Source organism: Lepisosteus oculatus, chromosome 10, assembly GCF_040954835.1.
Source record: "Lepisosteus oculatus isolate fLepOcu1 chromosome 10, fLepOcu1.hap2, whole genome shotgun sequence".
NCBI lineage: Eukaryota > Metazoa > Chordata > Actinopteri > Semionotiformes > Lepisosteidae > Lepisosteus > Lepisosteus oculatus.
In genome coordinates this window covers 14,139,767-14,211,855 of record NC_090705.1, presented here as the reverse complement: position 1 = coordinate 14,211,855, position 72,089 = coordinate 14,139,767, and the positions used below count along the sequence as shown (strand labels likewise).

General features: G+C 35.3%; 1 protein-coding gene and 1 long non-coding RNA gene across 5 annotated transcripts; one reads left to right on the top strand and one right to left on the bottom strand.

The window, feature by feature from the left end:
- Positions 1-32,664: 32,664 nt before the first annotated feature.
- LOC107078627 (uncharacterized) lies at positions 32,665-46,335 on the bottom strand. Of its 3 annotated transcripts, XR_001479579.2 has the most exons (4): positions 46,116-46,335; positions 41,192-41,245; positions 36,073-36,210; positions 32,665-34,823 (listed from the first exon to the last, which is right to left on the bottom strand). It is a non-coding gene; the product is annotated as an uncharacterized lncRNA (long non-coding RNA). The 3 variants fall into 3 exon arrangements; XR_011190651.1 differs by lacking the exon at positions 32,665-34,823 and having other exon boundaries at positions 35,875-36,210; positions 40,994-41,245; XR_001479578.2 differs by lacking the exon at positions 32,665-34,823 and having other exon boundaries at positions 35,875-36,210.
- LOC102684807 (iroquois-class homeodomain protein irx-4-A) lies at positions 38,999-48,097 on the top strand. 2 transcript variants are annotated; one of them, XM_015357578.2, is made up of 6 exons: positions 38,999-39,017; positions 42,893-43,049; positions 43,639-43,890; positions 44,759-44,865; positions 46,016-46,329; positions 46,865-48,097. In XM_015357578.2, exons 2-6 carry the CDS (start codon positions 43,005-43,007, stop codon positions 47,584-47,586), a joined length of 1,440 nt encoding a protein of 479 aa, XP_015213064.1. In that variant the 5' UTR covers positions 38,999-39,017; positions 42,893-43,004; the 3' UTR covers positions 47,587-48,097. The 2 variants fall into 2 exon arrangements, with proteins under 2 accessions (XP_015213064.1, XP_006635941.1); XM_006635878.3 differs by lacking the exon at positions 38,999-39,017 and having other exon boundaries at positions 42,652-43,049.
- Positions 48,098-72,089: the final 23,992 nt, after the last annotated feature.

The window sequence follows — 72,089 nt, the reverse complement described above, 5'->3', positions numbered from 1 at the left end:
TTTGGTAGAATTACATAGAATTGCATTCCTAATTAATATTGCCTACAACAATTTACATTTACAGGAGACATTAACTGATTTCCTTGCCTGAATGCAAGGCTTTTAAAAAGTATAATGCAAACAATTAACATGCTGTAGTATTTATTCAACATTTGATGAGACTTTTTACTTAAGCAGACAAGCCTCGAGCAAATAAAATGGAGTGGAACAAAAAGAACATTCTCACACATACATATTTTTCATGTACTGTATAACTGCAAGTCCTTTTTACTGTAGTTGAGTAAGCATACACAGAAAAGAAAGTTTGCATTTTTCTGTTATTTTTTCCCCTCCACAAACAAGGGAGGAAATGTGCCATCATGTTATGTATGCTCTTCAAAAACTAAACAAGATTTTTCTGTGATCAAAATGTGGCAAATCTTTTTTTCCTGAAGATTGGACATTTGATTATACAGTAGCTTCCCCAAGCAGAAAAAAGAAAGTAAGGACCAATATGTTTTCTCTGCCACAAACTTCCTTTATATTAAACATACAGTATTGAAATATTTGATGTAATTATACAGAAAAAGTAGGGATGTTTTCAGGAACAATATACAAGTTTATGATAAATCTACTGTGCAAACTCCTGTGATTTGTCTTCTTATACTTTTTTGAGAGACACATTTCTAAATAAGATACAACTTATTATATTATTCTGTAATTAAACGGTAGGCGGCATTGAAGAGCAGCTTAAGTATTACCTTGGGGATGCTAGATGTGTAGAGCTTGGTCCCTAGAGGTCAGCTACGCAAATCACAAGATACATTTCTGAAATTATGGCGTGCTGGGATTTTTTAAAACATTTGATTCAAAGTGATTTTGCAAAGCTCCTTCTAAGGTTTTTCTTTCCAGAAGTGATTGTTTATGTACTTGTATACATCTGTTCTTTTTCTCACTATTGAACTCAGAGATGTACACATTTATGGTTTAGAACATCTGCAATATATGGAAAAAAATATTTCTTTGTGATAAGGTTACGGAACTGAGCTGAGTATGTTTAAGTCTGTTCTAAGGAAGTTGTGTAAACCACCTTTTATCTTTCAAATTAGCTACCTGTAGATCAAAAACAAAAATCCCTATACCAGTGCCCATTGGACCATTGGAAATAGGCATGGAAAATATTTTATATTTTTGTGTGTCTTCAGTTCTCTTAATATTCTGAATTTTGCAAATGTATGGCAAATTGATTAGAAATTACTATTACAAACATGTATGCACCTTTCGAAACTATGGAAAAGGAGCCTAAAGGAACCTGTAAAAAAAGTGGGGAAAAAAACTCCATATAATAAAATACAAATAGTATAAGGGTTTACACATTAACTTGCACATGTGATAAGAGAAACTAAATGATGATATCTAGTTTTATAAAAAAGTGAAAATAACAGATTCAAAATACTATAAATGAATGCAGTATAGGATAAGTACATAGGATTGCAAAACAATATGATTACCTAAACTCTGTCATATAATGGAAGATCATGAATATGTTAGGGAAAAAATACTAAAATGTGCTTTTACATTTCTAGGTAAATTAGAGTTTTCAGCTTTAAATCAATAAGATTCTATGATTTTCTGGACCTTCAGACACTTGGGTTGGCACACTAAAGGGAATGACTTTCAGTGTTTTTTTTCTGGATGGTGTAATAATGTCTGTGGGTGGTAGTGAGTAAATACTAGAACATTTAGGAGATGCACTGACACATTCCTAATAAAAAATAAAACACATTTAAACAAGTACAATTGAGCATAATAGTTAGTGTGAAGTGGTTAAAACAGGAAAAAGCAGAGTCAGAAAGTATGCATAATCACTGTCAGTCTTTAAGGTGCATATAAATGACTCTTACTTTAGTATACTATTAAAAGTTTCATCTTTACAAAAACTTTTACATGCACATGCAATGCCTTGACAGCAAACTCTTAAGGTGTCAAGGCAGATGCCAAAATTTTAGAAAACTAAGAAATACTTAGGCAATTTGTCAGCTTCATCTGACATTCAACATTCATTACAGTTTTGCTCAAACTTATAATTTGTAAACAGAGATAGTGATAGTCATGCAATATAGCCAATATAAGAAATCCACAAATAAGGAGACAGAAAAGAAACCACCCAAACAAGCAACAGCATATTGTCAATCCATTGGACTGTAACTTGGGTAAGAACATTTTCCCAAATATTTTGCATTTAGAAAGTTTTCCTTGAAAGTGTTTTGGCTAACCAAGTGTAACTGGCTTTAGTTTGAGCTGCAACATACTGTACATACAGTAAGATGTTTTCTTTTCTATTCATTTACTCAAGGTGTAAGAGAACGCTGTGTTAAGAAAGACTATACTTATTTATTTATTTTTAAGCATCAGACTCAGGCTGTTAAACATTCTGAGGTCTCAAGTGGTAGAAAGGCAAATTGTTCATTCTCTAAGAATAATAATTTTATACGCCCGTCATTTCTTTGCTATAAAGCTCAAAACATCAATTCAAATTATAAATTTTCAGTGCAAGGTATAGAACATTTTTGGATAAATTAGTTGAAACACTAATGCTACTTTAATGGAAAATCTATAATTAATATGTGCATTTCTTGTTTTTGAATTTGTTTAAAAATGCATAATTTTATAATAAATATTCTTGCCACTAATCTATGTTAGTTATAGTTGATATGAACAATATGGGTTCAGAGAAATATGGTTGTTACAGTTCTCTATTCTCAAACTATCTGCTGATTTCCTTTTCCTTGAACCCATCAATCCTAGAGTATACCCTACTGGCTAAATTGTTACACATTCTTTTCCTTTTAGAACAGTAGACCTCCTAACATGAACTCAAGAAATGGCACATAACAGGAGGACAGGAGGGAGGGGAGGATGTCCTGAAACTATCTAATATATTGCAATTGAGAATAATCATGACAGTATGTCAGAGTACTGTTCAGGCCTGTAATTACAGCCTGGCAGGCCCCAGGCATTCTCCAGGTGTTTGTGATGTAATCAAGGCTGGGCTTGCAAAGACAAACTACAAATTTTGTGGAAAATTCCATGTATACATAGATATATATATATACATCTATTCTCAGTAAACACTACATCCAAAACAGAGTCCTGGTAAGCCAGACCTTAACCTGGAAACCAGTAGGTTCAAGGCAGTCCATCACAGGCCATATATACAGTATATACTATTTATATTTATCTGCACTTTTGAATAAGTTACAATTTTCCTTAAATTCATACTATAATATGAAAGGTATTTGTATCCTTAGTTAAACTTGTCAATGTTGAAAATGTTTGTTGTGGAACATCAGCAATTTTACACTGAATAATAAATGGTATTAGGAAAAAATATAATGAAAAAACAATGAATACTGCAAATTACGCTGTGCCTATGACCAATTAAACTTTTATCTGTACCACACAGCCAGTAAAATATGTTCACAGATAATTGCAGATAATTAAAATGAAATTAATTTAGCTTATCGAATCAAAAGGAAGTACCAGAGGTAGTTTCTTTGTTTATCCCAAAAGCATATTCTGATCACTATATTATACTGGTCAAACAATGAGTTAAAATGAAAATCTCAAGTTATTTACGGTCATAAATGCATGTTGACCATAATACATAGTTTATACATACCTGTACATAGCCATGGCTACAAAAAGTCTGAATTGATAAAAAAATGTCAGACGCACAACCATGTTCATATTACTCAATTAAGATATACCTCATTTACAGGAAAAATCAGAGGCTTGTAGGCAGCATAACCAGAAATATTTTAATTTTATGTTCTTTTGAGAATGAACCAATAAGGAAATGTAAATGAAGGTTATGGATATAGTCTAAAATATGTATTGTGTCTCTCAAAGGGACTAAAATAAATACTAAAGGGCACATCTTTTATTTCCCTCTAGCTCTTCCTTAATAGAGTTAGGCATGTTATCTTCCCTTGCTGCCTTTACTAGTCCCAAGCAGAATTGTTTCTGAGGAATTCCACTAAAACGAGTGGGACATTTCTATTAGGTTAAAGCAAATTTGGCATCACACAGCAATTATAATGACTGAATTCTCGAAATTACAATCTGATGACTTTTTAATGATGTTAGCTTGTTGAAATTGGCAAATTATTCACCAATGAACTTTTTTTTCAGATTTTACTTTTATTTCCTATGCTTTTATCTAAAAGTGGAAATGGTGAAGTTGTATGTCATTCTTGTTGTTCAACTTCTTTTCTGTAGAAGATTGTACTTTTTCCCAACACTGAAGTTGGGTTTGGAATTTGGCTGAAGTCCAAATGTGTAGGTGGGGCCCTGTCAGATGTGTTATTTGTATTTGAAAAAAATCTAGAAACCATACACGAAGGCAAAGGCCTCAGTTTTGTATCACTTCCCAAGACGCTGGACATCCACCAAACCCAAGATGACCTCAACTGCTTTTACCGCAGGATCTGTCTCAGATCACATTTTGCTGATGAAACCTCTTCACCTGCAGCTGACAACAGCCTGATTATTGATGCCATTACCAAAATTAATCCAAAACAAAGCTTTTGGATTTCCCCCTTCAGCCATTTTCCATCACCAGATTATTTCATTAATCAGTACAACCATCAAGCTTCGAAGACCCTTTCCATACCAAGGAAACACAGATCTATCCTCACCCAAGGAGACATTCAGGGGCTCCAATCTTTCCGCAACAGAAACAATATTGTCAAACTAGCGGACAAAAGCAGCGTTGTTGCGGTGTGGTAAAAATACCTACAGTATGTCACTGAAGCCTCCAGACAACTTACCAATATTGTCATCCTCTTCCACAGGTTCCTACCACTAACTACAGTACCAAAAGGAAGTGATATCCACATATCTTCTTGTCAGCAGCAATAAAGAACTTCTCCAGTAGGCAAACTGTCCTGTTGAACATCCTTTAGTATCTCAATTTTACCTCCTTCCAAAAATCCACGAACCTGACACCTGGATGACCTATCATCTCAGCATGCAACTGTCCCACCACTCACATCTCAGCCTTTCTCGACAGCATTATGAGACCACTGGTTAAAGGGGTTCCTTTATATATTAAGCACACTAACAATGTTAACTTGGTGGATTCCTTCAGAATAAACAGTGAAATACACAACAGAGTGCACATATGGAAACTATGTGGAAGTGCATTTTAAACCTCTTTTTAAGCCAAGGGCTTCTGGTAGTAATTAACAATATACTGTAGTGTTGTGATAGTTTGAATCTACTGGAATAATTAAAAAATGAAACAAATTACAAGAAAGCTTTTATGGTGACTAGGAATCAATCGGACAAAACAAAAAGCATTATCGGCACATGGATTCAAAGTATGCAATACACAATTTATTAATACAACAATAAAAAAATCATAGCAAACCAAGAATAACATATACATATGTGAACCAGTCTGGACTGATACAAAAGGTGATAATTCACTCAGGCAGTACAAAAATAATGTATTAATAACATCGGAGTAACTATACATCAACTATAATACTTATGGTAACCTTTTAACTTTATGGTCAACCAATTTAAATCAGATCATTCTCACGAAAGTAATCAATATTCACATTACATAGACCAGTAAATAGTTACTGTCATGACCAAAACATGTTTGAAATAATGGTTCAATTCAGTGGTTCTCAAAGTTTTGGGACCAAGTACCACCCCTGATCAAACAAATGCATCCAAGTACAGTACCACCTAAAAATCATCTTCTCATGGAACCACAGATCTTCAAAATGACCAACATGAGCATGCACACACACACTCACACACACATAATAAAAAATAGCACTAAGCACTTAGTAGCCTTGTAGCAGTTTTCCAAAGCTTGCTAACACTAGTAGTGCTGTCTGTGTCAGGTTCAGCAGCAGAGCTAGTGTCAGTGGCCAATGTATAATCAAGGTATTCATTTTCAATTAATTGTTCTCTTGGTGAATGTGGAGCTGTTGGAGAAATTTTTCCACATTTCCCCTTAAAAGACAGTCAGGAGTCTGTCTCAGAAGTTAAAATACGTTTTACACAGAGAGATGTATTTTTGGCTATATGTTTCACAAATTAACCTAGAACAGTCCTTTTATCTATCATGCTTTCCTGTGCACAATTTCCAGATTGCACAATTCTGACTTGACTACACGTGAGAAAAAGTTATGAAAAAAATTCACTCTGGTTATAGCTGCTACTACTGAATATGCATTAATATTCAGGTTTGTTGAAAAAGCTCCAAACGTTTTAACATTCTTGATCAACCTAAATTATAAATGTTTCAGAAGTCATGTGATTGGTCTGGTTGCAGTGAAAGTCTAAAGCAGAAGTCTATTCATGTACATACTCACTCTCAGTTTAGTTTTGACCTAAAGGTCAATCTCCTAAAACTCCAACAATAGTGGTTGCAGTCACATGGTTAATTTTGTCAAATTGTCATGGTTCTATTGAGAGAAATGACCTGAGAAATTGAGTATCTGTGCAGTGTTGTACAATACCTTTCAGGCCAGCCACAGTTGTGATTGGTAGTGATGTCATCAATTGTATTGTCATTTCTCACCTTGCATTAGTTGGACATCTTTGGATGATTGACTACTCTAGTTAGGTGCCCCCCCCCCCGTTTCAGCTTGAAAACAAAGAGGTACTAAGTGTTGGGCACTCCATCGCTGGAGAAGTAAGCATGAACCCAATTTATAATAATGTGGTTTGTGTTAAAGCTGGAACATACTGCATAACAGAGAGGGCCCATTACACATTCATGAGGCTCAGGAACACAGAAATGCTTGCTGAAATCTTTCTTTACTCTTAATTCTAAAAATGATAAGTTTCCAGCTATGTTGCTGAAGCTGAAATTTAGCTTCTTTCAAGAAATGGATGGATGAGCTCCTACGACCAATTAACTAGCGACATCAAATGGGCTAGATGAGCCAAATAACCTCCTTTTTTGTAGCCTTTTTAAAATTTTCTTAGCATCCAGACTAGCTTTTAAGAATATGCTGACATAGAACTAAAGTGATTAAATTATTCAAAAATGGACATAATATTACTAAATATTCTAAGACTGAAGCACTGTGCTGCCAACTGTAATCTGACATTTCCCAACTCAGTAATTTCACTCATGATTGGCCTGGTTTCCGTAAAGGCTGAAAAAAAGTTGTACAATATATAAAGTAAAGGTGGATTTTTAAAAAAGAAAAAGTTAATTATGTAAGATTCCTTTATGTATATAATTTACAGTATATCTGCATTCTTAAAACAAATAAAATATATGGTTGCCTTTTAAGTCATTGAATAGGTTTACAACAAATTTTAAAATAAATTTAAAAAAATTATGACTTGAACAAAACAATTCTGAAATTTGCACAATGTATTGCAAACTGCTGGTCTGAAAAAAAATTTGTTTTTGCCTTGTTCTGAACCATAGACAATGACGGCAATATGACTCCAAACACACCGTGGACTTTTGTCTATTTTGTGTTGTAAATTGGAGGTTTTACACATTTCTGTGTACATTTGACTTTCATTGTGGTTTGAAATGTACTCATCAATATTCTTTCTAACCCCAAAATATAAAAATAACATTGCAGTTCCCCTTTATTTTTTTCCCAGTGTAAGCTTGCCACTATCTTACTAAAAGCTATCTTTTTAAGAAACAATAATGAGTTTTTTAGGATTTCTATATTTCTTGGTAACAATTCCACTGTAGTTTAACTCATATAAATGTCATTTAAATTGCTTTGACAATTAGTCTGTTTATGTTAATGCTACTCTAACAAAGAGAAGATTAGTTTTAAATCAAAGGTATCAGATTTTAACTGCCCCTGAAAAGCTGCTTTGGTTTCAGTAGTGTACAAGGCCTTACTTATGAGCCTGATGCAATAAAAGAGTGGAATTAGTTTACTTATGCTTAGTACCTTGTTAAACAGACAAGTGTAACAGGATGTGAGCCTTATATTGCATTTACGGTTTTGAGTTTTATTACCAGAAAACAAATACATACAGTACAATAGCTAAACCCATTATATTTCCTGAGCATTTTAATAAGATATTCCTTAGAATGGTCAGTAGTACTACTTCTGTTGGGGATAATGCACTAATGACAATGAACATCATCAACATCAATGAACAGCTAGGGATAGCAGGCCCCAAAAACTTTGTATTACTTTGTTTTTGTATGTCAAATAAAAAGTCAACAAAGACTGAATTTGTATCACAAAATGAATCATTTGTTAGTATGGATTTGAAACAGTATGGAATAGTATTTTTTTAAAGTAAAATATAAAAATGTAATATAATTATTATATATTATTACATGCAGGTTTATACATTGCAACTTAGTGAGACATACCAAAGGCACCCATTATTTAAGTTTTGTTTTTTAAATTCTTTGTCTTTGTTTTTATTTTACAGGAATGATAATATGATATCATACGAGTGCAACCCAAAAGTTGGATTGTACTTTTCTATATGTGTTGGGTGAGATAGTGTTTATGCATTTGGAGCATGAGGGAGAGGTGAATGTAGTGTAAAAAATCAAGCAATAACCAGTTGCTTTAAAAACTAAACGAGGTTAAAATGCTTCAACCAATGAATTTCCCTCAAGAGACAGATGTGAATAAAGCAGAATAATGCGTAGTGCCTGAAAATGTAATGAATTGGAAACTATGAGAAGGAATATATGGCCCATGTTCCTGAAATACATGTGGAGATTCCCTTAAAATACAGCTCAGCAGTGTTTCTCTGTAAACCAGCCTAAGATAATAATTAGAATTTCATTAGAATGCTTAATTCCAACAGTGTTTAGAGACATCGTCTAACAATATTTTCTTCGTCTTCAGAAAAAATAAGTTGTGGAAGGAAATGTGACTTCAACATCTTTTTAGGTACACAAACCTTGCTTTAATCTACTATGTATAAAATCCACCTAATTGTAATTTCTTACAATTTTGTGTGCCTGATTTTTTTCCCCCAAAACAGATTTATTTTGAACCATTCTCAAATTGAAATTGTAGAATTTAGTGAAAGACTGAGAAAATGTAATAAAGGACAAAGGAAGAGTGAAATATATTTATGTGAATCACAAACTCAGATAAAGGTTTTTACCTAGGAGGTATCCAGCTACTTCCAGGACTGACTGAGGGAATTGGGCAATTGCAGGGAATCATCTGCAGTCAATCAGTCTCTTTTTCTACTTGTGATTAATGTTGTTAGAGGTTATTCTCGGTGGCTCATTTGATAGAAGAATTTGCTAAGGGTACTGGAATCGTTCTATTAGTTGGCAATTACTGATTCAAATACACAATACAGTATGTAGAATATAATGTACATTGTAAAACAGATTGGCTGCTAAATTGAAATAATTTAATATCACAGCATGTAATAAATATAAGTAAGATGTGTATAAATACTTAAACAATATAGGACTAAGTAACAGTATACTTTAAATTTGTGAGCATGAGATGCACTCATTAGCTGGGCTGAAGGGCTATTGATTGTTCAAAACTGATATAAAATGGGAAAATATTACAAATTAACATTGCTAGACCCTGGTGTTAAATTTATCCTACAACTTTGCATGTTTTGCAAGTCACAGAGAAAGCAACTATTGCGGTCTTGATGTCTCGTATGAAGGAAATGCAATCACAGTGTCTAAATTACAATGTCTTTAACCTTATCCCACTTAGACAAATGTGTGACACTTGCCCTACAAAGGGTTGTCCACTCTACCAAATAAGATGAACTAGAGGCCTAGTGCAATGGAGGCTTTCTGCACAGCAATTGCAGGAGAGGAAAGTCTGACTTTTTTTATTTTGATGTGGTAACAGGTGATTAGAAGGGATTGAGTCCATTTGTTATTATTTCAATAAAGGTCTGATTGTTATCTTGCCTCTGCTCTCCTACATACTGTATATATATCTTGCCTTCGAAGGCTCCCTTTGTGTATTTCCTTCTCAGCCCTCTTACCACCCCATCTACGCCCTTGAAGTAGCTCCCTAGTTTATTCCTTGTGAAAGTGAAAGAGGGGTTCGGTCAGCCTCACCCTTACAGTCAACAGGCCACCCTCTAAGCAGATTGAGTTATGCCAAATAACCTTTAATATGGCCATCCCTCTAACGCATACATTAGGATCTAACCAAACTACTGAAAATTGTTTATCTCTTATTTATTGTTTAGGTTGTAATATAGAATATTTGAATGTGAAGATGCCAAGCCTACTCAAAAATTAATATTTTGTGAAGTAGCTTTGCTGAAAGAAATTATTAAAAACACGCACTCTGGTAACTATGATCATGAATCCCCAAGTGGCAGTGACTGGCTGGTGAAGTACTAACTGGTTGGATGAGATACAATTGCCCAGATACTGTATGTCTCAGTTTTCCACAACACAGCAAATCCTGGGACTGCAAGGCACTGGCATGGGAGCAGTGGTGGAAGAGAGAAACACAGAACTCCTCCAGTGAGTTCTAGCTCTTTAAGTAGTTTACTAAATTAACTTTAAGGAACTGTGGAGTTCATACAGCAGTTCCAACAGCAGGTGTACAGATGCAGCCATTCAAAATGGGTGAGGTATTTCGCGGCATACCCCGGTGGGCGTGTTGCGGTATCACGCGGTATCACGCATTTCACGTGTGTCACGTGTGTCACGTGACTAACTATCCGGCGTCGCCTTGTAAAACCGCCAGGGGGAGCTTAACCTCTCATGTACAGCATTTGAGCCTTTAATTTTGAACTGTGTATTACAGCATGTTAATCATCAGTCATTAAAATGTTGGTATATTTTATGAAAGCAAGATTGCTCAGTTGGACAAAAGTACACAACCTACCTTTATCAGAAATATTTATGCATCAAAGCCTTTACTGAAGATATTGCTAATAGTATTAATAATGGATGACTTTGGACAAGCTGTATACTCAAAGTATCATTTCTTTAGCACATTTGTACAAGCACTCGGAATCTGTCCAAGCCATACTTTGTCAGGCATTTTGTTTTACTTCAACGGGCATAAAAACTTCCTTGCTTTTAATAGGGCGTTTCATAATTTCTAGCTACGAAAATGATTTAAAATGCGACACCTATCATTCAACTAGAGCTTAAAATATCACAAGGAAAAATACACACCGGTATTCCATTTCTCCCTAAACATTGTAAGCTTCGAAGTCTTTAACTAACGTGATACCGGAGTCAACAAGCATACTTTTAGAATTTGATTAAAAGGGAATATAATATGGAATCGCGTATCTAAAGAATTTAATAACGGTATGATTATATCCGTGTACTGCGGCAGGGCTGTATAGGGCTGTTTCGCCTGCCTGATTATGTGAGCTGTCTTGTAGCCTACTGGTCTAGGTGCGTGACTACTAGCTGGCAGGTTGTGTGTTCGAATCCAGCTGGTGCTGGACTTATTACCGTATGCAAACTGTACTGTATACAGTATGTATATTTAATGTCTTAACTGTGCCCGTTTAATTGAATGTAAAAAAATTTAACACGAACATTAAGCTGTTTACATCTTCCGCCTGAGAACAGTCACCCGTTGCTACCCAACGCAGAATGGTGATTGGCTGACACTATCTGACACCCCTCTGATTGGAGAAAAAAGACGTGCTGGTTTGCTATACATACGGTACCAGGAAGAGGATTTCTTTCTATTCAAAACGTGTATTTTAAAAGTTTAAGAAGTAAAAACCTTACAGCGTACACAGATTTCTAAACTGATCAGGATCGTTATCTTTGTCTTATGCATAATAATGTTCACCGCTCTGTCCAGCAAATTAATAATAAACGTTATTTTATATAGCGTTTAAAACGAATAAGTAATTAGATTGCTCATAAACCTCATCACTTGCTTTTTCTTTTTATTTAGGCTCAGATTTCAACTATAGATCGTATTATTAATAACCATAATAACAACCAACCAACAAAAACAACCATATAAACATAATGGTGGTGCTGGACCTTCCAGTTTTATTTATTTATTTTTTAATCGCGTAACAAACATATTACCGTATGCAAACTGTACTGTATACAATATGTATATGTATATTTAATGTCTTAACTGTGCCCGTTTAAGTATTGAATATTCATATCTAATTTTACCACTGAAGGGAAATCTTAACATAAACATACAGTATATGGCTGGTCTCGGTACTTTAAAGAAAAAAATACACACCGGTATTCCATTTCTCCCTAAACATTGTAAGCTTCGAAGTCTTTAACTAACGTGATACCGGAGTCAACAAGCATACTTTAAGAATTTGATTAAAAGGGAATATAATATGGAATTGCGTATCTCAAGAAATTAATAACGATATAATTATATTCATGTTGCAAAAGAACTGCAACGGACATAAAAACTCCCTTGCATGGTTTCATTACGACCAGAATCAGTCTTGAGATATTTTTAACTTGATTTACAGTATTTGAGAGGTATGTCTTAACACCGATACTACAGTGCTTAAGTACTGCTCACATATATGTTTCTAGGTTTATATTATGCATTTCATACGGTCAAATTACTTTTGAGCAACTAATAAGAAGCGCGAAACGGTATGCGTTTTACTTTCATTTTGTGCTGGGACCCGTGGATTGATTAGAGATATCAAGTACATACAAGTCATTTTTTAAATGTTGTAGTTCGTCTTGAAAAAATGTTACGAGTACATCATCTGTCAACAATTACACAGGTTCTGTTTCCATATTGCGGATTTTGGTTACGTAATATTATTTTCTAGATTTCACGTTGTGAATATGATGGGATGTCTGATGGGATGTTTCTAAAAATCCATCCTCTGTAAAATGTCTTCTCTAGTTGTCCTGCATATGTATTCGCTAATGAAGCTGTGTGTTCTGAGCCTGGATCTCTACATTTCTGTATGAACCAGCTTAGAGGGCTAAAGACAGCTTGTGTTTAAATTGAGTGTAAGGCAATTTATGCTTCTAAAGTCATGGTCAGCATTTATCTTTGTACTGTGCTGTAAACTTGTTCTGTGCCAAGTCACATGATTTTATAGCGTTTTTATAGCGTTATCAAATACGGTGTTACTGTAGTTTACTGAGTCCCATGTCACATGGTCTGTGATTGAAACCTGTAAAACCGGTTTAATTCGTCACAGCCAGCACTCTTCAGGTGTGAGGGTCTTCTGCTCAGAATGAAACGCTAAAATGTTTGTGTATATTCTAATGGTAGTGGGGGCGGGGTGTGTGGGAACAGGTTTGGTTGAAATTGCATTGGAGATCTATGTTCTTCACACCTGAAAAATTTTCTCTGAAAGCATTTTCTTCGCAGTTTAACCGATCTTGTTACAGCATGTTACAGTTTACTATTATTAACCATATTAATTTTAAGTGCTTAATGTAAAATCTTGTAAAAATATATTTTCATTGTTCAAATATACATTAAGTCTGACTATCATATAATAAGTTAAATACAAAACTAAAGAAAAAATAGGGTTAAATATAATTCAAAATATTTTGCTAACAATGTTAACTGTTTATGAATAATAAAATCTATTAACTAAGGAGTAGGATGGCACAGTTGTTAGTATGTTTTTTGTTTTGTTTCTTTTTCATAAATACAACAGTAGTACCTGATGTCTCAGTGGCTTTCAAAATTAAATTATGCATGCAAACCTGTGAACTAGAAAGATAACTAAGATATCCATCCATTATATTCCATAATATCCATGAAATATATGGCGCTGAAATACAGTATGTGTGACGCATAAAAGACACCAAGGGATTGGGTGAGCTCCCATCACAAAAATAAAACTGCGAACCTGCACTACAGCGACCATAGTACAGTATGGAGACCAAGGCGTTTTACGGGAAGAGACGGGGTGCTTCTGCCGCCCTAGCTTCCAAAGAGCGAAGGCTAAGCAAATACAGCAGACTTCATCTGAAATACGCGATTACAGCGCATATTACAAGGTATTATTGCCGTTTTGAATTTTAAATTCAATTATAATTATTTCTTCGTAGCCTGTTCTTCAAGAAAACACCGCACGGGCGAAACGATCTACCACCAGGACAGTAAAAAAGAAAGCGGTAAGACGGAAAAAAAGAAAAGTTTATTTTGACTTCTGTTCCGCGACTGATGAATACTACTGTGTGACTATTTCTTACATGAATTATGTTATTTTGCCACAGGCCATGGGTCTCTGCTCTCGGCCACTGGCCAGGGTACCAACCTGTAGAAGCAGCACCTGTATGGAGACATTTCGGCAGCAGCGGGAGCATTACGATGCATTACTGGGGAGGATTGGGAAGCTAGAGTTCCAGCAGTCAAACAGTTGAGCAGCTGTCTCCCGAAAAGTGCCTCTCCCCGCCGCGCAGGCTGCAATGCCTGGCGGAAGCTCTGCCCCCCGCAGAGCACACACCGCCTCAGGACACTCCATCCCGGCCTCTCAGTTCACCACCGCGCAGAAATCTGTTGATGCTGTCCCCGCCGGCTATCTCCCCCCAGGAAGCACAGCGGAATTCACAGATGCCAGTGGGACGAATAATTCTCCCAGATGTCCAACTGCTACCCATCACCCAGGAGATGGAGGGGGGGTTGTACTTGCAGTGCATCGGCATAGACGGGAAAGCAAGAGCAGACCGCTACGCCGCCCTCGTGTTTCGAAATCTTGTGACTTTTGAAATTTACTGGGGGTGGACCACGTCTGTAAATTTCAATGGGTCCAGAGGCAAAAGTGCCTTGCCTTGCAATCTCCAGGAAACCATTAGTACGATGGTGAATCGGAGATTCTCAACCCTTGCTGTGTATGACTGGAAAAGAATTAGTGATCGGATCAACGAAATGCTTCGTAGGAGGAGGCGGTCTTTTCCTCTTTTTTTTCAATTCTTCTTGTCTAACAGGAATGTTTTGTTTGTGGACAGACAAGAGGAATTGAAAAAAAAACAATTTTGTCAATGAAAACCGGTGTGTGTGTCTCTCCCTGCTGGATGTCCCTCTCACAAACTGCTGAATGAATAAAATAATTTTATTGAAAACGAGTTTGCGATTGTCTGGTCTTTAAATTCTTGAGATACGCGATTCCATATTATATTCCCTTTTAATCAAATTCTAAAAGTATGCTTGTTGACTCCGGTATCGCGTTAGTTAAAGACTTCGATGCTTAAAATGTTTAGGGAGAAATGGAATACTGGTGTGTATATTTTCTTTAAAGTACCGAGACCAGCCATATACTGTATGTTTAAGTTCCAAAATTAATATCATTTATGGGCTTCACACGCGTTGCAGTATGCTCAGGCACTAAGTAAAAGGAGATGCTTCGTATTGCTTGACTAATTTTAAAAACTAAGTTATAAATGCAGACGCTCCCTCGATGCGCTGCTCTGGTGCGTCGGCTCCTACACAGTGCCTGTCTGCCGTAAGCGTTACAATATACTAAATACTAAATACTAAAGCCAATACTGGCTCAATGGGCTTTGACGTGCTAATGCGTTGGTTTAACAGTCCGGGTGTGGCAGGCTTCCAATGTCAACTCGACTCGATTGGAAGACAATGAACGTATTTTAGCCCTAAATTAATTAATAGCAAACATGGTTTACATAAAATACATTTTTCCAAGAAAGTTTATAATAATACGATCTATAGTTGAAATCTGAGCCTACTTTAAAAATAAAGGAAAAGCATTTTCAGAGAGCAATCACGCTGTGTTTATGTAGAAAAAGTGATTAGGTTTATGAGCAATCTAATTACCTATTCGCTTAAAACACTATATAAAATAAAGTTTATTTAGAGATGAATGATCAGTGTCGCAGTTTAAATAATGTGAGTCAGGAAACTAACACAGCGCCACCGGATTTAATAACGCAATAAAAACGCTATAAAATAATGTGACACAGTACAGCACAGTACAATAATACTGACCATGACTTTAGAAGCATAAATTACCTTACACTCAATTTAAACACAAGCTGTCTTTCTGTATGAACCTCTAAGCTGGTTCATACAGAAAATGTAGAAATGCATTAGCCTGATTATGATTAAAAAACACATAATTAAACACGCGTTTGCGATTTAAATCAGAACACGATTTAAATCAATATAAATGTTTATATTGTAACGCATACTGTCCAGCCTCCATTTCTCTATAAAAATTTACTGTTGCACACACACACAATAGAAGCAGGAAACACTGTCAGAAGGGAAGATATGTTCAAAATATCGCAAATATCGATCATGTTGCGATATTTTGAAATATAAAAGTCAATTGATTGTCCATAATATCGCTTACCTATTTTTTCGAAGAAATGTTTGTTAAAATAAGAGTCCAGCACCAGCTGGATTCGAACACACAACCTGCCAGTTGGTAGTCACGCACCTTGACCAGTAGGCTACAAGACAGCTCACATGAACAGGTAGGCGAAACAGCCCTACACAGCCCTGCCGCAGTACACGGATATAATCATACCCTTATTAAATTCTTTAGATATGCGATTCCATATTATATTCCCTTTTAATCAAATTCTAAAAGTATGCTTGTTGACTCCGGTATCACGTTAGTTAAAGACTTCGAAGCTTACAATGTTTAGGGAGAAATGGAATACTGGTGTGTATTTTTTTCTTTAAAGTACCAAGACCAGCTATATACTGTATGTTTACGTTCCAAAATTAATATCGTTTATGGCCTTCACACGCGTTACAGTATGCTCCTATTCTTTTTATGCACACCTACTAAGATTTCCCTTCAGTGGTAAAATTCAATATCTACAACGGGCACAGTAAAGACGTTTACAGTAAGTCTTTCTACGACAGACCAACGGACCACGAGTGCCCCTGTCGGTCAACCAATCACGCACCGCGGTACCCCGTGTCATCATACCTGCGGTACGTGTCTGTACCGCTCACTTTGAATGGCTGCATCTGTATGTGTCAAAGGAATTTCTTCACTTAGGTGTAGAAATTGTAAATGAAACTGAGAAACACTTGGTAAATATTACAAAAATATTACAATCAGAAAAATAAAAATAACCCCCAAAATAACATTCATAAAGATTCCTAGGAAATCATTCTGCATTCCAAACATTTTACATGATTTAAATAAAACTGACATGTAAAATGTAAAAATAAATCAACAATCACATCATCTATATCTAATCACATCATCTATAGGTTAACCTGATAATGGGAAGCCACATTTCTGCTGAATAACCAAGGCTAACTGTTTATGTAAAACCAAAGAATCAGATTTTTGACTGTACTGCCCCAATATTTTATTTCTCAATTTAATTTCAGTAGGTTTTAAAGCAAAGGAAAGCCTTGAAAATTATTAAAATATTTTTACTAAATTAAGAAAAATTACACCCTTTGCAGGATCTGCACAAATGTGTTCTAGACCCTCGAAAATCCATGATTTCTAAAAATCATCCAAGGAAATTAAAATTAAAGAAATTGAAATACAAAACAAAAATTTTTAAAAAATAAATAAAATCGACCTTGGATTAATTTACATTCTCTGCGTACAATGAGGTATATAGTAAATTTCACCTAATTACACAAGCTTAAGATTTAACATTAAGGACCATTATGTTTCAGAATGTCATAAAACTGTGTGGGATTAAAGATATATTTCCACTTCTAAAAACAAAAAAGAAAAAAGGAAGCTGAGAAGTTGTATCAAGGTGTGGTTTTCAATATATGAGCTTTCATGTGATAAATTGAATGTTATTCATATTTGAGTGAACACTGTTTTTTGGTTATTCTGTAGAATCTGCTCCCGTTGCCATTTGGGACCCTTTCCTTTTACTGAAAGCAGTTTGAGAAACTCTCAGCAGACCTTGATACAATTACTGTGGCCTCCTTTCCCCATCTACAGCATTTCTGGCCATGCTGCTACAAACCGGAGGGAATTTAGCAAACTATCTGGTAGAAGATTTGGTCAGTCAGGCATCAAAAGCCGTCCTTTTCTCACACACTCTGTTGTATAGATGCACCGGGGGACTTGTATTGTGCATTTTCACACAGTTCTCTCACTGGACTCAGGGATCCTTTGCTTTGGCAAGAAGTGCACCAGAAAGTCTGGTCAGTGGCAGACTCACTGCAGCAAAGCGTGTTAGCTTGATGCTTTTCTTCAGCTCTTGCCTTTGTATTCAAAGTAAAAGTGGCACATGACATACCTTTGTTTAGACTTCAGGAGGGTTAAACTTGCACACACAGGAGGTGGCAGTTCTGGGAGATGGGGGCTTAAGGAAATGTCTTTTTCCAATCTAGGACTTATTCTACTGTGTTCATACTTAATGTGAAATGAGTTTTTCATGAAATGAACAGGTGCAAAGGAATAAATCCCTCAGGAACAGACATGAGTGACTATTTTCCAGCACAGAATGTCTTGGCTAGTATTTACATTATCTTTGCTTACATGTCTTTGTATTTAAGGGCCACATGTTCATTAATGTAGAGCTTAAAACAATAAGGAATGTATAGTACATTTTTAAATCGATTGCATGATTAAGACATTGAAGTGAATACTAAAACAAATAGTAATGTATCATCATTTACATAAAATACTTTGAAAATGTAATAATTATGTATCATGTATCGTACTAAAATCGAATTATTATGTATGGCATATTGTATACAAAAATTGAAATTATGTAGTACATTGCACAATTTGGAGACTTTCATTGCAGTCTCAGTATATGTAAAAAGTAGAAAAAGATAAATATTGTTTTTTATCTGAATGAGTCAAATGGGCAGAAATAAATCTAATCCTGATATAATTGCTAAAGAACACTGCACAATAAATCATACTTTAGATGAGTATAAATTGTGTCACCAGGAATTCCATGTACTGTAGATCATCAAATATGCAGTCTTAAATACAAAAATTAAGATTTTTTTTTAATTTGTTTTTTTTACTTTATGTAAAACATGAATATATCAGTACACAGAATCCAGTAATTTTTCATGAACATTTATGCAGTCAAACAAATATACAAATAGGTAATATTACTCAAACTACTGCAAACTTAAATACTCTAGAAATTTTTCTAACCCACTAAAAATCCACATGAGTTTAGATTACTTTATATGTGTAACTATGAATATCAGGGAACCTGTCTAAGAAATTTTAGTGTCAAGTTTTGAAAAGAAGTTTTTTCTATCACAAACTTCCGAATCACTACTAAGGGTTCTTGACATAAATGACAGAATTCGTACTCTAGTGTTTTTCCTCAGTAATGTAAATTCCTTTTTAATTCACATGTTGAATAACAGCTATTAAATAATGTTCTTGAATACCACCATTTGTGTCACGACTCACAAGATACAAGATTTGGCCAAGTACAAATGGCTTTTGCTAAACCAGAGTTTTCTGCTTTTGACCAAGCTTCACAAAGAGTCCTACATTTACCGTGGCTTCAGCGTCGTAACAGTTTGAGAACAAAAAAGTTAAATATTTGTTTAACTTTATTTTAAAAATCAGTAATTAATACTGTAATATCAAGAATTCTTATTATGGATTAATAAAAAATAACTTAATAGAAGAGAATGAAACTTCAACTCCATTGCAATTAGATGTTTGAGATCCAATACCACAAAAAAAATTTTTGCAACATAATGCTTTTACAATTAATAGGTTGTTGTTTTTTTAGCTACTAGATCATTAGGATTCTAAAATGTAATACCTGTTTGGAAAGCGTTACAAACCAAAAAAGACTACTTGTGTATAAAAGCTAAGTTTTCTTATTTATTTTTTTATGCCTCTTGTGTAAGAGTAATTAAATTACATTTTTTTTACAATATTGGTTACAAACACGAAAAGGCAAATGGGCCCTTTTAGATATTATCTAGCTATTTCTTGAAAACAACAAGGATATTGACTTCAGCAAAACGGCCAATATACACAATGACTTAGTAATGTAGGCAGTCAGAAAACTACCAGCCTGGTATATTAGAATGAATATGAAAAGTGTAAAAAATATCCACCCGTCCACCCAGAACTGCTTCATCCAATTCACGGTCACTCAGCAAGCAACAGGTGAAGGCAGGGTACACCCTTAAACAGGATGCCAGTCCATCGCAAGGCACACAGACACAAACGCACACTCACAGCAGAAGCCAATTAATCTACAAGAATTTCTTTGGACTGTGAGAGGAAACCGGCGCACCCAGAGGAGACCCACATGAACACAGGGAGAACATACAAAATCAGCACAGATAATACTCCAGGTCTGGAATTAAAACCAGGGCCTGAGTGCTGCAAGGCAGCAATAGTAGTCATAGCACCTCTGTACAGCCTTGTGGCAAAAATATTTGCATACTCAATTATTTAGCCTTTTATCGTCTGTTTTCTTTTCAGTAAAAGTGTAATATAATTGCTCAAGCTTCATCTTAAAGCATTTCACCTATTTTTCTTTCTTTTAAGCCTGTTCCTTCAACTCTCTGAAAAATCCCTCCACCTTTCAGCTCCACTCCCACCGTGAACAATATATCCTCCAAATTTCTGCCCCTAAAATACAAACAGCTACAACGTAACAAGGTGTGACGTGTACAGTAACAGCCCCGTGTAACAAGGTAGCACCACATCAGTAGTGACACTACAAGCCTACAGGTCTCCTCACCATTACCACTGATCGAACAGTTAAAAGCTCTATGAAAGTAATATTAAGAAAGGCCTGGATCCAGCAATTACTTGGGAGAGAATGCAGAAGCTACCAAAGCAAAGCAATATTGTCACGGATGTTTGAAGGGACAAACCATGGAATGGCAGGAGAGCGGAAAAAGACCCATATGCATAGCGGCGGAACGGGAGATTAGCCCGGGCTTAGCAGTTCAGGAGTTGTATAGAAACCAAAGCCCTCAGGCAGCAGACGTGGGGCGACCTGGTGCTAGGCGGGTGTCAGGACATCCGAATGTCAATGCTGAGCGAAGGTGAATGAGTGACCCGGAAATATATAGCCCCAGAGAGAGAGAGACACTGGAAGGACAGCAAAACACAGGAAACTAGGGAGAGGACCAAGTAGGAGCACCCTCTTGCTGCAGAGGGCATGACAAATATTTTCACTGCATTCAGATTAGCTAGATGTGTTTGCCATTCTGAGATACTCAATTAGTTTAATCATCATACAAAAGTACTAAATGAAAACAGGGGAGATCCCTGCTTATCATAAATATAAGAAGAAACCTCTTTTCAGATCTAAACCACCTACTGTATGGACATTTTGAAAACATCATAAATATTGTTCCTACGGTGACTCCTAAGCCGATCGTAATATTTGTCCAGACTTTTTGTGACAATCTCACCATCAGAGTTGCTTTGGGAGATAGTGGCACATTTCTCTGGGAGACATTCTGTATAGTAGACGTCAGGTAATTCCATTGCATTGACACAGTCTTGGTCTCAGGGTTCCATTTGTTAACCTGTGCCTACAAGAGACTAAGAGACTAATTCTACTTAACCAGTACTGAAAAGAGCCTGGTGGATATGTTGTCAGTTGATGACTTAGTGTACACATACAGTATATGTACTTTAAACCAAATGACATGGCAAAATGTTCAGGATAATGGTTTCTATGCTGCCAACAGAAGCTACAAATTTTTGCAAGTTTTGCAAGTAAACATTTTGAATACTCTGAATGTATCATAAATTAATCCAAAAGATTTAATCATAATTGAATGTAAATCAAATGTTTAGTCATGTTGATTTGCGGATCTTTTGACAAACAGGTATACACTAGCTTTTGTGCAACAAAGATACATTTTGTTTTAGTAGTTAGATCTTTAGATGGTTTTAGTATATTATCTTATGCCAAATTTATCATGGTATTTTATTTAAATGGAGATTACAATTAAAGTGATCCCTCTGTGCAAACAGTACGGAATACAGATAATACAGTATATGCTGAGACCAATGTTGATTGATATTAAGACGAATACTGTTGTACATATGAAAAATAAAGAATGTATTAAAATCTTCATTTTAAATTAATGTATAAAGTATATGCTTAGTTTTAATGCTGACAAGATTTGTGTCTTTTGTTGATTCTTGGAACTTTTGATAAACTGTGAATATTCTGCCTTCCCAAGACACAGAAAGCAAATAAAAATGGTAACATTTTCATTACATAATTCTTTGAAAAAATAACATTATACTCTGCATTGAGGCATGCAAAATGGATTTATAACTGTTTCGAAATACTTTAGTTCTAGGAACATTAACCTTGAAAAAACAAACATCTCAGTTTTACAGTCCATTGAACAAAAACTTCTTCACAAGTTGATTCTTGGAATGTCAGTTCACAGTTCATCTTGGAGTGTATAAAGAGAACACTTGGAAAGGTGCCTGAAGTTTTTGATATATTCTTTCTTCATTTTTCCTTTCATAATACTAAATATAGATTACATTGCAACATCAAAACAAATAAAATCAATTATTGCATAGGCCTCTAAAAGCTTTCACAATATGCCTCTGTTGTGGTTCACCAAGAATCACACTCACCTATATACCAAAGGTCATGGATTTAGACCCTACTAAGAGTAAAACCGGGATATTATTCATTTACCAGCACCCTGACTGTGTCATATCTGTATGTGTTGAAGGCTGCACTTCCTATGGTGCTATCCCTCGGAACACATGTACAGTGGAGGTCAATTCTGCTTTGATGTTGTTAAATTTGTCAAGAAAGATGAGGAATTCTGACCTCAATGACTTTCTACACATAAGAATGGTAAAACTTCATACCGCTGTTTATTGAAAATTTACCAAAAAGTTGTTTTGAATCCTTGTATTGTTCTGTATATTTAGTTTTCATTTTTATAGGATTGATAGTACAGTATATAGTATAGATTATATATTATGTACTCCTTGTGCGTAGTATTGCATAATACAACAGTTACACACCCTTCTTATCACATAGAAGACAGACTAAAGGTCTAAGCAAATTTTCATGCAGTAAGAAATGTGAAACTTGAATAGGAAAGATACAATCCTTAATTTCAATAATTGCAATTTTTTAAAAAAATCAAAGCTGCATAAGTATTTTAACCTCCGTTCGACCGTTCTACTGTGGAAAACCTTAATTTAGGAGCACAAAATTACTTTCACAAAACAAAATTAGTTGAATAGCATCTGAGAGCAATAATAATGGTTCGTATGATTTCAGAATAAATACTACTATCTCCATAAGGTCCCTTAACCAGATCATTTCAAGCAAAGATTCAACCGTGAAAACATCTCAGGGATAAAGTTCGGAGGGGAGGAGTCAGGGGCAGACACAGCAGCCAATTGGACTTAAGGGTAGCTGAGAGTTGGGACCTACTGTTGCTGTGACCAATGGGGGAAGAAAGGGCTGAACAAGAAGCCTGGATCCAATGCAGCCTAACACTGTACTATCAGCCCACATCAGTGTGCAGCAGATCACCTACTGGGAGAGGATTGGGAAAGAAACAAATGACTAAAATATTCCTAGGTCTGAGTTTGCAATGGGTAAGAGGTAAGGATGACAAGATTTCTGACCTTAGTAATTGTACTGACTTGAAGTCCATCAATAATAAAATTGCCATTTATGGAATTGATAAGAATGCCATTTAACGTCAGTCATTTCAGAGTCTAGATTTAAAACATTTTGTCGCATCTGTTTTGTAATGTCATTGTGACAAGGAGCCTGTCACAAGGTACAGATAGCACAGGAACTACATATTCATAAACCTTCCATTGAGCAGTTGCTAGATAAGTTCCTGAGAGTGCACACTCAAGGCTTGACTAGTAACTGCTATTACTTAAATTCATATACATTAACATACATAAACATACCTAATTTAATATACATTCATTTACTTAAACACAGGTATGAATGAGTACTGTGGTGTGAATGGAAAGGCTCTCAAAATGGATGATACTCACTGTTTGTTTGCTGTTGGTACTTCCAGGGTGGGTCAGCCTATGGCAGCCACAGAAGGCCAAACCTAACCCCACTTCTCAAGGCTTATTTAAGGAGATGGGAAAAACCATGCATTAAAGTGGAGAAATGGTTTGTTCCAGAGGGGGAGGGGCTTACAAGCTATTTAAGCTGGCTCCTCAGCCTAAGAGGGGGTTGGTTGTTGGTGGTTGTTATGTCAGTGTGGCTGAAAAGAGCGAAAGCAACAAGGAGGATTTATCTTCATTTGAAGAATTAGTTTTGTTTCTTTTGGGGTTTTGTTTTCTGGTGTGGGGGACTGGGAGCACTATAAATAAACTGCACTTACTTTACTTGAGTGTTTTTGTGGTGGAGCCATTCCGTTATAAAACGGACCTACTTTGGCCTCCCTCAGGCCATTGTGTGACAGTCATGTACACAGGCATTTTGTTCCTGATTAACATCAATTTTCATGTGAACATTTAGAATTCACCTCAACTGATAAAGGCACTCTCCCAGGTGCAAGTTCCACAATCAAGAGATGGGATTAGTCAACTCGCTCGTGAGTGACAGTAAGCCCTCTGGACTCCTGGGTACTTCTTTAAGTTATTACAATAATATCTCCATTTAACAGTCTAATGGGGAAAATGCTGCCCATTAATGATGGACATATAATATTGAAACTTAAAGTACCAATGAAAAACTGTTTTTTTTTGTGTTACTTATTTTGTGGCCATGAGTAATATATTCTTGATTTTGAGCCTGTGTATTTTCAGGTAGGGAATGTGAAATAGTTCTGTTTTGTCACCATTATAAATTTAAGCTATAGACAGATCCTCATTTTTCATGAGGTTCTTAAAGAGTTTTCTAAATGACTACACATTCTCCAATCACTATAGATTTGTTCTTCAATTATGCCCTAGAAATCTTCATAAGTTTACTGTGAATGGCAGGGGGATCTACAGAAACTCCACAGCTAAGGTGAGCATTTGAAGAAGTATAAGCATCCTCCACTATCCTAACCACAATGGACCCATTTGTTACAGGTAACACAGGCCTGTACTGGAAGTTCAGCACCAATTGGAGGAGAGGCATGTCCCTTACCAAAAATAGTGCAACCTCGCTTGCTGGAAGGAAGCAGGGATCTCTGTGTGACCGACAGCCGGGGACATTGGCTGGCAGGTTCTTACCCTATACACTAGTCAGCTAAATATGCACATCCCCTTGGGAAATACTTGTCACAGTTTGCTGGTGACAAGATCCAGACTCAAACCCATGATTATAGAGCTCAACCCACTTGGGTGGGCACTGGTTTAGTCAATGGGGAAGACCCCAAAAGAATGGTTTTAATAATATGGACTTAAGTAGATGTGAATTAATTGTATTTACATTTTCAAATTAATTATTCTTCAAAACTGAACAGTAAATTAGAAAATATTTTTGGTTTTATTTTTCTTTACTGGATTGGCAAATATCTGGCAGAAACTCTGGTGCACTATCAAAACGGAGACAGATGCAGTTACATTAAGATTTACTGGTACTTTCTGATAAAATATTCCCTTATTTAAAAGAGTTAAAACTGTAAGAATGTGTATTTCCAAAATACAGGTTTTAAAGTAAATTAAAAAATCATTGTTACTGGTTCAAGTGAAACTTGTGAAAGGTGTAATATTTGTGTGCATCAGCAGTGAAACTATTTCTACACTATATGTGTACAAGAAACAAGACAAAAGGAACAGAAGTATTCAAGATCAAGATCAAGATTCAGATTATATAGGAACTTATGTGCTGCTATAGCTAAACAAAATATGGAAAGAAATAATGCCATCCAAGAATTAGATGTGTTGTGAATGCTTGAGTATCTAAGTATAATAAGTTTCAGCTTAATCCGTATTTTTAAAGGGTAGCCTCCTGGCCAGATCCTCAGAAAGAAACAAGTGAACCACAAAAACCACCAATGCAGAAACAGAGACAGAGAGAACAGTATGGAAAGGCAGACATCAAAACCCGTAGAACACCTGCTAACTGATCTACAGGTGTGACGCCAGACAGGGCCAAGGAATTGGTATTAGGAGCAGCAGAGGCCGAGAAGAAGGAATTCAGGATTGAATGCAAACGTAACATTAAAAATAGAAGCTAGATATTAAGAGCATTAAACTTTAAGGATGTTAGACAGACCCAGAGCCGAGAAGATGGCATCAGGAATAGCAGGGGTAGACTTTGGTCCATTCTGGAAGCAGAAACAGGGTTAGAAGGAGAAGAGACCGCAGGAGAAAGAAGATATTAAATTAATAAACTGTAGGATTAGGAAAAAAATAGGGAGCAGGAACAGCAGAAGCAGAAGGAATATTAGACACTGAATATGAAACACTGAGCTGGACTGTGAAGAGGGAATGTCAAGAGCAACAGAAGCAGGGAGACAAGCTTGAATGGAAGGTCCTGGGGGTGGTAGTGGGGGAAACCAATGGGTCCTAACTGGCATCCAACTACAGTACATGGTGGTCATCGCAGGAGAAGGAAGTACAGTATGCTGGACAACAGAGGTTGCTTGTTATGGATCTCAGGTAGTAGAGAGAGAAAACAACAATTTATAGAGAGTCCTTTGCAATCTCGCTAGAGCCTAATCTTTGATGTCAGGAACTGCAATAATAGGATATGCAATGGGAAAGAAGCGGGAGCAGAGGAAGATGAAACAGCAGGCTGATTATGAGAAGCCAGAAATTCTTGATTGAGTTTTAATGTTCTACAAGCAGATCTGTAAATGCATAGTAAAGAGGAATGTTTTTTTTTCAAACTACACATCCGAATTTCTAAACAAAAATGTGAGAAGAGGTGTGCGCAAGACATATATGTATACAGAGCTAAAGGTCTTACCCCTCAGGAACTTCAGTTAAGAACTTCCGATTATTGCATTACTACAGCTTTTGCATTCCCATAGAGTTACCTTGTACCATTCATAATAACCTATGTGGATTTAAACTACATTGGCACAGTTTTGAATAAATTTAAATCTGTTTAGTCAATTTAGAGTTCTCATAGAATAGATATGTTATCTGCAAAGCTTTACAAATAAAAGGTACCATTGAAAAATTAAATGTGTCACTGCAAGAGTATACGTTCCAGTTGCTATCTGGCCTAAAGCCTCCCTAGGATAGTTTGGACTTGATAAGTTTTAAGTCCACTTGCCATGTTCAACCATGGATGAGACATTTATTTTAAAGATGTTTCATTTTAAAGGACAGACCAATACATCAAAGTTTGAATTATTGTGGTCTCTTCTGCATTTGTATTTGATGCAAACAAACACACAAAATAAATTCAATGCAATACATTTTTTCAGAACATTGGAGAGTATGACCAGAGAATCTGAAATAGAACAACAGAGAAAAACTTTAGATATATAAAAAATTTAGTGTGAAAAAAAAACAGTTCTGTAGCAAAGGTTCGTTACAATGAACCTTCATTTTTTCAGTCATTGTTCAATTGATGGTTGGAGATGATGATGGTTAAAAAACAAGGTTTTAAACTATTCAGTTGTTGTTAATCAAATTAATTTTCTTTAGAATGGATAATGTTTATGGTCAGGTAGTAATTTAAGAATTTGTTGAATTGCTGCATAGGAAAAGGAGTTGAGATATTTGTATTTAAAGTACAGTAGTATAAACATAGTACAAAATGTAAAACTTTGAAATAGAACTCATATGTTTTGAAGAATATTGTTACCACCATTAAATAGGTGAATAGATATTGTACATATTTGTCTTAAGCACATATTTACATGTCTCATATTGAATGTATTCCTTTTTTTCTAATGTTTATTCTGAAAGAAGCACGCATGCATAAACACTAAAAGGCCTGACAGTTTTATTTTCTGTGCTTTTTAAGTTTTAAAAAATATATACTGTATATAATGTGTGTAGTAGGTAGTGATTAGTTGGCTGATGTAGTCTAGGCACTTAACTAATTATTTATTCATAATGTACCTACTGAACACAATAGAAATAGGTTTTGCCTTTCTGGAATGCATTTTATTGTTTCATTCTGCATTTTATTTTATATATAAACCAGTAAATGGGTTACTTTCTAATGAAAGAGCCATGTTAATATCAAAGTGGATAGCATAGTCACAGCAGATGGAGGCAGCATGTGGAAATCCAATCACAAGTTCCTTCAATCACAGAAAAAAAAACAAGAATGCATTTGAATATTTTTACCTAAATGTATTAAAACTATACAATTTTAATATCTATTTAACATGTGGTGGCTTTTTGCACATTTTTTTTATTTCCCCAGCATAGAAAACAGGCAAGTCAAATTGGAATATCTTTGGCAGTTATGAGCATGACATGACTTTTCCACAAAGAAACTTCCATGTCTTTCCTATGAGGTCACTGAATAAAGTAGTATGCCACTCACACCACTAGACCAAATCTTTGACTTTTTAAATGTTCTATTCACTGCAAATGAGATGTCCTACTTTAAGGAAAAGTTTGTTTTTGTTATTTATTTGTCAGTTTTCTTTTATCCTGTATGGTTTATAAATTATCCTACTGTATATGGTGTATGTGCTGAATGTCTTTCCCTCATTTGTAACTTTTCTTGAAGATGTATAAATGGGGTGACAAATTAGGTGTGAGGCCAGTTTACAGTCCCGGCAGAAACATTTATCACATACATGATTTCAGAGATAGGTAATGTGAACTAACCATAATGTCATTAACAATACCTTACTGAGGTCTGTCTTGTTTATATAGTTTATTTCCAAAGAATACTGAAAAACATATGAGAAAAGTAAGCCCAAGTTTGAAGAAACAAAGTCTTCAGTGCTGTTGCAGTTAATATTGACAGTGTTACATAAAAGATGTAGACCAAGCAGTGCAGTGACTAAAAATTCACTCTTGATGACATTTATTTTTACAACCACAGTAGTATCTATTTAGGCTCCACTACTACCATTACTGCTATTATTATTCAGCTACATCCAGTAAGAAGTAACTCATTTTGGATTATTATAACAAACATTTTTTTTCTGTTTGTTCTCATACAGTATTTTACAATTTAATGTACTCTATTTAAAATAACTAAATGCTAAATAAAATAATAACCAGTATCCCTAGGTTAATGTTGTTTTTAAAGGAAATATTGAAACCTGGGACTAGAGTCCAACAACATCGTAAACATGGTATCTGCATAAAATCTATTATTTTTTGTTAGTATCTAGTGGAGTTTCTACTCCTGACCATATGCCAAAGAACACCTGAAGCTAGTTAACAATGTGTAGTGAGAATGCATTGTCTTCTTTTATAAATTATGCAGGTAAAGTGAAGACAACATGTTAAGCCTCTTAGAAGCAGCAGTGCAAAAAATGTGCTTTAGAGCTAAATAACAGTTATTTTTCTTCAAAATACAGTTATGTCTGATGAAGCTTTTAGCTAAAACAAAAGATATATTAGAACTAGATAGAAATGTTAAGTTGGTAACCAAGTATGTATTTAAGATAAAAGCATTATTATTACTATAACCATGAACTATTTGATGTAGTTATATTTAGCAATAATTACATATATTTTTCTGAAAATATTTCTTCAGTAAATATGAGGTAACAAATAAATATATGGGAATGTAAATGCAGCATTTCACACTGCATAATATACATCCATCAATCCATCCATCCATCTATCCATTTTCTAACCGCTTAATCCAATTCAGGGTTGTAGGGGAGCCAGAGCCTATCCCAGCAAGAAGTAGGTGCAAGGTAGGGTACACCTAGACTAGACACCCATCAATCGCAGTACTTTGCACAGTACTGTACAGTATGTAACAAAGTGCATACAGTAATGCTCCTTCGCAATTTTTTGTTAACTCTTCACTTTATCAGGAAAACAATTATGCATTTTAAATTTCAGGTCAAAAGTTAATAGCCCCCAAAAGATCTCAATTACTCATTTATGTTATTTTTTAAATAGAAGGATTAGTTATATGCATGCTGTTAGAATTGCTTCGCTATTAAATTTCTGTTTTTATCCGAACAATAACTCTGAAGGATGTGTGTTTCATTTTAGCACACAGCGTAATTTAAATCTTAACTTAATGACAACTTGAACATGTTTCGTATTTCCTGGAATATTTTCAGAATCGCTACTGTATGCTGGGAAAGAAGAAAAAAATCTGTAAATTTATAAAGGACATTTTCTATTTATACAGAAGATATACCATAATCTAAAACGTGACAAACATAGTTTTATAACTGAATGATTCTGTTAGTATATTGATGTCTGATAACATGTACAGTACAGTCTCCTTTTACTGCATCTCCATGTTTCTCCTACAAATTGTTCCTTAATAGAAACGCAAGAACATGTCATTGCTAACTAACCAAAAACAGTAATTTTCTACAATGTTGCACAAGGCTACTTTTCCCATATTGTTCCTCAGCCTTGAAATGTTTGTTCTTCCTTATTTTATACATGCTAGTAAATGACACCCTTTGACAAAATATTTAACATTTATTTTGCTGTTGCTCATATATTGTTCTTAGACAGCTACTTTCTCTTGTTAAGAGTGAAGAAATGGAACAGGCTTTCTCAAAGATGATGGCCAGCTTAGTCAGCAGAACACTGGTCAGACATTAGGTCCTCCTGCTGTTTGACAACCTTTCCAACCAAATACTAGCATCAACCTTATTTTGTGTGCTATCTGGGTTAAAAATGTCTCTGGGACCAACATTTCGTCTGCGGCAACTATTATTTAACAATATTAAAGCTTCTTTAAAAAAATCTAAATCAAGAAGAAGTAATGCAGCACAGCAATGTAAAATTTATTTTATGAATTCTTTTCAGCCATAGTTAGTAAACACAATAAATACCTTTGGCACCTCAAAGTCAATTGAAGTTTCTCAGAGTAGATGATTTATATCCACTTTGTTTTTGCTTAGCACAAATTGTACATTGTATGTAATGGTTGAGAAAACAAAATACAATACTAATTCTATAGGAAATGATGTGTTGTTTCATATACAATTAGATAATTGATAATTAATGTAAAGTGCTTTTTATTTTTTTCATAAAATCCTATTGCATAGAAAAGTTGGATTTTATTTTATTTTTGATAGCAGTAAAAAGATATTCAACTTATTACATTGTTTAAATTTCTAGTTAATTTCTGTTTAAATACATTTACATGAACTTTATGTTAGATATACTGTATAGTGTCACGATTGTAATCCCTCCTCTTAAGGACGCTCCGGCTCTTTCACATTTTGCTAGGAGGCCCACCTACCATCAAGTCGCCCTACATCTGCAGCTTGAGGGCATAGGCCTCCTACCAGCGTCCTGACCCAGCTGAGTGCGGGGCTCAGAGCGCCTTGCTTTGCCATCCTGTTCTTTTCCCTGTCCCTGTACCAGATCCCTTTCCAGTTTTTATCATTATCTTGTTTTCGTCGCAGATGGATCACTCGGATTAGGACCTTGGACTTCACCCCAGATTTCCCCCTAGACTCCCTTGGACTTGTTTGCCATGGCCACGTCCCCCGAGCACCAGTTAACTGTTGTCACGCCCCCCTGTTTGTCAACCTGCCCTGATCCTCGTCGTCTCCTCCCTGTTGTCCTACTCCAATCACTTCCGGATTATACCGTCTGCACAGGGTCCAGAACTACGCTTCACGGGAGCCTGGACCGGCTCTTGTCACATATAGTACACAAATGTACAACCACGGGAATTAAAATTAAATACATTCATTCGCATAACAATTAAGAATAAAATTCCGTATCATTATTTCTTCACAAAGATTACTAAGAAAGATTTGAAAGTTCTGAAATGAAGTGAAAGTTACAAGAACTACAATAAGTAATAATATACAGTATATAATATTAATATAATAACAAAATTCTAGTAATGAAAGCTTGTGTAATGAACTGTAAAAATAGCAAATCTATGACTACTACGAATTTCATTCAGTAATCCAAAGCTCAGGAAACTGTTAAAAGAGCATGACACTTACTTTTAATTACTCAAAATATATTGATAATAAAAAAATAATTTCCTGCAGATAATTGTTCCCAATTTGAATGAAACACAGTGCCAGTTTCTTATGTTTTAAGAACATGAGAGGAATAAAGAACAGCAGGCCTTTAAAGCCTATTTGTGTTCATACAAGATATCGAATGTCAACACCTTGTCCAATCTCTTCTTAAAGGTCCCTAGTGTGCTGTCCTGAACAGTGTGGTTGTATGAACTATTCCATGTATTAACAATTCTTGTTCTGTCATACATTCATCCTAAATTTAATTTATTTTGAGGAAATCTGTGCAAGACTTCAATGGCAAAGTGTAAGTAAAATTGTAGGAAAGGCATTTATCTTTGTGATCGGGAGTGCTTTAATCGTCAAAGAATATTTCATTTGCAGTGCAATGAGCAGTTTTTTATCAATAGTGCTCCACCAAATCTGCTTATCTTAAGTCAATTTTCACATTATGTAACTTAAAAGTAAACACTCTCTAATAAATATGATTCATATATACTGTACTGTATATATAAATTCAATTTGTATGTTAAATTATATTCTAAAATGTATACAATTCAATGAAAGGAATCAAAAGCACAAAATGTTATTGTTTCCAATATCTATATGTTGTATTTTTTAATGCCTCTCAGTAAAAAAAACACATGACCAAAGAAGCATATAAAAATATGTCTATCCAATTATGCATTATGCAACATTCAGTTATTCAGAAAGTCAATACTGTCCAACAGGGATTTCAATTTGCCCAGCAAAGTATTAAATTAAGTGCCATCTAATATTATATACTTATTTTCCACAATAACGGTTATCAAAATCAATTAATGTTAGAATGGTTAATTCAATTTTTTTCAAACTAAACTAGTAAACCCCAGTTCCTTATTTCTCATTGCGTCCCTCCATTTTCAGTAACTGCTTAGTTGCAAGAAGGTAGTGATGAACCAGAGGATAAAGGCACAACACAGGACACACCCTGGATGGGACACCAGACCATCACAGGGCGTACACAGAGACACAAACACAGACCTCCACACATTTACATCTAGGGCCATTCTTCCCATAAACCAGTTAACCTACCAGAATGTTTTTGGATGTGGGAAAAAACAAGAGCACCTGCTCCTCCCAACACAGAAGGAACATAAAAAACTCCACACAGATAGCACCCTATGTGCAGAATTGAACCCAGGGCCCCAGAATTTGAGATTTATTTCGCAACAGAGTACAGTACATCACACTCTGATGCATTGTTTATTAAAGTGATCATATTTTTTGTAAATATTTCAGAGATTCAGAACCCCATCTTACATTCCAAGAACAAAGTAGAAAAGAAAAACATAAGAACAACTTATAACACAGTGGGACTGTAAATGTAATGCGCTTGTACTAGAGAAATATTGAGTGAAAGTCTACCTTAAAAATGCTCATTCTTTTTGGTATTTAAAATGTTATTGCTTTATGACAAAATATGCACTTCCATTTGCTTATGAAAGAATAGCTTGTATGTTCCATGCTTATCTATGGTATTCCTTATGGAAAAGTCAGATAACTACTGTATGCAGGTGTATTCTGCATTTTTATGAAATACATTTAGATTTGCCTCCCCATGTCATGCATTGTTCACATTTTGATAAATAATTAAGCTTTTTCATATTTAAAAGACCTTTAAATCCATCTGGTAAGAAAAAGAAAATCATTTTGAACACATCATACTGACATTCTACATGATCCTGAATGTCCTTGTGATATCATGGCACTGAATTATATTTAAAAAACAGAACATTTTTGGGGTTGTTGACCACAATTCTGCAAAAGACCATTACACAGTAGGCTAGCATCATTAACTGCTGTTGAGATTTGTGTCAGATACTTTAACTTAACCATATACTATACTTTTTCCTCTATTGATCATTAGTAATATAGTCTCCTGGAGAAGACTATTAAGTTGACAAGATCTGTTGGACCGTACTTCCAAAATTAACTGATTAGTGACCTGCATGAAGTTCAAGAGAACTTATTCCATTTAAAAACATAATGCAAATTGAAGGAGGCTATTCTAATGTGGGTCATTTGGTTCTTTTGAGATTATTCAATTTTTAAAGACCCACACACTGTATGTGTCACAATAATTTAACAGTGATAACAGCAAAGTACAGTATGTTATAGCCAAGAAGATATTTCATAGTAAACATATCTAAAAATGAAATATTTCCTTCCTTGTCTAATTTGAAATATATATTTTCTTGGTATGCAAATGTTAAAATTGCGTTTGTGGCCTGCTCCACTGCACAGGTAACTAAGGTGCTCAAATCCTGTGTTCCAAGGATATTCCTACATGGCAGATGCTTACATACTTTGACCTTTATAGACCATTTAATATACTTAGATGGTTCAATTCCCACAATAATCAATTGAGGTAAATTTTGATCATAAGGCCAATTGTGTACATATGCATGTGATAAAAGATTGAAATGCTATGTTATTATCAAAGGAAATTATACATTAAATGGTCTTTATCATTCAAACAACTAATTGTTTAGTTGTATAATGCACTTTTCTTTGATTTAATTGCAAATTACTTTACCACAGTAAATTCCAAATCCACAACTTGTGCTGTTGGTGTTGGAGGTGCAATCATTCAGTGGAGATATTCAGAGTACCAAGGTCTTGACTACTTGGTCTTTAAATTCCATGGCACTTTAAATGGGTTTAATTCTGGAACTGATGGGTGTGGAATCTGTATTTTCTTCCATTGTTTGTGTGGGCTTACTCCAGTTGTTCCATTATCCTCCCAAAGTCCAGAGATACACTGGTAAGTTAATTGGCTCCTGTCCCTGGTGTGAGTGTATTTGTCTCTGTGTATTCTCTGTGACTGGTGTCCTTGCAATTGTGTATCTGCATTACCGCCATTGCTTGCCAGGAAAGACGCCGACTCCCCCAACCCTGTATTGGATACAGCAGTTAGAAAATGGATGGATGGAATGAACATTTAATATAAATACAAGTAATTTTAACTTTCCTAGATCTTATCTATGAGAATGCCAGAAACCTGACCTAGGTATTGATGTACTGTATCAGTTTGTATCTTTCTCAGGATTGGACTCATTATGTATGTTTGACCAAACCAAACTATTGTAGGTGGAATAATGCAAAATATATTATGTCACATAAAAAGTAGAACTGAACTGATTTTAAAAGCACACTACCATAAATTACTGAAGTCCCTCTTTAAATTAAAATGGCACATTTTTTAACTGTTGTGGTAAGTCGAAAGAAAGTAAAGGTGCAACACCTACAGTATATTACCTACAAGATGGTAATAATCAACTGATGGATGCAGTGCATAGTAATTTAATGAGAGGTTACTAAGGCATTTGATTATTTCACATAACCTTTTGTGAAGGCATACAGTAGTAGGTTCAGGCAAGATGGCCACTACATTCCCAAAAATGCTGTGGCAAATGAGCTGCTGCCCATGGTCACCTGACCAGTTGTTGGATGATAAATGGTCAGGTGACAGTATAAAAATGAGGAAGCAGAGGCTTCCAGGGTTGATCTGCTTCCTGTCTGGTGACAGAGGGCAGAGCTATGTAATGCACATTCACCAAAGGCAAAATTGAGGGAATCAACTGACCAAGGAATTAAGGATCATATGAATAACTCATAAGAGAGAGACTGGAGTTTGTGAAGAGTTTCAGAGAGCGAGAGACTTAGTTTTGAGACGAGCGTTTTTCTTTTGTTTTGGTTTGTAGCTGTTTGGTTTTATTTCTGGCACAGTAAATAAAAAGTTCTTAGGTTTTACCTCATACAGGTAGCTGCACTTTTATGTTAATTTGAGGCCTGCCTATTTCAAAGATTCCATTATGACCCTGCTGTGTCACACTTTGTCAATCTATATATAACCTCCTGTATAACCAAATGTTGTACTTAAAGGTTATTAAAACAACATAGAATCATACTTTATTTATTATTTTTAATATAAAACACTGGAGCATATGTAATATACTGTAATTAGTCCCAGATGGGTTGTACTCTTCTTTCTATGAATGATGACCAATCCAGAGACATATAATAGTCTGTTCTTGATTTAATTTGGTTCCAGCCTGGAGTTAGCATTAACTAAGTGCTAGTTAGAAAGGCATTGGCAATGAAAGCTTCAAGACAATAAAGAAACATCTCCAGGAGAAAATACCTTTACAAGGCAAGGTTGCAAAGAGTTTTAAAAGCCCTGGGAGCATCCTGGAGAAAGTCCTCAAAGACAAGGCAGTAGAAGCTTTCCTTCCTTACAACCATAGTAACCAAGAGAGAACAGGAGAGAAGGATCCTGGTGCTGTGAAGACAGAAAGGGAGTCAGTTATAAACCTCAACTAGGAAAATGGAATACACTTGAGAAACATAAGTCCCACTGGGTGCAAGTGAGTGATAGCATGGAAGCACTCCATAAAATCCTAGGTTGTAAAACCTCTGTAAGCAGTGAGCTATGGGGGGTCCTACAACAAGTGTAAGTACCTCAGACATGAAGCATAATACTGTACTCTCCTCCCTTCTGCAGCATGAACCATGAAGTGTTAGGGTATTCACCAAGAAATCTTGAATAGGTTTATGACAGTCACACACAAAACTACATACAAGTCAAGTATTTAATTATAAGATAAGATAAGATTGCTTTATTAGCCATGTACAATTTCTTGCATTAGGAATTTGTCTTTTTGCATACCCCAGCTTGCACTCCATGAGACACAGGCACACAGACAGGGAGAGAAGCTTGGGGTTAGAGCAAAGGGTCAGCCATTGTATAGTGTCCCTGGAGCAGTTGGGGTTAAGGGCCTTGATCAGGGGCCTAACAGAGTAGGATTCCTCTGCCGGCCGCAGGATATGAACTGGCAACCTTCCAGCCACAGGTGCAGATCCTTAGCAACAGTGCCACTGCTCTGCCCAAAATAATAATAAGTTATTATAATAATATAAAAAATATAAAAATTATTATAATAATAAGTTTAATATAATAATAAGAATATACGTTCAAATATGAATGCTTATAATTAAGTAGTTACTTTATTCATGAAAACCACAGAAATGCAGTCCAACACTAAGCAATACATAATGTATGGATGTATGCTGAAGCCAATTGGTTTTATAAAAAAGTACAGTATATACTATTATAAGTTAGTAAATCTCTATTTCTAAAACAGTAAAAAATAACATATTACCTACATTGGTTACCTTGTCTTTACTTATAAATTTAGATTTATTTTTTTTCTGGGGAACATCATAGACATAATAGGTACTGTATACACTAGACCTGGATTTTGCCCACTGTGGTAATGTAATTTCATGATACATCGTTTGATAGACCACGTTGCTTGGAAACTCATCCGTATAAATGGATATGTCCACAATCGACAAACCGTGTTTACTGTATAGACAGACTAATCGTAAGAAATTGTTGTTTGAGGTATTCTGCATTACAAAGCATTTAAAAAAATGTACAGGAAAATATATTTTGTATGATCCTTTAAAACTTTCAGACGTGTTCAGTGCTAAAATCTTAGAGGTGTTTCATGGAAGGAGCATTCACTTCTGTTCCATCTGTAAAATAAAGAACGATAAAATAGCCGGGCTGTGTGTTGACTGACAACTTACAACTGCAAGCGCAGAAGTGTTGATTTGCCCTATATTCAGTAAAGGTTAGTTAATGTCACTCCAGACTCCCAGAGATAGCTTTAAATAGCACTACATAGCAAAGACATATCTACCATACTAACAGAAGCTCTCTGTATCACACTCAGTCACTTTACAAACACAAACGCATCTATCCACAGAGATGTCTTGCTTATGAGCTTTCGATTAATTAAAATCACCCTAAACATAAGTATACGTTCAAATTAAAAGCAGTAAATAGGTTATTTGTGGAATGTGCTGTTGAATGAGAGTATTGAGTTTATCGACAGTATTGTCGATAAATGGTATGTTTACGTTATTATTCAACACAGAAATGAAAGAAAATGAGTTCCACGTTTTCCAACACAGTGAAAGTATCGGCTCTTTGTATGTCTTAACTTCTTTTTTAAGTACACCAGAATATCTTCAATAATGAAAGAAAAAATCACGAGTACATACAGTACAGTAACATGTAGGTAGACTAATATCTGGAAGCATAAATACAGTATGTAATACTACAGCAAATCACTAATGGGTTATGTCGGTTCGGTTAATCTAAAACTGAATTATGTTTTTACAACTGAAACAGCATGCTGTGTATTTATAAACCAACATTATAAACCTGTTTTCATATACTGCAGAAACTTTTTAAATCTGAAGTTTGACTTTTCGTCTTTATTTCAGTTTTATTAGACGTTTTGACAGTTGACGTTTTGACAATTCGTGAAACATCAGCTTTGATTTTTGTTTTTACACTTAAATTATCTCTGAATATAGTCATGTTAGTCTGTAAATATAAAATGATAATGCCACTGTTCAGTTATTGGCTGGAATCATAACAGGGTAGCTCCAATAACAATGGTATAGCAGAAGTTTTATGAATTATAATAAATTCAGCCTAAGGTTGTTTCGCATGACAGGTTTTAAATCTCCAGTGATATAAGCATAACCCTTTTAAAAAAACAAGCAGTTATATAATGTAATTTAAAATGTACTTTTCTTGATAAGGTAGGTTTATTCATATAAAGTTATTGAGGAACATTCCAGGGATTTCTAGAATATACTGTACAGTTTACAGTAACATTTCAGTCCGAAATGTTAAAGTCACAAACGGCAAAACTGATTTTGTTGAATACACAACTTCTCAAGTTTTCGAAAAGTTCGTTCCGAAGTTTATCTGAACTATAAAAACGTGAGATCTGTAAAGTATCTGTCATTAAGAAGCGGAATAATCATTACAGTTCAGTGACACGTCATCAGAGCTGCACAGGAGTTAACTGAAAGTGAGCGTTGAGTACCAGGGACTAAAGCCCCGTTTTCAGAATACAGCAAAAGAGTGTAGGCTACTGTGTAGACAGCAATGCTTGCTTTACTTCCCAGCAGGCTCCAAAATGAATTGGTTCATTAAAGAAGTAAAAGTGATAGTGGTCCTGGAAAATGTCATTTATAACTTTTAGCTCAAGCTTGCATTAACAGGTAACGGACTTTATGTGCTTAGAAATACTTTTTTGCAGCATATTATAACATCTCTCAGAAATGTCTTCATTCTCGTCTTTAATATAAATTAAATAAATTGAATCTGTGTTTAATGTAAAAAGTACATTCATGTCGTTTAAATTTTCCACATTGTTTAAAAATGTCCAAAGCGTGCGCAATTGTGTTTACACATACAGATTTAATGCTTCAGTTTCAGTTTATAGTTAGTAAGGCAAAATGGGATGTGTGCAGAGCTGCATGCGAAGCTTAGAGTTAGTCGGTCTCTACCTTTTTATGAAGAGGTGTTGATTTAACCAACTGTAGCTATGCATTATTGATGATCAATTTATGTTTTGTGACGCAACGACACGTTGTAGTTTGCTGGATCCGTGGTGAACACAGGTGGCCAGGCCACGAATTCCCGCAGAGGCGTGTGTGTGTGTTTGTGCGTGGGTCTTGTCAACCGCTTTACTTTACAGTAATTAAAAATGAAAAGCGCAGTTATCTTCACTTATTTCCCATTAAATTCATGTGTCGATTTTCGTGAAAAACCGTAAAGTGTTATGTTTGTTTAGAAAACTGTTTTAAATACAAGTAGTGTTCTCGTTTATTCCTGAACCCTAAGCAAGCGCAGTAGCCTCAGCATTTATCTTAAAAGTGACAAGTTGGCTTTTAATCTTTAAAGAAAAACAAGACTGAGTGAACTCCAAGAGACTACTATCTTCATTTTATTCTAAAAGCAAATACTGGTGCATCTAAATATTTCATGGAGACCCAATAACACCAACAAAGCGGGGGATAATGAAAATGTATACAAAAAGCCTATGTAGACAAGATCGCTTACTCAACCTGTCTATCAAAGCTACAGCAATCACGTTGCTACAGAATACCTCGATTCGCTACATACTTGAAAGAAGGCATCCATTTCATAGATTCATTTTATCCAGTTGGTAAATTAACCCTGATTTTCAAAAATGAGAATTTCATGAAAGTGTGATATATTAATGCTTCCTTATTTTTAATAAGCCTAATTCAATTGCTGTTGTAATTAGTACTCTTGATGTCTTATTTTAAGATAATTTCTAACCCAGTTAGAACATTTACACAATATTATATTATCCACTAAAGGTGTGTAAAGGTTCTCATTGACATTATTATTATTATTATTATTATTATTATTATTATTATTATTATTATTATAGACCATGGGTTGTAAAACGTATTTACTGGTTTCTATGTGTTTATTGAACTAGAACTGCATGCAAAATGTAATTGATGTCTAACGTATTTGTCCCGTTTTACTTACAAATAATTATAGTAACGGATTACTTTAGTTTTACATACCCTTAGCATATTGTAGCTTTAACGATGATATTGTACTGAATTGAAAATTCAATTCAAATTATCAACTTGTTGTAAATGATATTAAGAAGCTAAACAATAGCTTATGAAAGACGTAATAAAAACAAATCCTGATAAGCCTGTTAAAGTGCACTGGTCTTAACAAGAGGAGTATTCTCATGTGCTCCCTGTGTCACTATCTGGCACTTATCTTCCGTTACATCAGAAAACACAAGAGACATCTCCTGGGCAAATTGCAAGGCTGGATTTTAAAAAGCAGTCTTTACTGTATGTACAACTGCCCTTTTATCTCTAAAGCTGATTAACTGATCGTACTAAATACAGAAGGTGTTTAGTTTGTTGTATGACTAAAAAAAAAAGCTTATATTTGATTTACTTAAGGGGAGGAAGCATGTTACAGTAAACGCTGTCAGATAAAGAAACCAAAGACACCTAAGAATAACCTAGTTAAATACATACTGTAATGACATAACCCCTACCATCAATTCCCTTAATTCCGTAATATTTTAGCAAAACTTTTAGGAGTTCATTAAGTAAATGAGTTAAGATTAAAATGGGGCAAGGACCCTGAATTGTCATTTGACCCACGTATAGCGTTCATTTTCGTTACTTACGGGTATTCTAGCGTTGAAGTGCCTGGTTAATTTTAATTTTACAGCGCATTCATTATTTTTCAGAGTCTTCGAAATGCCAACAACTTGTTTCATGTAACCTAACTTAATTTGGGGACAAGTACTTTCATCTGTAAATGAAAGCAATTATGCAGCAGATATTATATTATGTTGGCTGGTCTCTAGATAGTCATCAATCACCCTCAATCGAGCTGTCAGTGTAGGCAGATTCGTTTCTTGCAGGCAGTCTTCCAGCTGGGGAAAAGAGGAGAACATCATCATTAATTTGAGTGTGACCCTGGGGCTATTCACATGTCTGAACCCGGGATTCTCTAAGCAAGTCAGCACACCATGGAGCTACACACATTCACCACCTCTACGAAAAAAGAGTTATTTCATGTAGGTCGCGAATTAAAGTTGTTTGAAACGCCTTCCAGGTTTCTTTGATACAGTATACTGCTTACATTATAAAAGCATAAATGCAAATAACTGATTTTTAGAAGAATTTACCGTCGTGTAAGGGGTTGTTTAGAGAGCCCTGTAATTAATAAATCGTATTTTAGGAGAATGACACTTTTAGGGAATAAAACCAAATACAGTATGTGTTTTATGTCATAGAAAAGAACTACAGAAACAAGCATAAATAAGGCCACATTATATAGTTTTACAGTATAATGCATTCCCTATATCGTTTCAGCTTTGCAAATGCCTAACAAGTATAACGATAGCAATTATCACATTATTTTTATTTTTTTCAATTGTCATGAGAGCTTGGCAGATTGCGTAGCTTTAGCTAGTTTAATAAACAGTATGCAAGTTTGTATTCATCTGAAATGTTTGGTGTGAATGTGCTTGTGCATAGAAAAGGTGATGGAAAACATTAAATCCGTATTTTCAGAGGAAAACGTATATTGGTGGATAGTCTATATAAATTACTATAATGCATTGTGTCAAAATGTGAGATTTGTTCTTTCCGTTTAGGGCGCTTACGTGACACTTTACAGGAAAACATCGCAATAATCATTGTAGCAACCAGAGCCAAACATTAATAATTAAAATGTACGGACGCATTTCAGAACATTAAGGCTGTATAAAGGCTCGTATCTAAACATTTAAATAAATGCTAAAGATTGATACATGCTTTCTACTTTTACATTTATTGCTTTTAGCATCGTCGCATGTTTCTAGATACGTTTGCTGTGGAAATGTTTTTTGGTTTTGGGTTAACCTCAGTCAGTGTCTTCTTTTAATCAAATCTTACAGCAAGATTTACTGGTCTCTGTGTTACTGCGTTTGCCTCATTTGTACTTGAGACTAATTATTACAATAGGGCGGAGTGAGGCAGCTGATCATTAATTAATTTCTAATTAAACGTGTTCTCCATCCCTCAGTGACTCGAAGAAAAATCATTGCTTAATTATGTCGAGTAGTTTTAAATTGGGATAAGTTATGCCTAGCATTTCCTCAAAGCTTTGGTTAATTTAATTATGTCCGTCATGAACCACTACCACCCCCCCACACGCACACACCTCCTAAAAAAAGAAAAAAAAAACCTTAGAAACCTTTTCCCCTATTCATATTAACTTCTTCGATTTTTATCCCTAGGAATGCATATTAAAGTTTGTCTGGTCATTTTGAGTGGGATTCATCTGACGTCAGAGTCACTGGTGTTTAAAACAACGTGCATCTGGGCTGACGTGTTTTATACTACTTTTTTATAACGCAAAATATGTATTTCTGACATCAAAGTGATTAATCTGGGCAAACGTGTTTCATTGCACTCTCACGCGATTACATCTTAAAAAGAGTTTAGGACCTACCAAAGATAACTGATGCATTTTTGAAACCCGTTGGAGAAGCATTTTAACAAATTAAATATGGTATTCTGCTTCGCCCTATAAGCATCTAGGAGACTGTGCTTACCAATCAATTGGTACAGTGAAACACAGCAAGGCTGCAATAGCGTGGAGACCAGCCGTCTCTCTTTATTTCTGGATATTGGGATCTCTCTACCATGTCATACCCACAATTTGGATATCCTTACTCGTCTGCACCCCAGGTAAGATTCACATTATTGATTATCAGAGGGAGTTTCAGTTGAATTTAAGGCACTATTGATTTTCGATATCTTTACCGGCACTTTGAGGAAAAAGAAAATGATTCGTGAAGTCCCGTTTCAAACAATGTATAACATTAGAGGACTTTGTAATACCTGTGTTCATTCAGAGATAAAGGTGTTTCGAAAACTGCGAAAGACAACCTTTTGCGATGTTGTGGGGGTTCGAGATAACAGTCTATGTGCTTTATATCTTTATCTGTGCACACATCATCTTAATGTCAAAGTGTTTTGTATAAACAAGAAATCACAGTAGAATGGTTTGGAGTGCTATACAACTGTTTTTTGGCAGTGATCCACAGTTCTTTGCCTTTTGGGGGATATAGATAGCCCCGTAGGGCAGATCGTTCCAAAATTATAATGGTTATTCGTTTAGTTTACGCGTTTTACTTATATCTAGTGTGATCCATTCAAGGTTTAGAACATAATTTTATGCTGCGTTCATGTTTTACTGACATTTTATAAGAACCTTTTATTTTTGCAACAATGAATAAAACAGCCTGCCAAGTTACGGTGTTTATTTTCCTTACAGTTCCTGATGACCACCAATTCCTTAACTACTTGCTGCGAATCTAGCAGCAGAACTCTGGCAGAATCCGGCGTGGCAGCCACTGCCCAAACGCCAGTTTATTGTCCTGTTTACGAGAGCAGGCTTCTGGCCACTGCGAGACATGAGCTTAACTCTGCAGCGGCTCTTGGTGTCTATGGGAACCCCTACACCAGCAGTCAAGGCTATGGGAACTATGTCACTTATGGCACCGATGCGTCAGCTTTCTACTCCCTGGTAAGCATTTCTCTGATCTTCTCTCAGCCATTGATTATTATATCAGCACCAATTAGAGCTTACATAGTCACACCTCTTGTCCTCCACAAAGTGCTCCTTTCAATCAAATGCGTTGCAGTTTGATGGTTGTGATTTATCTTTTCAGCCTCAACAGCGGCTTTATTCAGTTTGAACTAATTGGCAATTGTACCGCTGCATTGTCAGGGCAAGTCGACCAATTAATTATGGCTTGGATTACAGGTGACAACCGATCAGCTCGTTTTGAATTATTGTAAAATTTCAGTGGATGAACGTCAATTCTCTTTAAGAAGAACTTCATGAAACATTTTTCCCATATTGAAGGGTTTAATTAAATTAAACACAGTATTTATTTAAAAGGTCGTGGAGCTACGCAGATTTTAAAAAATGTGTTCTCTTTTTATATTTCGCTGTCTTGAAATGGCGTACTGCATTATAATTCGCTGTTAGTGTGATATTAAAAAATACACATCTGAACGTAAACGAAATTACATTCTCACTAGGAAACAGTTTACAAACAATGTTGATAAAAGTCTAAAAAAACGATTTTATAACTACATATGAATGTACGTCATGTAAATTACATAAACTGAATGTGGGATACATTATTTGAAGACGATTGTGTAAAAGTAAAATGCACCCTTTTACTGGTTAATTGTATTTGTTCATGTACTTATTCACGTATTCTGAAGACTGGAACAGCTGTGTTAAGTACATTATGATTTGTTATTTATGATGTGTTGGTTCTCTTGAGATTCACGTTAATACTTTTGGCAGATACAGTCTTGTCTATGACTTTGAAGATCACTATCAAACAGCCTCACCAGTTGTATGTTCGTGCATGTTTCAGAGTACATTTGACACAAAAGAGGGAACAGCCTCTGCGCATGCGGGGATCACACAGGCTGCCGCTTACTATCCTTATGATCCTGCCTTGGGGCAGTATCAGTATGACAGGTAAAGTATATAATATAAAGAGCAAAAGAGAGACCATGTCTAAGATTGCAGTGTTGCATAAATACATCTGATACAACAGAGGTCCGTGCCATTTTAGTGCATATGTTCCAAAAACAGTTTACAATAAACTTTCTATGTCCATTTTAATCAATGAAGACAACATCAAAAAGTCTTCATTAACAATAAAAATAATAATGATTTGGTGAAGATTTTTATGTACAGCAATGTATATGTGTATTCATTTATGCAGCGCGGGATTTTATTGGCGATATGAGTACAGAACTTTGTTTACAAGCATAAAGCAAGAACCCACCCAAGACAAAACCCACAATCTTCCACCTTATTTCACCTTAAAAGAATTTGGACCTAATACCACGATAATATTCTTAACGTTCTGAATAATTGAAACACGCTAAATGCATGACTAACTTCTTAAATATTTGCTATAATGTAGAAGAATAACGATATATCTGAAAGGTGCAGAGCAGCCTGCTGAATTTTACTCCCTTCCCATTTGGTAAATAATGAATTAAGCCAATTTGCTCAGTGAGACCATTCCTCACAATTTACTGATGTTCATTAATTATTCATACAAGGCCTACATTTTGTGCAGTAAGAAAGCGGTTGTACCAGTAATAAAATTGTTTAAATACCTGATTAGGTAATTAAGCTAGGTTAAAATTACTTTATATAAATATCTGTTCCCTTGAGTCGTGAAAAAAACAATTACAGTACTTTTAATTAGGTAATTGAGTAAAGTCAAACAATACTACTGACTGCAGTCTTAAAGAGATGCACCCATGGTGCTTTTATACCTGAGGATTGTAGCACACAAGCAGTTTTCACACCGTTTTCTTTTGTAATTTGGAATATCTTACATCATTATACTGAATTTAACTCAGTTTACACTGCGTGACAATAATACGCAATATACAATACAGTACCCCCCCCCCCATAAATCCTTCGGGGACCTCTTAAGAACATTTGAACATCAAATAAGAACATTTGTTCTTATTTGAATTAACTAAACACCACGTTTCTCGACAATTACTTGAAAAATAATCATCAAGGTCTTTTATTCTTATGATATACAGTAGATTGTCAGGACCAAAATAGAATTCTACAAAGCCATTCTTTTTGTTGGATTTAGGTATGGCACAATGGACGGAGGAACAAGAAGGAAAAATGCTACTCGTGAAACAACAAGCACTCTGAAAGCTTGGCTTCAGGAGCACAGGAAAAACCCTTACCCGACTAAAGGAGAGAAGATCATGCTTGCCATCATCACCAAAATGACCCTCACACAAGTCTCCACCTGGTTCGCTAATGCCAGGAGAAGACTGAAGAAGGAAAATAAAATGACCTGGCCTCCGCGTAACAAATGTTCAGACGATAAGAGATACGATGACGATGAAGAAGAGCTGTCCCAGGAGGAACACATAAAAAGTGAAAAGACTGACGATGGTTAGCTTTCTTTCTTCTATAATATGTTTGATGAGACATCTGTTTCCATCGTATAGAAAATAGATAATGATAATGTAAACGTCTATGTACCGTCACAGTTAGTGCCTTACCTACACGTTGTGCATAATCACGTTATTATTATTATTATTATTATTATTATTATTATTATTATTAGAACTAATGGTATTTTAAAACCTCCATCGTTATATGATTTTATGTCTTAATGAACTTTCAAGCAGAAGCAAATTGTAACTAAGCCTATACATAAATTATATTTCTAAACCTTTAAATAATTAGCTTAATATCCTCTACTGTGGCTTTTGTAAGGCTAAAACAGTGTTCTATGAAAGATCTATTATAGTTTTTGAACGTGTTTATTGTCACTAGGCTATGTTGAACTGCGAGGATTTTATTATATATAGGATACATTTTCGAACCTTTCATGTATGTTTTCAGAGCGCAGTTCTCCGCAAAAGCAGTGAGCTTAATCTTTTCTGAATTAAACTTTTGCTGTTTACTATTTTTTCTGATATAGAAAACCGAAGCAGAGGGGATAAAGACCTGCAACTAAGTGATCTAGACGACTTTGATGCTATTGAGTCGGAGAATTCTGAATGCGAGTTGAAGAATCAGTTTCACATGAACACCCATATGAGGACAACTGATGGTCCGAACGATCACCTGAAAGAAACACCCTTAAAGATCTCCATACCAGCTTCTATTGAAGAGAATCAGGAATTGAATAAAAGCTGTCTGAAAACGTCTTCAGAAGATTGTGAACACGACCTTACAAGCGGGAGGCAGACAAAAGCATGCTTCCCACAAGGCCACCAAATACTAGACAGCAAGCCAAGAATCTGGTCGCTGGCGCAAACTGCCACGTCTTTAAACCAAACTGAGTATCCATCGTGCATGCTCAAATGTCAACAGGTCATCCCATCCTCTCCTGCGGTTTCATCTCCTGTGAATGTTATAGACAGACAACAGGATTCACCAGTCACCACTCTCAGAAACTGGGTGGATGGGGTTTTCCATGACCCTTTATTTAGGCACAGCACTTTGAATCAAGCGTTAACCAACACCACAGTTTCTTGGGCGACTACCAAAGGTTCTATATTGGAGACAGGTGCTCTGGGACGTTCAATTGGAAATGCTAACAATGTAATTAAAGGACACGTTTCTACTTTACAGCTCCAAGAATCAAACAAAGACAATATGACATTCCCTAAAACGGGAAACAAAATGTTCTGCTCTTAACCAAATTTTGCTTTGAGATATAATAAAACACTCTGGGATGTACTCTTTAAAACCTAAAACGAGATGTGTAATTTGAATATGACACTTTTCTGTCAAGGATGTTGGAATCACATTTATATTTAATTAGTCAAGGGGTACTTATGCATTGTTATATTGATAATATTTCACTAGTGAAACTCCCCAAAAGGGATCAGTGTGAAAAGTATTTATTTTCGTTTTAAAGCACGTAAACCTATGTAGAGGTATAAATGAAAGTTTACATTTAAAAAAAAAAAACGTTTACAAAGACAAAACAAGTTTTAATTTTTCTTCTTTTCTTTTACAGCATGCAAATGTTAAAAATATCTTCCTGAATATTCTGAGTTATGTCATTGTTAGCCAATGACGCTCGAGAGTATCACTGCTGAAAAAAGATTAAAAATACACAACTGCACTAGTTTTCTTAAAATTGGAAGGGTACAGTATGTCAAAGTATGTTCACTGAAATAAATGGTGTGTTTCGGAGGTACAAGTGTTGTCTGGTTGAATTATGAAAATTAACTATCCTTGGTCCTGAAACGTAAATACTAAGAGTAAAACTAAAGGGAAACATGTATTTTTCATTAAGCGCACGAGTAATGACTAATGCACATATTTTGTAAACCATATAACTACTCTGTCTTTATTTAATTTTGCTTACCATCAGAGTCGATAAATTTGCCATGAATGTCTCACCTTTGTGTGACATGAACATGTAGTTTTAGGTCTGTTCCATGAGATATTCTAAAATAATATAATAGACAACCAAGACGATTATTAAAAAAAATAATTAGATTTATTATTACCTTACAACAACAACTTAGTTCCCTGTACAAATTGCTAATAAAATAGGGTAAGATAGAAAATATTTTTAAATGACAGTTTAGAACTACTCAAAGATTTAGTAGAAGAGAGTTCTACTGCTAAAAAGCTCTTGAGGTAATTTCAAATGTTGTATAACGCCTTCTAAAATAGTAACACCACATCATAATCGATTCAAAGAGACAAGGAAACACTCTCAATAACGTACCACGTACACGAACAATATCATCTTGAAAAAGCAAAGTCTTGAATTAAAGTCTTAATTTTAAATTAAAACTCTCAATTCTTATTTTTTAACAGTATACAGTATAACAGATGGTATGCAATTGCTCAAATGGATATTCTTTAGCAATACTGTGAATGGTCTGTTTATATTATTACACTCAAATCATTTTCACCAGGAATGCTGTATGAAATATTTTAAAAAGGTTAAATCAGACTTATGGAATTCTTTTTTTATGCAGGCTGACAATTGTGTTGTGGTTGGTTTGTGTGTTGAAAAAATAGTAATACTACTTATTTAGAAAGTATCAACAAAACAAGATTAACTTTATTTTATCCTCTCTAATCAGCTATAATTGGGATGTTTACAGTCATATTTCATGTCATTGTATTGACTTTCTCTGTCTACTAGATAATATTATCGAAATATCTAAACCTCCGTGCTGATCCAACTGTCAAAAGGCTAAGACAAGCGCCTGAGTTGCTAAAATGTGCAACAGCCAAGATAATTTGAAGTGAAATTTTCATTTTGACACTAACCCCTCAATTTCTAAAGGCTCTGCACCCTGTGATATCTGCGTCAGGGAAAGGCTTTACTGGAAGCCACGTCTTTAACTGAAAAGGGCAAAGGAACTCGAATTAGTTGTAATAGATAAAAGGGCAAAAATAAAGAGTCAAGGGTACTTGACAGTAATGGCAAAAAGTCTATTCTCGAGGGAGAGGTGTTACAGCGAGAGGCGCAGCAATAATGAATTTTAATGCAGACGCCATGCGATTGAGATCTTCTAAGTGAAATCTTTCGGACAAAGCAAATTATTTTCAAGCAAAATATAACTTGAGCATGGCACAATGTTTTCTTCTCACTGTGTCTTGAATAGTAAGTTGAAAAGGTATCATCTGCTAGTGCAGTAATATGACAATATTTTTTAAGTAAACGTTTTTGAATAAATCGTCTTAAATTCAAATTTAACACTTTGAGCTAAAAACTGTGACTAGAATCCGAAAGAAACAAAATAACGTTTATGCTAGTGTCGTTGAATAAAAACAGAATTTTAAGATTCGGCATTATTTGTATCCTGTATAATGGGTAATGACTCATACTGTAAAGTTTTTTTGAGAAATAACAACTGCCCAACATGGTAAGGTTTGCAAAACTAAATATGCGACACAGGGATAGATTTTTATGAAAACAGTGCAATTTATAAACTTCACAATCAATCTGGAGGGCACCATAAGAGGTTTCTTGTATTCCCAGGAGATCATATCTCTATTAAACAGACGTTAAAGCCTGTACGATAACAAAACAGCTTCTAAGAACAAACTAAAATACCCATAAAACATGTTAATATGATTAAAAACAGGTTCTTCTCCGCTTCATAAAAATATACAGCAGTATACTAATATCTACATTGGGAGTCTACCCAATGAAAGGTTTAGCCCTGATTTAAGGGTGACTTTTACAGAACTGATCAAAAGTTTACAATATATCAAAAGAGAAATAGTTTCAAGGACGATTAAAAGGCATACTGATGCCAAGCTAGGAAAAAATGTAGCCATTAAACACTACTGGTGTAAAGCGGCCATTGCTAAACTGGAAGAAAATATATCTGTAAAATATAGTGGCTACCTTGGAATTAAAAACGGGGGTGGGTGGGGGCAGTCTGAGTGTGTGTGAGAGAGAGATTGTCTTTAAACTGAGAGACTCTAAATCATTCATCCATGGCAAATTCAAACACACAGAGGAGGGGATGCTAAATTAACAGCGCTTTTTACATAGAGCCCAAATAAAACTGTAATCAGCGACGCGTTACTTTTCATTAAGCGAGTTTGACAGCAGCATATTCAGCCTCGACAAGGGAACAGGAGCGGGGAAATAAAATGCTCTCAAACCGAGAGTCATAAGATAATTCCTTAAGCTCCATTAACAACTCTTAGCCGCAGGAAATGGGCTCCCTGAAAACATCTCCAAATCTAAAAGCTTTATCGACCTGGCAAACCTCTGCTGATGGTTCTATTTTTTTAACTGAAGGGAGAGAGACGTCCAGCAGAGGTAATAGACTTTGACACAACACCCTCTTAACAGGGGAAAGGGAGAGAGAAAGAGAATGAAACCTTGAACGCTATCTAAAAGGTGGGCAATTAAGACTTAAAATGATTGTTCTGAGGAATTATGCATACAGACTTCTGTCACCCACGTTTTCCAGGCATGCTTATGATACTCAGGCCTCTCTTATGCACTGAGCTGTTTTCTATCAAGATCTCTAAAACTGAAGATTAGTAGAATATTTTGTAGAATTAACAGAAAGATAGAAATAGCTTGTGGAATACTGTTCTAAGGCCCTACAAGACACAACTACATACACAGCAAAACTGGCACATATTTCTGTATTCCAGTTTCTTTTATTTCCCAATACTTTAATGTATGTTTAAATGGGACAAAGTGTAAAAAAGGACAGAGAGTAATGGAAGTGGGAAGTGGATTAAACTAGTAAAGGACATTGGATTAATTCATGTAGATTTCAAATGGAAAATGAGATCAGTTACAGTACATTGGAGTATAAAGCTTTTAATGACAGCAATGTTTTAAATAGAGTAATGTCCCTATACTAAATCTGTACATATGTACTATTATAGATTCAAGATTCCAGTCAAAATTAACTTCACAATTATCAGAACAATACTTGTATAGTATTCTTTTAAACTTTTAACTAACGTGATTTCTTTTTAGGTTAACTAGTTGATATTATACACAGTAGTACTTCACATTCATTTCATTATTTTATATTTCAAATATGAATAAGAATATTAATTAATGCCAATATACAGTATAAACATCAACTGTTCTTTGTTCTCTTTCAAAAACATATAACTGTCATCATTTCATATGAACAGAACCTTATATGCACTCAATGATATTTGGTATAAAAGTCAACATAATTTTTTGTTACCATTTATGAAAAAATAACATGTAAAAAGTAATTTATTAAGAGAAAATTGCTGTACCTGTGTCAGCATTTTTTGAGTGTATTATTACTATTATGGTTAGCAATAGAAGATATTAGTCATATAAGCAATCCAAGTAGCGGTAACATCAGCAGCAGAAGAAGGATTTGATAAATTAAGTAATAATTCCCTGAGACTTAAGAAAGGAATTTATTTCTTACTGGAGAAATGGTGAACACATTTCAGACCTTTGTGTCTGAGATCTAGACTAGTCAAACTTATTAATTCCCCATCCTCCGGGCCATTCTTTTAACCTTTAACTGCAGAGAGATATTGATTAACTGAGGTTATCAGTTCATTAAGAGGGTTTGATTTCAGTGTTACTGTTGAAAAGACTAAATGCTCTTAAAAAATTGCCAGACCTACCATTATACACATACCAGTTCTACAGGGATAAGCAAAATCTAATTAGTAGAGAATGTAATGATTTTATTGTAAAAACAGGTTTTCTTTTATTTCAAGATGTCATAGTTTTCTTCTTCTTAGAAGCAAAGAAAAATGATGCTGTGTGCAATTGTGTCTTTATATTCCTTAAAGAACAATAATAAATTATTAATTTCACTTGCTTCATCTTGTGAAAACACATTTTACAGATACTTTCCAAATGAAAGATAAGAAAAACAATTTTAAAGCAAACAGGAAAAAGCAATATGGAGGATTAGTGGTACTTTTTAAGAATTGGATCATAGAAACAATCTGTAGTATGAATAGCACCAAAATTCTGTAAATGCCTTGTATCAAATTAAACATTTCTGTGTAAATAATTTAGGGCAGCTCATGTGAGAATTCTATTCTTTGTCAGTCTTATAAATAAGCTGCATTCAAAGTTATATATATATATATTATGTGTCTTTTTAGAGTTTACTATATTACATTTTTTTCTAAAACAGAATACAAAAAAATGATTAAATACACAAATCCATTTAAATAAAACTATAGCAATTAAGTTTTAACAAATGCTTTCTTTCAAAGAAAGGGTATGAATTAAATTATGAATAACAACAAAATACTTTATACCAATATGTACTACAAGGTGAACATTTTTTTTATTTACCTTTTATTTTTATTTTATTTTTTTATTTTTTTATAACCTATTTAAGTAATAGGTTTATTCCATGCTGAAAAAAAAGAAGAAAGAAAACACAACGTTTCGGCCATGGAGCCTTCATCAGGTTTTATCAGCATGGAATAAACCTATTACTTGTTCCTTTGCAGCTTACGCATGCTGACGCAGCTACCCACCTGAACTATATATTTTTTTACTTTACAGTACTTTAAAACAAAACACAAATACATATTTACTACCAGTGGAAAATACGTAGTTTATATGCAGTAACATCTAGAAAATAATTGCTGCAATATATTAATAAAGAGTTTACTAATGTTGATGGAACTTAAAAAATGTATGATAAATAGCAAATTACCTCTACAGATGGGATTAAGGGGAAGATTTGTAATGAATACAACCATTCTTCACCTACAGCAATTAATTGCAAGCTTTAAGTGGGACTTTTCTAATGGTCAACATTGTTAGTGTAGGATCATAATAACCTACAGTGTACCTGGGCTAAGTAATACCTAGCTTCCCACTTCTAATTAGTTAGTTTGTTATTGGACATTATTGTGTGTCCTATTTTACAGGATATCATAGATGGTAATGGACTATCATACATTTGTAATACTTTATAAAGATACATTATTTTGGAATTGGCCCAATCTAATGGTTCCATAATCCCCAGGGCACTTTGAGACATGATGGGATCTTAAAATTGCTCTTTAATATAAATTAGTGAATGGGCAAATTTGGTTCTACATCTTGAGATTTCATACCATTCCTTTTTTTAATTTCTGGACCAGAGAGAAGAATGCTACCTACTGGTCTACCAAAACCACCTGCAAGAGCAACCTATGTTTCAGTGTTTTAGTAAGTCTGATTGTTTCCCAAACTCAAGCATGTATTTAATCTGGATCACCAATTGACTTCTATTTAATATCTATTCATTTGAAGTTAGCAATTTAAAAAATAAAAATATCACCCTGACAATTCCCTTTTACAACTACAACTCCTGTACCAGAAGAAGAGAATGATAGCCTATGGTACCAGCACTCCTTAAACTTGCTCACCTTGAACTTGCCCACCTGACATAGACAAGTGTTATTAAACACTCTGCAAGATGTGCTATGTCTTAGAGGAGAGATTGCACTGATTGAGGGAAGAGAGTATATCTCAGTAGCATCAATGCAAGTTTGAAATGCCCAAGATTCCTAGAGTGACTGTATCCCAACAAAACCCAGGCAAACATAATGCTCACCGAACCAATGCAGACCTCGGACATTTATTTGCCACTACAAATATCATAGTCACAGTCAACTAATTGATATGCCCCAGGTCAAATATATATTGTTAATATAATTTAATATGTTTGTTCTTTTTCTTTCCAATTTCTAGAAAATCAATAGTGAAGTAGAGGATGATAGAAAATTAACTAATTTGTCATGTCATTTTGCAAACCGTTTTATACCATACGGTGTCGCGCGAACCCAGAGCCTACCTGACAAGCAATGCTCGCAAGGTAGGGTACACCCTGGATGGTGCATCAGTACATCACAGGGCAAGTGCAAGCCAGTCATACATGGGGACAATTTTGAGACCACGGTAAAGACTGATGGGGGAAATTTGGCCTGTACACCGGAACAACTAACTACTCTTATTGAGAAATGTCCAGATATCTTTAATGACCATTGAGAATCAGGACCTCGGTTTAACATCTCATCCAAAAGACGGCGCCCACTACAGTATAGTGTCCCCCCCATTGTATCAGGGCATTAGGACCCATACTTCCCCGGGCTGGGGAAGGCACCTACTGAGTCCGGTTCTGAAGCAGGGTCCCAGCCTCTCTTCCGCACTCTGTAGCATGCAGGAAAGCCGGCCCAAACAACAATGGCTAGGGTTCACAGGCGGTCCAGGCCGGTCAGGAAATGGGAAAACTGGAACAGGGAGGACTCCACTGGGAAACACTGGCTGGTAGTTCAAAAGTGAAGTGCTATAATGTCAGATCGCAGAGGAAAGATTAGACAGGGTTTAAATAAACCAGAGCACCTGCTGATGTGTGACTTCTCACTACAGCCAGGTGCTCTGCATATCCTGTCCCCTCAGTGATCAGAGCAGAACAGTGGCCCTTGGCCAATACGGCTGCAAAACACATACTGTACAGTATATTGCTGATTTATACACACCAGAATCACAGTTGAACATACTAAAGGCCTTCTGAGCATTTTATCACTGGCTATTTTTTTGTCCTTTCAGTCTTAATTATCACCCAAATTGGTCAGACAAAGTATTTTTAAATTTCCTGTCACAGAAACATTTCCAGGGGGTTTAAAGGCAGACATCTTTGGAGGTCAGTGCATCAAAACTTGTTGGTCTTCTTTCTGATTTCTGTAAAGTAGAGTCATGTGTGGCTATTGGCTTATATAGCTCAGGTGGGTAGCTACGTCAGCATGCGTAAGCTGCAAAGGTACAAGTAATAGGTTTATTCCATGCTGAAAAAAAGAAGAAAGAGAACACAACGTTTCGGCCGTGGAGCCTTCTTCAGGTGTGCTGCCATATAAGCCATATATTGGCTTATATGGCAGCTGCCCATTGTCATCATGCACTCTTCTGTCCCACTTGCACTCACATTGCATTGGAATATTCTCAAAGTGGGCATGATTTGCTTCTGTTTCCTTGGACTCTGCTTCACCCTACCAGCCTTTCTGCCTGACTCCTGCCCCTGGGATTCAGTGGGTGCCCCTGGATCACTTCTCCAGTCCACCCTGACAGCATGCACTTGACCTGGTCTCTGGAGGAGACCCCCACGAAGAGAGTGTGCTCTGCTCACCCCACTACCTGCTGCGTCACTTTGCTGGCCATCCAGAGGTGATGTGCCCTGTCCTGCCTGACTTCAGGTTTAGACTGACAAGACCTGCCTGTCCATGTTTTTCCTTCCTGTGCTTGCCTCTGTGAAGTGGAAACCCTTCAGATGCATGCTAGCCACTAGCCCAGGACTATGATCTCCTTGCTTTTGGGTCTAGAACACTTCCTGTTCCTCCCCTGTCATCCAGGTGGTGGTACAATGTAACACTGATAGAACATGCTTCTTTTCTCTAATTTGTTTATAGATATCTGACAACTCACTTGGTCAGGATAACTTCTTTAATATTAAGCTCAATTGATATTAGCATTTTTGTGTCATGAAATTATTGAGGGTAGTCACACATCATCCCACCACGTTACCAATGATTAAAGCTTGAAATATTTGCTTTTTTAACTACAGCTCAGTTCTCTGTTCTACAACATCTATTCAAATGCCATCTCTTTTCTTTCTTCTCCAAACTATTCAGGGGTGCTATGGTATCTTTTAATGAGAGTATACATTTTGGGAGAGGGCAATACTCTTAGATATTTTGCAGAGTCCACATCTACACCATCACCTGAAACATTTCATCCCCAGAACAGGATGTATTGTTGAAAAACATTATACTGCAGAAGATTCAGGGTAAGGTTAATTAAAGAAAGCCTTGACACTATGTCAGTTCAGATTGTTTTAATGTTGTAGATGATTGGCAAAATAAAAAATCATTTTATGATAACATAATTTTTTTCCATCAACAGCTAAAATGTGGCTTCTGCATTCTTTAGACTGAAAGGCATAACTCTGAACTAGTTCCAAAGGAATAATGAAAGCTGTTTTAGCCTTGCTACTTTCCACCATGATGACCTGCCAATATCCCCAGCATACAGTCAAAGTAATGAACACAGGAGTACCCTGTAAAGACTTGTGTATGAGTAGGACACAAATCTTGGTAGGAATCCAAGGGAGTCATGGTGTTCAGCCTCAATAATGAATGCAGAACTTGTGGGGAACAGTTTTGGGAACCAAAACAATGTGTACAGATGCTGTGTTCAATTGCAGTTGTTCTTCCCAACTAATTTTCTCACACATCAGACCAAACATCAAAGATTGACTTCAGACAATTGAAGACAGAAAAGTCATTTTTGTTTAGGTTTGGAAAAAAGAAGTAATGGTACAAAATGTTCACATTGTTCTACATATCTCAAAAAGCCCAATATCTACCGGTAGCACCAAACTCAGAGAGGTGGAAAAAATAAACAGGATTTTGATCAAAATTAGAAAAAAACAGGTAGCATTTATTATCTTTCATGAACACTTTGAGTCAGCTTTCCATATCTCCCTATGTTTTTTGAAACAATCGACTTCTTATTTTAAAATTGGGCTATAGCGTTGACAGTCTTCATCTCTAGATCCTTGATCATTTTGTCTAAATGATACTCTATCTGTTTAGTGAACTTTGTAATGATTGTTGAAAATCATCTCCTGTGATATCTACAAGAGAACTAATCTAATCAAGTGACTGCCATGAATGTATTTAACCACATATTTGCATAATGCTTTCAGATTTTATGAGGAGGAGACCTTCATAACCAACCTTAACTTTCACCATAGGGAAATTCAACCATTTTGTCCAAAACTTCTAACGACACTTTGATGATCTATATGTTATAGATATTTTGTAGTACCCTCATCTGTAGTACTACAGATATTTTCTTGTACCCACTTCACAACAATGAATTGAGTAGTAGTAAACAGTCAAGAACAAAAATGTGAGAATATCAAAGTTTCTTGTTCAGGTCACTACTATGTAACAATCAGACCTATTGTGTCAACCTCCAGAAACAGATCTGATGTACATGAGAAACAAGGAATTATTTGCAGAATCATATATGGACCTTAACATTAAACAATATCACAGCTATGAGGAGGAACGCTGAGACAATCGGGCTCTGAAAAAAACATTATAGCTATATATCATATAATATATACCTATAACTGACTACTCATCAACATACTATGGCTAAGATAAATACTGTACAATGAAGTATAGCAGACAATATGTTTATTCTATACATTCATTTTCTAACCACGTTGTCCAATACCAGGTCATGTGGGAGCATGTTATCCAGTCCAACACAGGACCAAAAAGTTTGTTTTGTACTATGAAAATGGGGCAAGAACATACACATTACAAAAGCCTGAACCTTTATCCTTCTTTTGAGAATTCCATAATTTTACAAAATTGGGATGGCATTGTGGTGTAGTATTTAGTATTGTTACCTCAAAGAGCTAGAGCTCTGTATTCAATCCTGACAATTCTGTTTTTTTTGTCACATTGAAATATTGTTTCATCTCCCCGGGAAATTCATTTTCATTGCACATTCACCTACAATTTATGCCTTAGCACAAATGTCTGCTAGGGCTAAGTTACACCAAGTAGGAGCAGCACACCTATCACTAACTGTACATCACTGCATGTCTAGTGGTGCTGAGATACTGCAGTGTTTCACTGAGAAATGGCTGACTATTCACAATTCAACCTATGGAGCTGGGTGGTACTATGTCACCATTTGGTGAATCCTGGTCTGCCAGTGATAGGTCTGGTGATAATGACAATTTTTAAACTGTAATCTTCTGCATCATATCCTCTTTTTACCTTTGGCTTAGACATGGAAAAATTAATGTGAAACACCAGCAAATTGTCTTCTGGTTTACATATCTGTTAGCCACCGATGTTATGATAATCAGTTGCATAACATCAAGTGTACAGTATCTGTAATTGTCTATTTGTTATGTCTTTCACATTAATTTTTTGTGACACCTTTCTTAATACCCATATAAAATCAGTATGACTAAAATCAGTATAGTACAGAGACAAATATGCTATGTCATATTTTGTCATCTCAAAACACAGTGTATTTTATAAGATCCTAGATCTATTGAATTATACTAGCTCTGAAAGTTCAGTTTTTACAATAGCCTTCCAAACAGGAACTATCAATGTGGAGCTGAAGATTGTCTGTCATACAATCTGTGTGGCAATCTTTCTGTCCACAGATATGGGCTTTTCTTTATTTTAACCTTATAAAGCATTTCCAGTGGGGGTTTTGCTCAAGATTTCTGAGGTAATTCTTGCAATAATTGCAAGCCATACAGTAGTTATCATTGTAAATAACTGCTGTACTTGATAAAATGAGTGCTTGATTAGATTTGTTTGAATTTCAAATATATTTTATTTGAAACACAAAACTAGAGAATAGAAATGGAAATTTATCCGCATTAGAAAAAATGAAGTTACAGTACCTAAAGTAGATATTATCATAAGAAGTATTTTGTTACACATTCTAAAAAGATTGCAGTATTATGCTTGAACAGTTCTTGTATATTATAAAGGATAGAAGAAATTGGCAGAGCTTACAGATGATGTCATGAGAACATTTTTCATGTGACAGACTTTGTAATAGAATGGATGTGCTATGCAATTTGTTCAGGACCTGCACTCTCTTTGTATTTGTTCGGATATCATGGTGATATCTCTGAATTCAAGTTCATAATACCAGAACAAACTTCATCTCATCAAAGACAGTGCTTCCTATTTACATCTACTATAATGGAGTTAAAAAAGACTTTGTAGTTTATTGTTCCTAATTAATTGCAACACAAATTGGTGTTTTTTTTTTCCACCTGATACAAGTTCATTATTTACTGGTCAAATAGAAATAAATGTGTTCCAATTTCTAAAGGATTGCTTGTTTTATTTCTGTTTATTAGTGTTTCACACTTTGAAAATGACAAGTGAATATTATTTGGTTTATGTGTTGATTTAATACACAATGGAAAAGGGAAAAAGGTCAGTAATAAGTCTTCTATTACATTTTCAGTTCAAAAACATAATACCGATCGATTAGAAAATGAAAAACACAAATATGTGGAGCCAAAGTATTCTCCTATGACCTTTAACAATTACCTGAACACGGTGATTAAGTTTCCAAAAATTCGGTTGCTCTTTTTCATCTGTGTTCACCTTTATACAGTACGTCTTTGAATTACACAACAACAGAAGTCAATACATGGATGGAAGTTCATGTGCCATAGCTATGGTGATTGCACCTTTGTACTTTACCAGTGTCCCAGTTCGAGCAGACAAAAGTCTCTTGCACATTATTACAAATTGCCTATAATTGCCTACTCTCCTAGAATGTCTGATATCATCTAAATCCTGAATATGAAGTGATTTTTAATGTTCATTTTCCTGCCACTAAATATCAAATTGAACTTTATCAAAAGGCGTAACTTATTATTTATGTTTCAATTAAGAAAACACAGAATAAATGTAAAGATATTAGAATAAGTATTTTGTACTTTTAGTTATTCTCTAAAGGATATATTAAGCGCTCAATTAAAACATTCTGTATACAAACCTTGAAAAGTCAACCATATTGTCATTTGTATTTCTCCATTCACCTTTTGTGTATTGTAACGCACAAAAAAACGCAATATTTCAATGTTGCTTCCACTAATGAGCCTTATGTCTTACCATAAGTATTAAAGTTATGTATTTATATTTCTATTAATAAGTTACTCACAATAAAATTTTCTATTTTACTTCTTAATCAGTGTAATGCTCTTGAATGCTGCAGCTTCTCAAATACCAGTAAAATGGCCATCTGAACATTTTATGTTAATATGAGTTCTATATGTCTGTGAATGATACTGTATGTTTGATTGAAAACAGAAAATTCATTAACCTTTGGAGCACAAAGCCACTTTGGAATAATTCTTGATAAATGCATGGATAAAAAAATCAAATTATAATAGAGCATTCATAGTAACAAGGTAAAATCATTTTTCCCCTAAACCCTACAGTACATGCAGGAAGACTTATCTGATGATGTTGATTATGCTGTTGAAAACTGTTCAGATCTTTCAATTGTTTGTGAACTCTCATAAGTGTGAAAATAAACACTTTAATATCTTAATAGTAAAGGATTTAGATTTTAAAATACATTTTAAACCATTTTGACTGAACAAAAATTATATATTCAAAATAGGTAACACCAAAGTAAAATTTATCTGGTTTTTACCCCAGTCTAAATTGTTTTAAATTAGTGCTCACCCATCCTTTGACTATATCTTTCCTTATATTCAGTTTTCTATTTTAAAAAGTGTATGAAATAAATATCTATAACACAGCATATTCCTCATTGTTACACACTCTACTCCCCTAACATACTGTATGCAACATCCCCGTCATTTTCAGAGCTACCAATATACAGGTCCACCTAGCATGAACTAGCATTACATAGATTGATTGGTTAACTGGTCTTTGAAAGGCTGACTGGTTAGCTGGCTGGATTTACATGAGAGACCCATGTAATCCACAGTGTGTCTCAATTTAGTTAAATGTTTCACTCCCCATATTCAGAGCTCTTGCCTTAAAAACAAAAAGATTTTTTTATCCATATATTAAGGTCACCCATGCATGTATTGCATTAAGTGTGATGTTCATAGTTTACCAAGTTACCTTTTGCTTACTTTGATGATCTGAAAAAAATTCAGGTTGACTGTGGTAATTTTTATGCATGAAAACTACAGTTGGTTTTTTGCTGCCTGTTAGTGGGCGAGCCTCGGCTGACTGCCTTCTCCTCATTAAAGTGTCTGCCCATTTATCCACCCCCAAATGCTTCTGTATTATGTCAGAAACACTTATTTGTTCTCTAGCCATCAGAGAGTATTAACATTAATGCCAGCCATCACATGAGAGGAGAATGTCCGCCTCTCAGACACAGATTGTTATACACACACCAGGAAACATGCAATCAACTTCTAACTAAAGGTCACATTTGCAATAACTTAGGAAAATGCAGGTAATTGGTTACAGAATGTGCTAATACCTTAGTGTGCCTTGAAAGTTAATCTGATAGATTTGAAACATAATTAAATAGATGGGGTCTTATTGGAAAGTTAACCACAAAGATGAACACATGAAGTTTGTAAAAAAAAGTTCATTGTGCTTAAGTCTTCTTTAAATATCTTTCACTAATAGATAATGATCACAGTCCATTTACTATCAATACCTCTAGAAACCTTTATTTGTTTGTACTGGCTGCACCTTAAAATTATTCAAATACCCTGTTAAATGATAAGAAACAAAAATACTAATAATAACAATTATTCCTTGCAACAGCATAGTTCTTTTCATCATAAAATACATATAGGAGGAGATCCACTTCATCAACAGCAATCCAACTTAATAGCAGATCATGTGCAGAAATTAGAAATCCCTTCCCCAATTTAATGAAAAGACAATTTCAGGCAAGCCAAGCCCAGACTGACACAATAATCTCAGAAGACATTTTTTAACATGTAGCCAGGACTTCAGTTTGATGTCTCATCTGTAGGAATGCACTCACTGTAGGAATGACCAGCATAGTGGCCCTGGTCACTGTTTTCGAGGATTGATTTAATCATTCTGGTCCAAACAACACCTTGCCACCTACTAGTCCATTATTACCACCTCACCTACTGTAGCAGCATGACTTTCCTGAGAGTCCTCCAATTGCTATTCCCATTAAGCTAGCATTTTGTTAGCTTCTGAAATCTGCTGAGAGCTAAAGAACTTACAAGGTAGAAATGCTGTCACGTGGTTACTCTGCTGTAAAAACTAATGATTTACACTGTTTGAAAATTGATTTGAAAGTAATGACATTATACTCAAAAGTCAGAATGAGAAAAGTTTATGGACAAGTCAGCACAATATGGAGTTTTCTAAAACAGAAGTTCAGATAAGGTTCAAATTCTAATCTTGCCCCCTTCCTTTCACTTACATATAACCTATAACACATACAGTATAACTTTTCTCAAACTTTTTCACACTCAGAACTTGCTCTTGTACCTTACCTTCTATTTTCCATCTTTTACTTCACCTTCCATCACTCCTATGCTTTACCCTGCAGTGCCCACAGCAGTAAGAACCACCACTTTCAACCTTGTACCATCTCATACAAACCTTAATTCAGGTCCTATTTCTCTATGCTACACATAAAACAACTGGCTCCCTGCAGTCCCCCACGATATGGGTTTGTCAGCTCTTTCTGATGTCACCACCTCTCCTCAGAGCTCTGGAACAACTGTGACCCTTTCCTGTTCTCTCTCCCTTTCCTCATTTTCTACTTTCCCTGCTTTTCCCTTCCTTCTCTCTTCCATTCTACCCCCATTTTATTGTTGGGGCAGAACCTCACTACACCTTGAGCCTCAGCCTACCTCTCAGGAATCCTGCTTTCCTGTTTTCCTGTAGAACCCACCCAGCCTCAGACACTCACTCCCCACCACGGGCTCAAGCATAGTCTTCACTGGACATGGCCTTCTACACAGGCATCACCATCCCCAGTAACTTGCAGTTCAGCTCACAATTCAGCACGTCATCAACATGTTATCTCTCCTATCTCCCACTGATGGTGTCCAACTGATGAGGTGTTGGCCCCTTGACTTTCTCCTCCACAAGCTGCCACCCATAACCTCAGTGGAGACTCTCTCTCAGTGGTTGCTCTGTTTCCCCTCAAGGACCTTCTCTTTAGTCACTACTTTTTGGGAGGTTTCACTTGGAACCTGTACACATTCTTCCCTTGGTAGGAAACAGACCAAATAGGCCAGGGTTCATATGCTGTATATAAGTATTTGAAGCCCTATTCCTTTATTAATCCTACAATTATTTTATTCACATTAGTCCTTTCACTTCTCTTAGCCACCTATTGCATCCAAGTAAATGACAGGCATCAGAAAGTGGTTGCTCTCTAAAACGCACCTGCTGTAGATCTAAATGATATCTAATGATCTTATGTTCCTATGGACAGCACTTTACAATCATTTGAACAACACAAGTTCATATGGACTAAAGAAAAAGGTTCAGTTTTATACTAAGAACAAATAATCACTTTTAATATCTTAAAAATTTAAATTTCATCAGTATTATTTCACTGAAAAATTGAAATTGAGAAAAATGCACGTACTTTACATGGTATCACATTTCATACACAGAAAAGAAAATGTTTTACAACAATAGATATGTAGTACCCACTACAAAAGTTTAAAAAAATGAGAATGTGTAGATACAGTGCCTTGCGAAAGTATTTGGCCCCCTTGAACTTTTCAACCTTTTGCCACATTTCAGGCTTCAAACATAAAGATATAATTTTTTTATTTTATGTGAAGAATCACCAACAAGTGGGACACAATTGTGAAGTGGAACGAAATCTATTGGATTTTTGAAACTTTTTTAACTAATAAAAAAATGTAAAGTGGGGCGTATTGCGTTAATACTTTGTAGAGCCACCTTTTGCTGCGATTACAGCTGCAAGTCGCTTGGGGTATGTCTCTATCAGTTTTGCACATCGAGAGACTGAAATTCTTGCCCATTCTTCCTTGCCAAACAGCTCGAGCTCAGTGAGGTTGGATGGAGAGCGTTTGTGAACAGCAGTTTTCAGCTCTTTCCACAGATTCTTGATTGGATTCAGGTCTGGACTTTGACTTGGCCATTCAAACACCTGGATACGTTTATTTGTGAACCATTCCTTTGTAGATTTTGCTGTATGTTTGGGATCATTGTCTTGTTGGAAGATAAATCTCCGTCCCAGTTTCAGGTCTTTTGCAGACTCCAACAGGTTTTCATCCAGAATGGTCCTGTATTTGGCTGCATCCATCTTCCCCTCAATTTTAACCATCTTCCCTGTCCCTGCTGAAGAAAAGCAGGCCCAAACCATGATGCTGCCACCACCATGTTTGACAGTGGGGATGGTGTGTTGAGGGTGATGAGCTGTGTTGCTTTTACGCCAAACATATCGTTTTGCATTGTGGCCAAAAAGTTCGATTTTGGTTTCATCTGACCAGAGCACCTTCTTCAACATGTTTGGGGTGTCTCCCAGGTGGCTTGTGGCAAACTTTAGACGAGACTTTTTATGGATATCTTTGAGAAATGGCTTTCTTCTTGCCACTCTTCCATAAAGGCCAGATTTGTGCAGTGTAAGACTGATTGTTGTCCTATGGACAGACTCTCCCACCTCAGCTGTAGTTCTCTGCAGTTCATCCAGAGTGATCATGGGCCTCTTGGCTGCATCTCTGATCAGTCTTCTCCTTGTCTGAGCTGAAAGTTTAGAGGGACGGCCAGGTCTTGGTAGATTTGCAGTGGTCTGATACTCCTTCCATTTCAAGATGATCGCTTGCACAGTGCTCCTTGGGATGTTTGAAGCTTGGGAAATCTTTTTGTATCCAAATCCGGCTTTAAACTTCTCCACAACAGTATTACGGACCTGCCTGGTGTGTTCCTTGGTCTTCATGATGCTCTCTGCGCTTTCAACAGAACCTTGAGACTATCACAGAGCAGGTGCATTTATACAGAGACTTGATTACACACAGGTGGATTCTATTTATCACCATCAGTCATTTAGGACAACATTGGATCATTCAGAGATCCTCGCTGAACTTCTGGAGTGAGTTTGCTGCACTGAAAGTAAAGGGGCCGAATAATTTTGCACGCCCCACTTTTCATTTTTTTATTAGTTAAAAAAGTTTCAAAAATCCAATAGATTTCGTTCCACTTCACAATTGTGTCCCACTTGTTGGTGATTCTTCACATAAAATAAACAATTTATATCTTTATGTTTGAAGCCTGAAATGTGGCAAAAGGTTGAAAAGTTCAAGGGGGCCGAATACTTTCGCAAGGCACTGTATCACATAATAATGATATAGATTCCAGTATCGTTAGGAATCTAGTCAAGTTCACAGACACAGATGATACAGATAAAAAGAGAATTAGAAAACACTGTGAATTCTGCAAATAGAGTGATAATGTGGGTGGATTCATCTTTAACACAATAATGATTTTGGTACAAACTGAAGTCAGCCTTATTAGGAAGGTTCAAGACCATACAGTACTAAGAGCACATTCTGAAGAAAACAAAGCTAAAGTTTTGCTGTGGCCAGTCTTTTCTCCTAACTTGAATCCAAAAGAACATCTTTGGGACTAATTTACCAAATTATCAACAGGAAGCAATAATGACTGGACAACCATTGCCAACTGGCTCCAGATGCATAGGAATTGGAGTTAAACAATCAAGTCCAGAGGCTGATTGGGTCTCTGTGTCAATGCTGCTTAGAGTGTGTTAATGCTCACAGAGGTCAAATCTGTTACAAACCTGATAATTTGCTTATCTTATCGTATTTACGATTCTTAAATATGTGTTTTTGTTCATATTCCCTAGGATTGTGTTTTATCTCTATCGTATATCAGTTACACTTGAGTGCTGTGTTTCTTTGATCTATTACAAAGAATAGTTTTTACAAGTTATTTAAATTTTCTTCTTATTTCTTCTTTGCTTTACTATGATTGGTTGCTCCAAAATTATTATCTGCATTTAAAATTTCACATACAGTATGAATTTGCAATCATTCAAGGCACAGAGGGATTAGCATAAGTTACAGCACTCATACCGAAAACTTTTATTTTTTATTAACTGTTTCTTCATTACCTTAACAAGGATTTACATTGTCTATTATTTCTCACACTTAAAACCTTTCTTTTTAAGACGCCATCACCTCAGTATTGTGTATTTTGATAATCTTACCTGCCCTAATCCCAGAAGAAAAACAACAATATGTAAAATAAAATAGAAATACTACATATGTTTCCAGTATATACAGTACAGTAGACTTTAAAGATATTGGATTAGGTGAAGGCAGTGTTAATTTCCTTGGAATTTATACCATTTTAATATGAATAATAATTAAATACACTACAGTATGTATTTTTTCTTACTTTCAATTATGACATTCTTAAATTTTAGTTTTCTTTTTCTTGAAATTAGATTTCTATGTTTCAACTGACAAACAATTTCATGTATTGCATTGCTTTCAGTATTTTAAGCCCCTGAGACATTATCAAAGTCTTGTTCCCATAACATTTGTACCTTGATGCAGAAAGCAGTAGCAATACATTCATCATGACTGTGACATTTGGGACAGGATTCAGAAAATGTGTGGAGAAAGACTCCTCCTTAAGCATTGTGTAACAAATTAACAAGGAACATCTTTGCTAAACTTTATTTTGCTAAAGTGTATGGTTTTTAAAATTTATAACCAAATAATCAAGCTACAGTAAATGATATGTTCATATTGAAATAGTATAATAATAAAATCACCATGACAATATCAGGTTTATTGAAACAATGACTAGGGAGTCTGGGCAAAGTACTGTATATAAGTAAATAACTTAGATTTTTTTTCTTTTTTATTATTATTTTTACAAAAACAGCATACTCAAATCCTCTTTCACATAGACACATTAACGAACAAAAACACCTTAAAAAATAGTCACACTATTTCCCCCCAAAACAAATCTCAGGTTGAGTCTGTTTCTGAGCCCAGATCCCCCACTGCTACTTGAGACAAGACTTTCTTTCCTATCACCTTCTCAGGGCTTCTGGTCATCAAAACCCCTTCCCTCTAAGGTCACGTTTCCTGGGCAAATTATCCTGGCACAATCCAGTCAGCCTTCAGGTTCTTGGTCTCTAGAATTCTGTTGCCAGTGAAGCTGCCCTCCACACAGCTCCGCTGTGAGGGCTGGCATACCTCCATGAAGCACATGAAGTATATTTCAATAGACCTTCTGATTCTTAAGTGGACAGTTACTCCCAGTCACCCTGTACAATAAAGGAGAATCCTGGAAAAAGTGATACAGAGAACCAAAAGTCCCTGCTAGAGAGAAAATTGTTTTGAACTGACCGTTCAATTGGAAACATTAGTCAGAAGCATACATTCACAGGAGCAGTTTATTGTCAAACAAGAATGTCTTTCCATGGGAGTTTGAGAACATTTTAGTCCTCTGCTTAATCTAATTTTAATTATCAAAAGAGCCCAGGACCTAGTTTTTGACGGCAACATTCCTTACTCTTATTTTCAGTTCCCAAGTAGCAACAATCTTGGACAACTTTAGAACTTTAACTCCAATACAGTCTTGGAAGATCAACCACATTGATTCATCAGTTGAGAAAGTCATAATGTCCAAGATAATCACTACCATCAGCAGAAATATATTCTCAAGGAATCTCCAGAAATACTCACTGTCATCAACAAAGAAACTGCCATGTTATACTAACACATGGAAAGTTCAATACCAGCATGTGCATAAAGGTCTACTGATGATTCAGTGACAGAAATGTATGACACATTGGTCCAATACATACATAATAACTATCCTAGAAGTGTTTAATTTTATTCGGAATCAGTGTGAAATACATTCTGTATGTATTGGCGATCTATGCTCTGAGGAACTTTTTTTCTGTTTTTCTGTTCTGTCAAGCTAAACAGAATCTGTATTTCCTCATTTACAATTAAAGAAACACCGTTAAACTGACTAAATTTCAATTTTTAGTGTAGTCCAAAAATAAAGATTTAATATATTTGACAAGTATATGAAAATAATAAATATTAATTTTATTCGGTAGCAAGACAACCAAATAAAAAATAGGAAATGTGCTTCCATTTTTCCCCATTACTCTGTGCAGGCTCAAAGGATAAATAATAGAAGACATGGTTTATTTTATTCAGCATATTTTTTATGCTCAGTTTCATTCAAAGATTCTGCTCAGAGCAATGTTTGAACTACATTAGCCTTCTGCAACTTATATGCCTTTCAAAATACGTAATTGCCCTTACTATGAAGTTGATTTTCTTTCAATTATATAGAGCGAACACAACCATACATGAAAGTTTATAAGCATCAGTTTGACTCCCGGTGTGTCACCAATACCAATTATTTTAGCCTGGCTGCTCTTTTCTGCTCCCTGAAAACCTGCAACTGGAAAGACTGGAATCACTACATGCACCAGTAGAGACCTGGACTGTTTGCTTGGATGGGGGAATTTTGTTATAAAAAACCTTCAGAGAATAAGGCTGATAAAATAAATATGATACAACTCAAAATTGCATTGTTTGCCCCTAGTGTTTCTCATCAACAAAAATGTGCTTGAGATATTCCACAGTTTTTAGGATGAAGAAATGGACTTTATTCATATAACTTCTACTTTCAGTTTTTTATTGTGGTTAATTCATTTTAAAGAAATTTGTGTTTCAATAAAATCCTGTAGATGTTATTATACAAACAACCAGTCAGTTTAAAAGAATGATACATTCTTAATATTGTCAGAGTTTATATACAACAACAAAAATGTTGTATATAACAGTTTATATAAATTTTTCTGTCTTAAAGTGTTACTTTCCTGGGAGATATTAACAGACTTCAAATTATACATCTATTCCTTAAGGAAGCATATTTTAAAATAATGAATTAACTTGCAATACTTCTGTTGAGGTTTTACTGAATACAGATATGTTGTTCTAACAGGTCAAAACAGTAAAAAAAAACAGTAAAACAAATTACTTCATCTTACATTTAAAAATAATCTACATTAGTAAACAAGGTCATACAACATATGTATTGCTGTGAACAGCTGTGCTGCTTTGTTAGTGTAAGGCAAAAGAGAAGTAGCAACTAATCACATCAGTGAACAACCCAAGCGTGGTTGTAGTGTGGTCTTTTGCATTAATACTTTACTTGTAATGAAACTCAAAAAGAATGAGAAGTCTAGAAATATCATTCAGCTGAGCATAGGTGAGAATAGATTAACTGTTTTTTTCTCTCTGTAGTGTTTGTGTATCGTAGAAGGCATACACAGCAATGTTTGATTTTTCACTGGACCTTCTATTCAGATATTTACTTGTCCTGTACACAAAAATAAAAATATCTATGTGCAGAAGGGATTTGAGCATATTGTTTAAATTTGTCAGCTTTAACATTTTCTGAAGCTGGTTGAAACTAAAGACGGAACAATTAAAAAGTATATTCATTGATACATAATTCATTAAGTATAACACAAAGTTCTACACAACAAGAAAAGTGAATGATGTTGAAAGTTTAGAATAACATATGTTTTGGGTGTGTATTTCTATTTTTCCTACAGTATATGCCTGATACCTATAGTATTGTCATGTGGGTCAAATTGCCTGCACAGTTTTGTAACTTTTCTTATACCATTTCAGAAATTAAATCCCATATCTCCTTTGGTCTCACTTTAAGAAGCATATTGTGCCTTCACAACACAGCATGCGTTTACTAAAAAACATTCTGTTAAGACAAACCACTTACTTGAATTTAGCAGATGCGAAATTTAAAACGTATTTATACTTTCTCTAACATGAGGTATGTTGCAAATTGTATCAGAATAATGCACAATTTGTTAAAAAAGTTGCTTGCCTTGATTACAGTTAAAGTCTGTTCTGCTGTACTTTCCCTTTCAACCTGTTCCTGTGATCAAAATGTCACCTGATATGTCAATAAAACAGGTGCTGTATTACAGCCCTGACATCGAAACACTGTTTCAGTGCATTAGGATCCTGATCATGATAAGTCACTATAACAGCAAGTTTTTCATTCTTTTGCTATTTTTATACATTATTTTTTATCATTGTCATCATCTATGACAAGCAATCTTCCATCTGGATCTTGAATACAACTGTTTTCTTTTTTTCTGACCAGAGAACCCCAACCTGAGAAGATGCCATGATTTTCTTACATGCTCTCTTATCAAAATCCAAATATGGTGATGAGATAGATCTTACAACAGACTCCCTAAGCTACACTTCAGGCATAAACAAGGTTAAAATATTCCAGCTTAGAACTTCAAATCTTCACCTGTGCCATACATCAACAACTGAATTTAATATCTGTAATAAATAGCAATTGTCATAAATACAACTATAAGAGACTCCAGACCAATTCACAGTTAATTCAATAGTAAACAGAGCAGTATTGTATTCAGTAGTTCCCTTTAGGTGTGAACAAGCCATGGCTGGTGTCTTGTTTCCAGTGCACCTAGGAAATATTTTTACTGCTGTGATCTACACAGCAGTACCACATGCATGGATTCGTTTTTGTTTTTTATCAACTTAACATTATTTAATACAATAGGAATTATTCAACGAAATTCTATATAGCCAACAATTTCTTTTTACATAAAATAATAAACTATTGTGCTCCCATACTTTATTTTCTCAAGATTCTGTACCCTTGTGGAATAGGAACAAAGACAGACATACTGTATTAATGCTGCAAGCTTATCAAGATACAGCATTAAATAGCATTAAATGTTTAAATGCTTCCTCGTGAATTAACATCACAATCATCTTGAACATTATTAAAGATATCTGTTATCATTCTAATAATTGAGTGTTTGTGATTTAAAATCAATAGTAAAAATACTATTACATTCAAGTTAACATCTTGGTTTTTGTTTATTTGTTTAAGAAATAAAAAAAAATGTGGTAGACCAATACTTTTTAGTTTTAAAAATTAGACTAGAAACAATTAAAAACAAATATTTTAAATTACCTTTTATCTTACATACTGCAGTTCAGGTCATGTTCACAATGGTAATAACAAAAATAAGTATTTTTCAGAGTTATGTGGTTGCATGTGCACAAGGCAGTTAAGATTAAATCATTTTTCTAATACTGAGAATACTTGGAAATTAATACCTGTATACAGAACAGTGAAAAGAGGGTATGTGTAACAAACCTAGTGTTCCTTTTCTTTTAAAGCCAAGTGTCACTTAAATTGTTCTTTTGGTATTCACAAGACAAAATTACTCAAATCTCAGTATGTGTGGTATTAATTCCTCAACAACATACCAATTTACCTCAAGGGGCTTGAATAGGAACAGTCTGAGTTTCCACCCACTCTGTATCAACTAATTACAGTGTTTCATAATCCTCAGACTTGTTATTTTCACTAAACAAGTTCACAATAAAACAGCATTATGGCAGGCTGCCACTTTCATATAAGTGTGTAGACATGCATATAGTGTAGAGACAGGGTTATGCAGACTGCCATTCACCGAAACAGATAATTAACTACACTGCTCAGGTTTTAACAAATTCACTGCGCTGGCTGCTGTGATTGTATTTGTCAGGTAGTGGAACTGAGACTTCAAGGATAAGAACCCTTAAGATGAAAGCAGTTGATAGGTCTGATGGCAAAGCAAGAAATAAATGAGGTAAATTGCAGTAATTTCACATAACAGGCAGTTATATGTATATTCATCCAGTGTCACACTACCTAAGGGATATGCAAACCAAATGTAGCATACCTAGTATGCTCCTGGTTTGTATATCCCAATTGACAGTGGCAAGTGCTCGTAAATGTATGGTCTGTATATAGTTTTGTTTGTGTGCAGTTTTCTTGCTGAAATTATCCAAAACCAGATGTTGTTATTCTAATGTTTTTTAACAACTGGACTTTGGGAGAATTTGGGAGATTCGGTTTCTGAAGCTGTCTAACTCACACTTTGCCCACCAGAAACTAATCTATCCATGCACAGATGTGCTTTATCAGCTGTTCTGTATTAAAATATATTGCAAGTAAACAAGACTATCAAAAGCAAAAATCACAGACTGAGTGAATGCAAATATTAACATAGATAAATGATTATTCCC

What these genes read in the sequence shown, in the direction of transcription:
- LOC102684807 (XM_015357578.2), top strand. Translation starts at nt 43,005, where the DNA reads ATGTCATACCCACAATTTGGATATCCTTACTCGTCTGCACCCCAG. An exon ending in GGGCAGTATCAGTATGACAG is followed by an intron (nt 44,866 to 46,015) that starts GTAAAGTATATA and finishes TGTTGGATTTAG; the next exon opens with GTATGGCACAATGGACGGAG. An exon ending in AAGTGAAAAGACTGACGATG is followed by an intron (nt 46,330 to 46,864) that starts GTTAGCTTTCTT and finishes TTTCTGATATAG; the next exon opens with AAAACCGAAGCAGAGGGGAT.